Genomic DNA, 72089 nt, shown 5'->3' on the forward strand with positions numbered 1-72089 from the left:
GTTCCCCCAAAACCAAAATACTACCTATCCTATACATTACATTACAATTACACTAGACTCAACAAAATAAAATTACTATTACTTTAATTATGCATCACTGCTATGACCCACTAAACAAGTGGGGATATTTTTGCTAATCTCACTTTCAAGCTCCAAGGAAGCTTCTTCTATAGTGTGATTTCTCCATAGGACTTCTACGAACTGTATCTTCTTATTGCGCAATTCCTGATTTTTTCTATCTAAGATCTAAACTGGAGCTTCCTCATATGCTAGATCATCCCTGAGTTCCAAGTCTGCATAGCTAATGATATGGGTAGGATCAGGGATGTATTTTCTTAACATAGAAACATGAAACACGTCATGAATCCTAGATAGAGATGGTGGTAAAGCTAGCTGATAGGCTACTGACCCAATCTTCTCAAGTATCTCAAATGGGCCAATGAACCTAGGGCTCATCTTACCCTTCTTCCCAAACCTTATGATTCCCTTCAATGGTGCGATTTTTAGAAGTACATGATTACCTACTTCAAATTTCAGTTCCCGACGGCGAGTATCTACGTAGCTTTTCTGCCAACTCTGCACTGCACTGATCTTGTCTCGAATAAGTTAGACTTTATCGTACGCCTGTTGTACTATTTCTGGTCCCACAACTCGCCTCTCACCCATCTCATTCCAGTACAAAGGGGAACGACACTTCCTACCATAAAGTGTCTCATAAGGAGTCATACCTATGCTTGCCTGATAGCTATTGTTGTAAGCAAATTCCACCAATGGCATATACTGAGTCCAACTACCCCCAAAATCCAAAACACATTCCCGCAACATATCCTCGAGTAACTGAATGGTCCTCTCTGTCTGACCGTTAGTATGAGGATGGAAAGCAGTGTTGAATGTTAACTGAGTCCCCATTTTCTCCTGCAAGCTCCTCTAGAACCGTGATGTAAAATGTGGATCACGGTCCGAGACTATGGATACCGCACTCCATGGGTTCGAACAATCTCCTGTATGTATATCTCTGCTAACCGGTTCATAGGGTAGCTAATCTTAATAGGAAGAAAGTGCGCTGTTTTCGTTAGCCTATCAACAATTACCCAGATGGCATTCTAACCATATGATGCTGGCGGCAGCCCCATAACGAAATCCATGGATACGTGGTCCCACTTCCACTCGGGAATGAAAAGTGGCTGCAATTGACCAGCCAGCCTCTGGTGCTCAGCCTTAACCTGCTGGCACGTCAGACACTGCTGCACAAACTCTGCTATCTCCCTCTTCATGCCACTCCACCAGAAATAATCCCATAGATTCCTATACATTTTCGTACTACCAGAATGAACAGTGTATAGAGACTTGTGTGCCTCCTCTAAAATTGTCTTCCTAATGCTATCATCTGTAGGCACACACAATCTGGTGTGAAATCTTAAAGCCCCATCATAAAAAAATACTAAATTCTTCCCCCTAACCATCCTGTATTCTGGCTATTACCTCCATTGACTCTGGGTCATCTCTCTGAGCAGCTTTAATCTTCTCATACAATGTGGTTTGTACAACCAAACTGGCATTAAGCGTCTGAGGATCATCTTCCACTAATTCTACACCAAGTCTCTCTAAGTCAATCAGAATCAGATGCTGGACTACTGCTGCTAGTTGTGCTATGTCTCCTGATTTACGGCTTAGTGCATCGTCTACCACATTTGCTTTACTTGGGTGGTAACTGATGGTGCAGTCGTAATCCTTGATGAGTTCTAACCACCTCCTCCACTGCATGTTCAACTCTTTCTGTGTAAAGAAGTACTTTAGGCTCTTATGATCTGAGAATATTTCACACCTCTCACCATATAAGTAATGCCTCTAGATCTTCAGGGCATATACAACCACAGCCAATTCTAAATCATGAGTAGGGTAGTTCTTTTCATATTCTTTTAACTATCTGGATGCATATGCCACCACCCAACCGTACTGCATTAGCATACAACCAAGCCCTTTCAAAGACGCGTCACTGTAAATAACATAACCATCACCTCCCGATGGAATCGTCAGAACTGGTGCAGTGACGAGCAGCTGCCTTAATTCTTGGAAGTTTTGCTCGCACTCTTCATCCCACACAAATCTAGCATTTTTCCTAGTCAATCGCGTGAGAGGTCCTGATAAGGCTGAAAACCCCTCCAAAAATCGGTGATAATAACCTGCCAACCCTAAGAAACTTCTGACTTCCTGCACGTTCCTTGGCCTTACCCAATTTAGCATTGCATCGATCTTGCTAGAATCTACTGAAATACTGTCCTCTGAAATCACGTGGCCTAGAAATGCCACCTTCTCAAGCCAGAACTCACACTTGCTAAACTTAGCATAAAGCTTCTCCTCTCTGAGTGTCTGCAACACCTGCCTCAAATGCACCTCATGCTCCTCAAAACTCCTCGAGTACACCAGTATATCATCAAAGAAAACTACTACAAACTGATTTAGATACTGGTGAAAAACTCTATTCATCAAGTCCATAAACACAGCCGGAGCATTCGTCAGACCAAACGACATAACGAGGAATTCATAATGCCCGTACCTGGTCCTGAAGGTTGTCTTCGCGACGTCCTATGCTTTTACTCTCACTTGATGATACCCGGATCTAAGGTCGATCTTGGAATACACCCCTGTACCCTGGAGCTGATCAAACAAATCGTCTATACGAGGTAGAGGATATTTATTCTTAATAGTAACTTTATTTATCTCCCTGTAATAAATACACATCCTCATGGACCTGTCTTTCTTCTTTACGAATAATACTGGAGCTCCCCATGGCGATACACTGGGTCGTATAAACCCCTTGCTCAGCAAATCTTGCAACTGTTCCTTTAATTCTTCCAATTCTGCTGGAGCCATACGGTAAGGAACCTTAGAAATCGGCACAATCCCTGGAAGTAAATCTATTGGAAAATCCACCTCGCGCACAGAAGGCAACCCTGGTAGCTCCTCTGGAAAAACATCTAGAAATTCTCAAACCACTGGGGTGCTGTCAATCTTCAATTCATTTTCAGATACTTCTTTCAAAAATGCTATAAACCCGTGACCTCCATCCAAGAGTAATCTGCTCGCTTGCACGGCTGATACTAACTGCGTTGGAGCACGTACCCGTGAACCAACAAATATGAATTCCTGCTGTAACGTCCCTTATTAAAATATAACAAAATACAACATAATAAATCAAATGGTCAACTCGAACCCGTGGGTAGCGGGGACGCCTATCATACACAGTGGAATTCCTAGCAGTAGTAAACATAAAAATCCATACATCCATCCACAAAACAAAATACCAGAGCTTTTATAACATTATGATACTGTACCATTATACATCCTCATATACATCAAAATATCTCTAAGGTCAAATACAAAATAATTCTAACCCTAGTACAAAATCTTACCCTCCTCACGGGGTAATCTCACTAATCTCAATGGCGGCCTTGACCCGCCAGTCTCTCAGGGGTTCCTGAAAAATTTAATAATGTTGGGGGTGAGACACTTCTCAGTAAGGGAAAATAAACTAAATACAGCTGTGTGGCAACGTAAATATTTAGTGCAATTATTTATATACTGTACATTTCATAAGTCATATCATTCGAAATAATCATACATTTTCATATATGCTAACAACTCGTAACGTACATAAACATCTGCTATAACTGTAATATTGAAAAATACCCAGGATGAATAGCTAGCTAATGTCATGTATTACCCCCCATGACCGGGTGTGCAGCCCGAAGGCGAGACCAGACAATGGCTGGCCAACCACTGCCGAATCAAATATGTCTGTAAGTACGATGAGCCCACCACACCCTGGTCAGGACTGCTAGGTGGACATCCACACTCTACTGAAAGTCACATCGACTATCCATCTCCCATCCCCTCGTGGGATGGTTAGCACTAATACGGCCTTGTGCCAAAATCTACCCATAGCTACAGTACCGAGCTCCTGGTCTGAACTAAACTAACATCCTGGTTGCAATAACATATAATACATGAACATACGTAACATCAACACGGCCTCATGCCGAAAACATAGATACAGCCTCACACCGAAATCATACATATAGCCTCGTGCCAAAATTATAGTAAATATATATATGGCCTCGTGTCAATAACATAATAATACAGCCTTGCGCCGATAACATAAATAATACGGCCTCGTGCCGATAGTATAATAAATACGGCCTCACGCCGATAACATAAATACGGCCTCGTGTTGAATCGTTTCAGGTATTTACATTCTAAAAATAACTCTTTTATCATATATTCGTCAAACTCAATATAGCATAACTCGTCTTTCCAAAATACCTAAAAATGTGTTTTACACATAAAAGCATACATATCATATCTCATTTCACGTAAAATCATATTCATGCCACACATGCTCTGTTAAAAGTCATACTAAAATCATGATTTTCTGACAGCTCATATATACATATACATTTTAAGCATCATAGTAGTATTTTCCTAAATCGTACATTTCATTCATAATGAACAAATATATCATATGCTTTTTTGAAAATAAATCTATTCATAATCAATAATAGTTTGCATGGAAAAGAATTGTTTTAGTTTACTCTCTTACTTGGCTACTAAGAAACCCCCTACAATTTCCTAGCCTGGCCCCCATAGGATTTCCTACTCAATACCTTAAAACTCAAAACTCCCTGTATTAAACATTAGTATTTTCATGTGTACATCAATTTCTATAACTACCACAAAGTATAATTTGGCTTAAAAAGCCTTACCTCAACTCTGAGATGATTTCCTACTTCGTTTTCCCAATGATCTGCTCCGACAAACTTGTAGGGAATTTCGCCAGGAACGTCGTGGTAGCCTCAGATCTTCGATTCGGCGTAAAACTAACCCAAAATTGAAGAGAGAGAGTGAGAGGGCTGAAGAGGAGAGAGAGAGGAGCGTGAAAAATGAATAAACAATCGGATTTTTCATATTTATAGGCGGCGGAATTCGTCGACGAGCACGACATTCGTTGACGAGTTCTTCACAAATTTCATCGATGAAATCCAGTCTTCGTCGACAAAATTCAGTCAGCTCTAGAACCCCTCTTGGTAATTCTTCGTCGACGAAGTCCTGTATTCATCGACGAAATCCTTGAAGCCTTCGTCGACGAAACCTTGTGTTCATCGACGAAGCTTGGCAGCTTCCCTCTTTATTTTTTTTTCCATTCCCCTTTCTTTATTAGTTAAATTTCATTTAAAAATTCGGGTTGTTACACCTGCTCTCCAGGAGGTCTAAAAAGTACTTTTTTCTGGAAATAATCAATGCTAGCGTGATTGGCAGCCAACCAGTCTATACCCAGTATTATATCGAACCCACACATATCAAACACAATCAGATCTGCCGGTAGTACTTTCCCCTGAATTTCTATCGGATAGCCTCTAAGTACCCTTTGACATCTGATCACCGACCCTGATGGTGTAGCTACTAACAACGCTATATCTAATGACTGGGTCTCACTCTCAGATAATTTAATATAGGATGTAGAGACAAAAGAATGAGTGGCACTTGAATCAAATAAGACAATAACGGAATGCGGTAAAAAAGTAAATGTACTTGTCACCACATCCGTAGCAGCCTCTGCATCTCCTGGCGTGAAAGCATATACTGGTGCTGAGGCCATGTTCCTCTGCTGGCCACCATGAGGTGCCTGATATCCTCCTCGAGCTGCCTGATATCCTCCCCGAAAAGGCTTAGGAGCTGGGACCTAGTCTAATGAACCTGGGCATGCATGTGCCATGTGGTCGGGTCTCTCACATCGATAGCATACATCGCTCCCTACCCAGCACTCCCCCAAATGATGTCTCCCGCACGTTTGACATACCAAAATGATCTGCGCGCCCTGATTTCCTCGAGGTCAAGTCATCTGCCTCTGGTCTCCCCTATTGTGACCTCCTCTCTATGGACCCCTACTAAGGCCAGCCTGAAGACCCTGAGGCGCAGGCTTCTTCCGCTGACTCTGAGTCGCTATACCCCTCTAAATACCACTCTCAATAATCATAGCTCTGTCTACAACTTCTATGAATGTCTGAGCCCTGAAACCAATTACCTGCTCAAATAAATTCTGCCTCAGTCCCTCTTCAAACTTCCTCGCCTTTTTCCTTTCATCAGGTGCTAGATGTGGAGCAAAACGCGACAACTCGACAAACCAAACCACGTACTGGGATACAGTCATCTGCCTCGGTATCAAATGCAGAAACTCTACTGCTTTCGCACTCCGAATGATAGCAGGGAAATACCACTCGAAGAACAGATCCTTGAATCGGTCCCATGTCACTGGAACTGGAATCGGCCTCTGCTCCTCTATTAGACGCGCTGCTCTCCACCAGCGCTTCGCCTCCCCTGTCAGCTTAAATGTTGTAAATGCTACTTTCTGTTCATCCATACAAGGAAGCACTGCCAATGTCTCTTCGATATCCTGGACCCAATTTTCAGCTACAATCGGGTCATCTCCTCCAGTAAAGGATGAGGGCTTCATCTGTGTAAACTACTCAATCGAACAGCCATGCTCCCCAGAACTCCTGGCTATCTCAGCCATCACCTACTGAGTGACACTGCGTAGCACAACATCTGTATCTCCTCCACCTATGCTGGAAGGTCCTAGCCTATCCTCCCCAGCATTTGTGCCACTGCTTCTTGGATCCATCATGAAAACACGAAACACACTTAAGCACTTTATCTCCTATACGGACCTATCCTATACCAACTTAAAATTAATTACCTTCTCTAACCTTAACTCAATATCCAGTTCTGTCACCTAGACACACGACCCGACAATAGTTTACTATGGTTTTCCTGAAATCGTCACCCTAGGAAAAATACAGAAACCACCACGATAATCCTGTACCCAGACACAAAACAAACCTCAAATCCCTTTTCCTATACTCTGGTATTGCTTCTGCTGCACTCTAAAGTCTACAAAACCTAGCAATCTAGGCTCTGATACCAAACTGTAACGACTTGCTATTTAACCGGGTTTTTATTTTTATTTTTTTATACTATGATATTTAACATGCTCTGATACCAATTCAATATTCTATAATATAAATAATAGTAATATGAGTATTGTAAGTCAAAAGAAAACATTTATCCAACACAATCGGTATTTGTATGTTCACAACGTTACATTAACTAGTTCCATACACATCCAACCTATCAAATTACTATAAAAATTTCAATAGAGTCCCCTTTAAAAATTTAGCATTTCCATTCACGCACCTGCTCAAATAAAACATTTATCCTACACAAGGCATACCAGTATGTTCACAAAGTTACGTTCACCACTTTCATACACATCGAACGTATCAAATTACTATAAAAATTTTGGTAGAGTCTCCTTTACAAATTTAGCATTTCCATCCACGCACCTGTTCAGCGAAAACATTTATCAAATATAATTGATACCAGTATGTTCACAATGTTACATCCACCAGTTACATACACATCGAAGCTATCAAAATATTATAAAAAAATTCGACAGACTTCCCTTCCGAACATTCAACATATCCATCCATGCACTTGTACAAAGAAAACATTTATCCTACATACGATTTGGCATACCAATATGTTCACAATGTTACATCCACCAGTTACATACACATCCAAGCTATCAAATTACTTTGGAGAATGAATAAATATTGAAAATTATACATAAATAATACAAAAATCATTTCAGTTTAGAAGAAAAAAAATATAATGTCATAGAAATGAAATAATAGACCGTTCATCTATGCAAATGAAATAATGGACATCCTCATGCTGTACAAAAGAATTAATACAACATTCTATACAAGTTAAAAAATGAACAAATAGATGTTTGCCACTTCGAATAATATGATGAACTGTACAAATGAAAGAATGAACAAACACATGATGCAAAAATTAAGTAATGAACAAATACATGATGTACAAATGAAAGAATGAACATATACATGTTGTACAAATCAAACAATACGACAATGATCTCCTACTCTATGCCGCAGGGAGGTCGTCTCTGGTGACAATCGCCCATCGTCAATACACTGGAACCAGATGGCCTTGGATCAATCCTGCAAAAAGACAGCATTGTTAAGTAGTCACTATAACAATAATAGGGACATAAAGGAACTCAGAGAGTCAATTGAGATTGGCATTATGGACTGTCCATACTGTGACACTAAAACTTCCCTTTGGCCGCGTCGAGGGTAAATAAAGGAAATTAGTATCCTTTGAACATAACCTTAATCACAACGGACTCTTTGGAACATTCAGAATATTTAGTTTTTCTGAATGGGGTGAATACGTGGGATGCAACAAGGCATGAAGTGTGGATGTCGGATAGCACCCCGAATCGTTCCTTTGCCATTTATTTGCAAATTAAAGGTAATAATAGGACTTCACAATAACCTATAAGTGATACGTCAGTGCGAAGGTCCAGCTGCATCCCCGGGTTGTGTCCTTCTTGAACACCTCGTGTGGTTATGTCCTTCTTGATGGCATATGCTGCACGTGATATTCTTCCTACCTTCTCATGCTTCCATCTCGTTGTGTATATGTGAGCTCCTAGGCCGACCTTTATGTTGGGCATATGCTGGATTGGCCTGCAAATTCGGTAATGAGGATGTCGGCCAATATGCCTTGTGCATAATCGGATGAAAATTTGCAGCATATGTCTCATAGTGCTTGGCAGTGCTCCAATATGGCTTTACATACTGGGTTGTGTTTAGTTGTGTCTCTGCACAGGTGGCGAGAAGGTGGGAGTAGGGAAAACGTAAAGCTTGCCACTTCCCGCACAAGCATTCGCGCCTCTAGATGCTCAAAGTTTGGACATTGTTTCCTTTATTGGGTCTCAACTGTGCGGTTGTGATGCTAAAAGTACCTATAGACCGGTTGAACGTTGTCACTCGATGTCCGATCTCCTTCAGCTTCCTTCTTTCCATTGCTAGCAATATATGCAGAGTCAACGCATTTCCTCCAAATATTGTGTTATGAGCAGCCTCCCATCGGCTATTGAAATAATGTGCAACGCGATAAAATGTTAGTTGCACAAGGACCATTATGGGAAGGCTACGAGCGCCTTTTAGGACGGCATTGAAACATTCAACAAGGTTAGTGGTCATGTTCCTATACCTTTTTCCACCAATGTGGCACTGAGTCCATATATAAGGAGGGATCTAATCGAAGAACGACTTCGCTAGCTCCCCACCCTCATTGAATATCCTCTTCATCTATATGTCAAAATTTCTCACCTGATGTTCCCTTCCCGCTCGCTCTGCCATTCGCTTCAGATTGACACTCTGCACTTTCATATTAAAGTTGCTCACCATATGTCGAAGGTAGAATTGATGGTGGGCACGTGGTGGTTGCCAATCAGGATTGCGCTGCACTGCAGCGAGAATTCCTGGATGCTGATCTGATATAAGGCAAATGTCATCCCTGTTGGTAATGGAACGAAGACAACACAGAAACTAATTCCACGTGTCCAGGATTTCCTCTTGCACAATAGCGAATTGAAATTTAGAATAGCTACCAAGAGGGGGGGTGAATTAGAAGTTTTTAGATTTTAAATTAAATTTTTACTTGTTTTAATTCAAACACTAAAAGGACAAAAACAACCAATCAGATTACACCACAAAACTTAAGAATACAATTCAATCATGTAAAACTTAACCAATCATTCAAGAATGTTATTTCCCTTTAATAGAAGTCCTGCAGCTGTTTTGCAAAACCTGTTTTGAATAAATTTTTATTGCTTTATCTCTTAACCAAGATTTCTGCAAATTAACCAATGTACTCCCTTGAGGGTTTCCGCAAACGGTTAACTAAAACGTACTTTCTTAAATCAAGAGATTTTCTTGATGTATAAGCCCTGCAACTAGCACTTGATTCACAATATATAATATGAAAAGTAAAGAGAATAAGAAAGAAGATGAACACCGAGATTTACGAGGTTCGGCTTATCTCCAGCCTACATCCTCGCCTTTGGTCAATTCCACCAAAGGATTCCACTAAGTATGCTCTTTTACTGGGCAGAGCAAGCCTTTACAAAATTCCCTCCTTTAAAGTAGAGACACCTCTCCAAGCGAACAATCCTCACTTGGTACAACGATCCAAACAATCCTTGAATCGTCAATAATACAAAGAAGTTGCTATAATGATCTGTGTACAAAAGAGACTCTCAAAACAAAGCAGGGTTATACAAGTTAGAGCACAATCAATACTTCAATCAAATAATAAATAAAGAAACTATGAAACTCAAGTGTTTTAGAGATCACCAAGAGATTGTTTTGAATAAACAAACTTAGAGTATGAATCTTGGCTTTGGTATTTTAGCAGAGTTTCAGAATTTCTCTCCCAGATGGAGTGTGAGTAATAGAAAGATTTGAAGGATTGAATGCTTTAATTTCAAGAAAGCTGAGTGAAAGCTTGGACAAATGAATTCTTGAGTTTAAAAGAGTATTTATAGGCATTCTTGGTTTCTTTGTTCCCCAAGTATCTTTGAGTGCTCTTCAAGTTTTTACAACATTCATATTTTGAAAAACTATTTTTTTAAAATTTGCCCGTTGGAGTTTGAAAAACAAACACTTGTTGAGTCAGTCGACTGGACAGGCGATTGGGTAGTTCAAAAAATACAGGTTTAGTCAGCTGGGTAGGCGACTGGCACCGTTCTGTCTCCCAAAAATTATTTCAAGAAATTGTTAGTCAACTGGCAGAACACAGTTCATTTTTGTGTCAGTCGGCTGACTGTCAGTTGGTTGGGTAAGTTTTGCCTTGGTTAAGTCAGTTGATTGGACAAACAAAAACTGGTTTTTTTTTTTTTTTCATTCCAGCTTTACACTCATGATTTGATCTTTCATAGGATATTCCAGGGACTTAAAAATGAGTTCCTTAAGTTTATATTGGTCCCATAAAGAGCTTCATATTTTCTAAGTTGTTACTTGATACAAAGTACTTACATCAAGCATTTCTTAAACATGATGCTTCAAGACTTTGATAAGCCTTTTGACTTCAAGTCCCTTTTTATCTTTAAGCTTCTAAGTACTGAGGCTTTAGGTCTTCTTCTTTACTTCTTGAAACAATTTGTTGAAGCTTTCTCTTGATATTCATAACTTGCTCTTTTGACATGATAAAAATGCACAACTTGTTCTCTTGACGTTACTTTAATTCATAACTTCTTTCTCTTGTGTTGAGATATATATTCCTGAAACAAAATCACTCAACAGGCGAGTTATACCAGCGTCATTTTTTATCATCAAAATAAGATTGAAAAGCCTCGTTTGGCTAACACGAATGCAAGGGGAAATATTTGCCTATTTGCATCCAGGCACGTCGCAACAAGGAGTTTGCCCTTGTACTTACTGTACAAGTGTGTCCCGTCCACACATATAATGGGAGGGCAATGAAAAAAACCCTGAATAGATGCTGCGAATGACCAATATACAGGTACAAATGTTGCGGTATTCTTGCTACCTGGAAGAATAGTCCACCTCCACCGTACTATAGTCCTAGGATTGTACGCGCACATCACTTCCATCCACTTCGACAACGTTTCGTAGGATTTCTCCCAATCGTTGAATACTTGGGCAATTGCCTTCTGTTTGCCCAACCAAACCTTCTTATAAGAGATTGAATAGCTGAAGTGATGATCTATGAACTCCTTCAATGTGGCGATTGATGTCGACGCATCTCCCCTAATCATATTCACTATCTCCCTAGCAATGAGGGACGATGTGATTTGGTTATGATCCTGTGAGAGAAGTTGGTTCAGACATGTGTGCAGACCACCCGATTGGGTGATTTTGAATAAACGGTGTTTCATCCGATACATGGCACGCAATCTCCATCCGCAGTCATGGTCCTTACACTTAGCAACCCATAAATCTGGGGTAGATCGCACGACATAGAAGTCATGGTGGGTGCGAGCGTGATACATTCGCACTGTGGTGATCAGCTGATCCTTCGATCCGAAGAACATCCCCCTACTCATCTCAAAGGATTTATCCCAATGAGTCACGCATATAGGAAGCTCATCAACCGCAGTTAAATCTACAACATTTAGGTCAATATGACTGTACATCGGAGGCTCGTCCATGAAGTGGGCGTCGAACGTTGCGTCATTCGTGCCACTGGGGGGTGGGTTCACATCATCAGGGGCCTTATTTAACCCTTCACCCATTTCCTGCTCGTGCGTGTCTTCATCTTCAAGATGAACATCATTCGTAATGTTCATGCCCTTATCCAATATGTCGTTCGCAATAGCAAACAACAATGCTGGTCCCTCTGTCAGGAGGTCTTTGCAACCTCCCCACAGATACGTCTCAGGAATAGGTACTTCGTACGTCGACGACTCGAATGATGATCCCGGATATTCATTAAAATCAACTGCAGGCATACGCCCAACCTTCGCACTCACATCGAGATGATGTGTTTGATGGGTGTCTTCCTCGACTTCATCCAAATGCTCGGCAGCTGCGTCTAGCTGCCTAGTCGCAATTACACCCATTTGAGGAATGGTTTCGACATATAATTGCACCGTTAAATATGTCTTACCTATGCAGTGTGCATCCAACACAATGCGCAGATCATAATCATTAGATATGGGAACAACCTCGTAGAGGACTGTATTATTGTACCCTCGCAAAGGATATCTTGCGACCACCCACAATGCATATTTATCTGGATCAATATGCAAATATTTATATATCTTCGTATATAATATATTTAATTTACACCTATGGCCAATTCGAATAGGTCGAACTGGCAGACTACTATAACGAACACCATCTGCTCCGGTTATGATGTCCCCCCCCCCAATGTACAACAAAACCGTGACCGAAGCACTGCTTGAGCTTCCTGCCATTTAGATCAACGATTGGGAAATAAAAATGATCTACACAGAACAAAATTGTATGTATAAGTGATATGTGTTGCTTATAGAAATGAAGAATTAATTTCACTAAGTTTAATCATCTTATAGCTATATTATGATCATCAAACTATCTTATAGCTTTTAAATTTTGTAGTATATAGATTTAAGAATGTCTTTATTTCGTTAAAATTATCTTAAATTTGGATTTCGATGTATTTGAATAATTTTTAATATAATTTTTCATTACATTTTATTTAAATCCAATGCAAATTCACATTCAAATCTGACGTCTCTCCAAAGATAATGTAATAAATTTTTTTTATCATAAATACCATTAATGACATTCATATATATACTGCAAACTCACTTCTTTTTTAATAAAAATTATTCTCAATTTTGATCTCATTAATATTGATTTTTAGTTTTCATTCTATTTCATGTTAACTGAAACAACACAAACTTTTTCTTGATGACTTCTTTTAGAATTATTACATTTTTGTATACCTTTTTATTACACTTTCATTTTAATATTCTATATAATCTGTGAACTAAACATATATAACCTTAGTTCCCACCAGCCTAGCATTTAAATAATGCCCTAGCAAAATAGTTACAGTAAATACCTTTGACAAATTTTTTTCCTTCATAAACTGCATTTCACATCAAGTGGTTTCTTGCATCACTAGTAAGTCTATGGGAATTTTTTTCTTTTAAGTGAAACAATTTTAAAAATTATACATACTTTAGTAATTCAAAACCACCATTAACTTATTTGGGGCCACAACTTTAACTATATATCATTAAAATACGTTGCAAACCAAATACCCAGTTAAGGTTTCTACCAAATTTGAGACTAAGAAAAATGTTTAAAATTTATACAATATTATAATTTTTTTTTTACTTATATCTAATTTCATAGTTAAATTTTGTGATTTGAAATACAAAATTTATATTTGCATTATTTGTAATATCATAATTTAATACTTTTATTTAATAGCTATTTTTGAGATCATACCCTATCCATAGTACATGATTTCTACTAGTATAAATATAAATGAACACATATAAGAATTGCATAGTAAAAATCATTGAAGTGTCACAGGGCTTCAGACATATACATGCTTTAAAATAAATGCATAAATCAATTCTATCTAAATCTTATTGTGTGTCAATTAACTATTGCAGCTTTAATATTCTGCAATTTAAACATTTCTTTAAGGTCTTTTACCAATATATATTTCTATCTGCACCACATTAAAAAGTATAAATATTGGAAATTGAACAAAAATATTCTCATCTTTAAAATATTAAAAATACTTCTTAAAAATAATTTAATCTAAATAAGATAAAATTGCGTTTTGCAAGCCTATTGAGTTTAGAGAATGAGAGCAAATTTATATTTAGCAAATAATAGTATGATACAAATTTTAAATAAATAAAGTATATTATTAAAAACTACATAATAAATAAACCTTTAAATTGTCTCTCTAAAATTATTGTCATTTAAACTATATAATATCATATAGATGATCCATAATTTGGGTTGTAAAAGACAAACATTAAGAACAAAATTAGTATATCTTCCAATAATAAATTTAATTTTATCTGGAATATTTTTTCAAAACCACTCATTACATTACTTAATATCATAATCACCTCTACTATATTTAATATCACAATCACATAAACAACATGCATTCAGAATTTTAATTTTTACCATATCAAACAAACATGCTAAAGAACATAAAAATACAGTAACGATTATATAATTTGGCACAAAAAAATTTCATGCATATTTTTGCTTGGGCAGTATGATAAAAAATATAATTGAAATACAAAAAAAACCCTAACCTTAAATAAAGGCGTTTTCAAACGAAGCCTTCTGAACAAACTTAAACTCAACGGGGTTATCTGATTATCAAACTAGCTATTCGATCAAATATATTAACTTAAATTTTATGAACAAACTTAAATCTCAGAATGTGTCTTACTTACCCCATTTCCTCGACTATATATACGCACGCCCTCAACAGTTAGCCACAACGGTCACCTGCGCTCATCCGACCTTGTCGCCTTCAACGGTAACCTACTGTTTCTCCCCGTCTCTCTGCAAAAGGTGTGTACCCCCCTCTATTAGCGAAGACAATGGAAGGAGGAAGGGTTGGGTAATGGCTAAAGCAAATCTTGCTGGTTCATCCAGCGAGATTTGCCACGCGTCTATCGCCGAATGGATAAGCATTAAATATGCAAAGCAAATCTTGTTGGATGAACCAGCGAGATTTGCCACGCATCAACTCTAGCATGCTCTATCATCTAAAAATCTCGTTACTTGGAGTAGCGAGATTTGCCATGCATCCACACGAGTAATGTGTAAGAATTTTACTCTGCTGTTGTGAGTGAGAAGCTCTAGGCTGCAATGGATCAAATGCAGGGAGGAGAAGAGGGGAATGCAGAACAGAGAAACAAAAGAATAATAGCAGAAGAGTTCTTCGCATACCTTTTCTGTATTGGATCAGCAAATATATACAGTGTAAAATGGAATCAAAATGGTTAGAGGCTAACTACAGGAATAAAATTACGATTATTCCTAACAATTCCCTATAACCTAAAAGGAGAAAGAATAAAACAAAATGAAATAAAATAAACAAGAATTCTGCAGGTACGGTTATGAGCAGCTGCTTGCACCCAGTTCAAGTTCCTTCATTCTTCAACAACCCCCCATAAGATGGAGAGTAGATGTCTTCTACTCCCATCTTGGATAAGCATGAATACAAAACCTGTGAGCCTAAGCTCTTTATGAGAATATCTGCCACTTGCAACTTGCTTTCCACATGTTTTACTGAAATGCTACCTTCTTGAATCTTGTTTCTAATTAAATGACAATCTATTTCTATATGCTTTGTCCTCTCATGAAATATGGGATTTGTGGCAATGTGTATAACTGATTTGTTATCACAGAACAAGGAAGCAGCCCGTGAATGAGCAATGTGTAGATCGTGAAGTAGATACCTCAGCCAAGTCAATTCATAACTCACATTTGCCATCACACGGTACTTTGCCTCTGCAGAAGACCTAGAGACCAAACTTTGTTTCTTTGATTTCTAAGACACCAAGGAACACGCAGTTGCTTGTCACAGACCTTCTGGTGTCTGGACAAGCCCCCCAATTTGAATCACTAAAACCTCTACGGTGGATATTTGAGTCCACTGGATAGAACAAACCCCGCCCTGGCGACCCTTTGATGAACTGCAGTACCTTGTGGGCTGCTTGCAGGTGTGGCACCCTTAGATTCTTCATGAATTGGCTTAGCATTTGGATTGAGTAAGCTAATTTAGGCCTGGTTATGGTTAGATACAATAGTCTACCAATAAATCTTCTATAAAGGGCAGGCTTAGGAAGTAATTCCCCTTCTTCTTTGGACATTCTCACATTTTGATCCAAGGGAATCCTTGCTGGAGTTGAGCCAACGGTACCCGAGTCTCTTAAAATGTCCAAAGCATATTTGCGTTGGCATAAATGAATCCCCTTTGCTGTACTTTCCACTTTAATACCCAAAAAATACTTCAGCTTGCCACGGTCTTTGATTTTGAATTGGTCATCAAGAGACCTCTTCAATTGATCAATTTCATCCATGTTATTTCCAGCAACTATTATATCATCCATATATATTAGAATAGCTGTGAAAGAGCCCTCGGCTACCTTTGTGAACAAGCTGTAATCTACCTTGGATTGAATATATCCTTGGTGAATGATGAAATTTGAAAGTTTTGAGTACCACTGACGTGAGGCCTGTTTGAGGCCATATAAACTTTTGTTTAATTTGCATACTTTTCTCCCACTTTCATTAGGATACCCCGGGGGCAACTCCATGTACACCTCCTCCTCCAAATCCCCATGTAAGAAGGCATTATTGAAATCAAATTGCTATAAGAACCACCCTTTTACTGCTGCAATGGCTAACAAGGTTCTCACAGTAACCATTTTTGCCACTGGAGAGAAGGTTTCATGGTAATCCAACCCCTCCTACTGTGTGTACCCTTTAGTAACAAGCCTGGCCTTGTATCTTTCTATGCTACCATTAGCAAGAAATATGATTTTGTAAACCCATTTACAGCCTATTGGTTCTTTGTCAGGAGGTAAATCCATAATAATCCAAATGTCATTGAGTTCAAGGGCAGCAATTTCAGCCTTCATGGCTTCGACCCACTTGGGTGATGTAATTGCCTCTAAGTAAGTTGTAGGTTTAGTATGAGAAGTTATGGAGGTCACAAAAGTCTTGTGAGGTGTAGAAAATTTATCATAAGATATAGTGGTACTTAGAGGAGAAGGCTTACCTGATAAGATCTGGTCCTTCTGCTTGTCCAAGTCTTGAGATGGGGTAAGGAAGGATCACTGTTGACATATGAAATCCTGCAAGTGAGTGGGAGCTCTCCTTATTCTGGTTGATTTTCTGGGTAAGTGTGTATGGATGTTGTCACCAGCTTCTGTTTCTAGTCTGGAGTTGTTTAGGGAACTGATATGTTCATTTCTTTGTGAATCAGATAATGCAGCAGGCATTTGTTCAACTTCTGAATTGATATTGGGGCTAACAGTGTCTATGGAGTGATTGTGAATAGGCAGAGCAGGAATGGAAATGACAGGGTTTTGAGTAAAACTTAACTCGTTTGGACTTGGTGGTGAATTGGTGTTGCTGAAACTAGTATCAGGATGACTGATTTTATTCGTTTTAAATAGAAAAACAATTTCATGAAACACAACATTTCGAGAGATGAAGATCTTCTTAGTATCTAAATCTAGAAGTCTATATCCTTTGACACCAAAAGGGTAACCAATAAATACAGACTTTTTGGCCCTTGGATCAAATTTTGTCTTCCATTAACCAAAGTGGCAGCAAAGGCCAACCACCCAAAAACCTTTAGATGGTCATAGCTGGGTTTCTTTTTGAAAAAAACCTCAAAGGGGCTTTTATGATTTAATAATGGAGATGGAGTTCTGTTAATGAGGTACACATCCGTAAGAATGCAGTGGTTCCAATATTTCAATGAAATGCCACTTTGAAATTTTAGTGCTCTTGCAACATTTAAAATATGTTGATGTTTTCTTTCAACAATGACATTTTGTTGAGGTGTCTCCACACATGTCCTTTGGTGCAAAATTCCATGTTTTAGATAAAATTATTTCATGTCAAATTCACCTCCATTATCACTTCGAATAGTTTTTACTTTTGTTTCAAATTGTGTTTCTATCATCACACAAAATTTTTGTAAATTGGTGCTTGCTTCTGATTTCAACTTCAACATATAAGCCCAAGTACACCTACTGAAATCATCCACAATAGTAAAAAAATACCTGCAGCCATCATGACTAATCTCATTACATGGACCCCATATGTCACAATGTATCAGCTCAAAGCATTTCTCAGATTGATGTTGATTAGTTGGAAATGGTAGCTTGTGTTGTTTACCTAAAGGACAAATGAGACATGGGTGATCATCAGAAGGTTTTGGTATGCTGATTTTGGTATTTGTGTCAAATTAAGAGTAAGAAGAATGGCTTAATCTATAGTGCCAGAGGTCAAAGGATTCACTGTTGTTGCTGACAGAAGCTGAAAAGCCAGTTTTGAGGTTATGTTTGGATAGAGCATCAGATAAGGTTGAAGGAGAGACTTCCTTTTGCAGCATATGATAGAGTCCTTGCTTCACTTTACCTATGCCAATCGTTGTCCAAGTCAAAAGGTCCTGAATATAACAGCAATCAAAAAAGAAAACAAGGCAACAATTTAGTTCTTGAGTCATTTTCTTTGCTGAAATCAGATTAAAGGAAAAATTGGGAACGCAAAGAGCATTGTGCAATATAAGATTCTTGGTGACCTTAGGTGTTCCTATATGAGTAACAGGCACTATCTGACCATTTGGTAGAGCTACGGAGGAGGAAATGGTGTTTTGGATGGAGTGAAATAAGGACTTGGAGCAGATCATATGGTTTGTTGCTCCATTGTCAATAATCCAAGGGATTTCTGAGACATTGTTGGATTTGGAAGTAAAAATAGAAAAACATAGAGATATACCAGAAATTTTGTGGTTATTTGTATCTGAGGATGAAGGTGTGACCATGGCATGATTTGACGAGGGAATGAAAGCTTGGTTGCTTGAGATAGGTTTGAGGAGAGCCAGAAGTTGATTATACTGCTCTGGTGTCAATGATATTTGAGATTTTTCTTTTAGAACCCCCTGCTCAGGACCAACAACTGCATTCACATTTGACAGATTTATGGCAGGTCTGTTCTTCTTTTGTCCTTTGTATCCTGCTGGGTATCCATGCAATCTGTAGCATTTATCTGCTGTATGGCCTGACATTTGGCAATGAGCACATGTGGGTTTGTTCAGATTTGCTTTGAAGCATCTCTCCAGAGAGTGTCCTGGTATTTTACAAAAGGTACAATAATACCTATCCTTCCTTTGTTGCCCAGCAGATTGTTTGCCAAAATTTCCTTTGCTCACCAAAGCTATAGAGTCACTGCCAAGGTTGTTTGTAGAGATTTCCCTTCGTTTTTCCTCTTGTTGGATAATGGAGTAAACCTCATTCAAGCTGGGAAAGGGTTTGATTAGCAGTATCTGTGCTTTAATAGCTTTGTACGTATCATTGAGCCCCATCAAGAACTTCATTACACAATCTCTTTGCTGGTTCTGAACTACAACTCTTAACCCTCCACAGGTACAATTAGGAATTGATTCATAGTTGAGTAATTCATCAAGTAAGGTTTTAAATTTAGAAAAATAAATGCTTACTGAGTCTTGATCTTGCTTGAGGTTTGTGATGCCTTGCTTTACCTCAAAAATTCTAGGAGCATTTTGCTGAGCAAAACGTTGCTCTAGTTCCAACCAAAGTTGATGCGCAGTTTCTGCATATGTGATGCTGGATTTGATATCAACCGTCATTGTGTTATGCATCCATGTTATCACGATATCATTGCACCTCAGCCAATGTTCCATTAGAGGATCATTGGGGTCAGAAGGTTCACAAATGGTACCATCAATGAATCCAAGTTTGTTCTTGATCCGCAAAGCCCTCTTCATGGATCTAGCCCAAGAGTAATAGTTGCTGTAGTCCAAGGTGTGTGTGATGAGCATGGCACCTGAACCATCGCTGCTGCCAATAAAATAAGGACTGGTGGGTTGCGTTGGGTCGTGAGGAACGACTGTTGGCAAATTGGTGTTTGGTGGTGGATTTGGAGGAGTGGTTTGGCGGGTATTGAAGGATTCATCCATCGTGACTCTGATACCATGTAAGAATTTTACTTTGCTGTTGTGAGTAAGAAGCTCTGGGCTGCAATCGATCAAACGCAGGGAGGAGAAGAGGAGAATCCAGAACAGAGAAACAAAAGAATAATAGCAGAAGAGTTCTCCACATACCTTTTCTGTATTGGATAAGCAAATATATACAGTGTAAAATGGAATCAAAATAGTTAGAGGCTAACTACAAGAATAAAATTATGGTTATTCCTAACAATTCCCTGTAACAAAAAGGAGAAAGAATAAAACAAAATGAAATAAAATAAACAAGAATTCTGCAGGTACGGTTATGAGCAGCTGCCTGCACCCAGTTTAAGTTCCTTCATTCTTCAACATAATGTGTTTGGAAAGGAAATCTCGCTACTTGGAGTAGCGAAATTACGTCAGAGTCATTATAAGAAATACTTCTCACGATGTGGTATTATTTAATATATATTTAAAAAAAAAAATTAAAACAGAAAAGAGTCGCCTCTCTCCTCTATTCTGGTCTGCTTTATGTTCTGCCTGCAGCAGCCTCTATTCTTCTCCCTTGTTCCATCTTGCTCACCTCCTCCTCTCTATTTGTCTCACTCATCTCTCTATATTTATACTCTTTCCTCTTCTCTACTTCTCTTTTCTGATCATATCAGCCCTGTAATTTTCTCTCCGCCGCCAGCATGTTTTGGCAGAAAAGCTGAAGACCAGTTCTGCACTTCTTCGAAAATTACTGTCGTGCCCCTCTAATTTAAATAATATCTTCCTCCCATAATATCACAACACCACGCATACCATAAAAAACAGACACTTCGAAAAGGCTCTCCCTCAAAATTTCAGCACCTTCGGACCATCTGTGTGGCCCCATGTGCCGCCTGAATCATTTCCAGTGTTGCCCCTTAAGTCGCTAGTTTCTTGTGCTTTGCTTATCACATTCACCTGACCTACCATCACTTGGAGTTTCATCACCAAAGACTGGCCGCTGGCCACTCACATGCTAGCTACATCTGTGTGAGGCTCCCCCCACCCCCGGGACGGGATCTGCAACTTCCTAAACTGAAAGAGAACTGTTTCCAGCCACTCTATTATGAATCTTTCCTTCAAAGGCCTGCAATTTTGTGAAGATATTTGTTGGTAATGTTGATTACTTGGAGGATCTACTTGCTGCCAACATCAAGAACCCGACCAAATTGCTGCCATTTGTAAGTTTAGGGTTTGTTTTACTTGAAGATAGTGCTTGAGAAATTGAGAGTCAGATTTGTGGTTTTACATGAGCAGATTGAGAATTGTGGGCGAATTGTGTTAAGGACTTCTGGTGATGCATAGTTGCAGTATACATATGTTAATCCAGCAACATGGTGACAAATTATTGGAAAAGGAACAACATTTGTCAAACATTGGGCATAATTCAAGCTTTTTCACACCTTTCTACCAACCAATCAAGACAAAGAATCTTGTTACTCAACCTGAAGACGCTGCAAGCAAGGAAATGCATGTGTTTGAAGACGCCCAAAGTCTTTCAAACGGTACTATTGTTGAGTTTGTCATTCTCAACGTGTTCATTGATGCCAATTCTCGGTTCAATTCTACGGTGCTGCCAAAGTAATGTGGTTTCTTGCATCACTCATCCACCAACTTTCGAATAGTCCTTGTTTGCTTCTTAGGTTTGTCTTTTTTGATCTTCCAACATCTCAAAATTCAAGGCCAAATTTTTTCTAATTGGGGGAGATTTGATGTAGGAGAAGAAGCCAGACCATGGGAAGACTCTTGTTGGTGACTAATTCAAAAGAATTGGGTCAAGGTATTGTTGGGTTTGGTTAGTGATTTTTATTGCGTGTTTAATATAATTAGTATAGGATTATGTGTAAGGGTATATTTTTAATTTCTTGTATTTTGAGCTTTCTTAAAAATAGGGTGTGAAAGCCATGCATGAGTTAGATTATTGATGAATTTGAATTGATATGTGAATGTGTGATTTACCCCCGTTGTATCTCCTTCTCTTCTTTCTTCTTCTTCTTCTTCTTGTCCTCTCCTCTTCTCTATCTCTCCCTATTATATGTTGGCTGTAATTCAATGATGCTGTCCTGCATCTCCTAGCCCTTTCCATCTGAACAAAGCTGTGTAGAAGGCAAAAGTTCCTCTTAAAATACAGGCTTTCATTTCGACTTTGGTTCTCAACAGGATTAATACGAATGACTTGCTTCAGATTAGGAGGCCTTGTAGGGGGCTCTCAGGCCAGATGTGTGGGTGATGTGTTGTGAGGATAACGAGAATAACTGTCACCTTTTCCTTCATTGTTGGGTGTCAGGGTTTTTGTGAAACAACTTGGTCTCTTGATTTGGTGAGGTTTGGGTGGCTCCACAGAATGTTCATGAGTTTTTTGTGGTGAAATTTGGGATTTTGGGAATGATAAAGGACCTTTTGGATTTGGGCAGTATTTGCTACATTATTGATACTTTGGCTTGAAAGAAATGCTAGAATCTTTAGAGATCAGAAGACTTCCCCTTATTTGCTCTTGGAGAAATGTCACTTTTCTTGCTTCTATTTGTGGGTTTTTTTTTGAAGTTTTTGTGTCTTTCGCATGCAACATTCATAGGGATTGAAAGGCAGCGTTGATGTTCTTTTTCATTTTTTCTGAGGATGCCTTATCCTCCTTACACTGTAATTTTCTTTATTCTGTCAGTAATGAAATTTCTGTTATCTAAGAAAAAATAAAAGAGAAGGTTTTCAGTAGGAAGGTTTTCTTTTTCATTCGTTTTGCTAGGGTTTTGGACTATACTTCTTTGGTTGAGTGTGGTGTTTGTATTGGCCTTAGTGCCTTTGGGAGGTAATTCTCATTCTTTGGCTTTTTGGGATTTTGTGGTGGCTCAGGTGGCCAAGTGTTTGGATGGGTGGAAGGATGCTTTATTCTCTTTAGGTGGATGTATTACTGTCATTGAAGCTCGACTTTCTACTATCCCTCAATATTGTTTGTCTTTGTTTAGAATTCATTGTTGGATAGTTAGTAAGATTGAGAGGATTATGAGGGATTTTCTTTGGTCAGTGTAAGACAGAGAAGGGATCATTTGGTTTGGCGAGAGGGGATCTTTGCCACTTGGCATATATAAAGACAGCTCTATGGAACTCCATGTGACACAAAGGTATAAGAAATAAATTTGGCTTGCAGGTGAATGGTTGGGATGCTAATGGGGTTTAGAAGTTCATATTAGAATCTTGGAGTTTCATGTTACAACTTTACCCTTTCTTTCTTGACAAAGCTTAAAAATTAGGCAATGACTTGTATTGGCTTTTGGGAGGATGTTTGGTTGGGGGATTCGGCAGTACTGATTGCTTTTCCTCGATTTTATTGCCTTTCTTTGGTCCATAATGCTGATACTTCTTTTTTTTTTTTAATTCCTGATGGTAATAATTTTACTTAGGATTTTCATTTTAGGAGGACTTGAATGATAGAGGAGCTTTCTTCTTTGCTTCAAGTGTTGGAGGGTTGTCATGTCCCTAATTGGAGGGATTTGAGGATGTGGGTGTTGGATTCTTTGTGTGATTGCTGTTGTAAGTCTATATGTTGTCACCTTATGAGATCTAGCATTTTCCACTTCTTCATCATATATGGAGGCAAAATTCAATTCTTTGATTAAGGCATCTGTTTGGTTGGTGGCCCTTAATAGAGTTAATATCAGCACTCCGCAGCAGAGTGGGAGGCCTTCAAAGGCATTGTCCTCAGCTGTTCGTTTTTTATGTTTAAATAGTTTGGAGACTGTCATTTATTTCTACAATGTTTGTTTACTTGGGACATGTGGAATAGATTGTTTAGCTTATGTAGTGATGATTGGGTGTGCTCAAATACAGTGGAAGACCTATTGAGTATTTCTTGTACAGGATTCGGTAGGAGTAAGGATGTTGTGAGTTTGTGGAGGTGTTGGGAATGCGTATATCTTCAGTAGCAAGAAATTGTATTTACCTTTACATTGGGATAGGATATGGTATTCAGCATCTCTTTGAGCTTTTAGTGCAGGCTGGTTTAAGGGTACATCTTGGGATTTTACGTGGGATTGGAATAATTTATTGAGTTGATTCTATTTTATTTTTATTTTTCTATTTTTTAATTTTTTGGTATGAGGATTTATTGCACATTCCTTTTTTAGTAATATAAATTCTCTGTAAAAAAAAAAAATTCTTGTTATGAGCACATATTGGGGTGTACAAAAATTACCGAAACCATACTGAAGCCAAACTGTTTAATGTTTTGGTTTTGGTTTGTAATTTTATAAAAAATGGTTTCGATAACCAAACGAAAAAACCAAATAACTGATTAATAAAATTTTAAATATTTATTTTAGTATACTATTATTTTAGTTTTATATATAAGTTCCAATTTAGTTAATAAAATTCAATAAGTTACATATTTTGATGTATAAGGGATTCAGCGTTTCTTGGAGTGGAAAATGGAGAGTAACTTAATGAGGGGTGGGGGTTTTATACAGGAATGGAGGCTCCCACATTTGTCTCATTTTCGATGTGGGACAAAAGGAGGGTGAAGCTTTGATTGTGAAGAGTGAACTGCCAGGCTGTGAGCTGCTTTGGTGTTGGGACTTTGGAGTGGGGTCTTCTTCTTGTTGTCCCACATTGACCAAAATGAAATACTGATGAGCCATCTCCTCTTATAAATTTTCTCGCACTCCCTTGAGCACTTTCCAGCGCCTTGATGTAGAGTCACTGCTTTACAGAGCTTCAAGTCCATTAATGGACAATCTTTAGCTTTGTGAGGACCTATTATTATTTGTAATGTAATATGGGTTGGCCAGCAGGCTAAATGGTTCAATGATTTGGTAAAAACCGAAAAGCACTGAACCAAACCAGTTAATATTGGTCTTTTATTTCAATAAACCATTGGTGTTCGGTTCAGTTTCAGTCTATGAATGTTGGAACTGCTGTGTTCGGTTCAGTTATTGGTTTTGGCCAAAACCAAACCGAACAAAACTGATTACACTCCTTGGTATGTATATATATATATGTATGTATGTATACAAGGTCTTAAATTTCGATTTCGACTCAAATTTCGAATCTCTAAAAGTACGGAAATTTTGTTAGAAATTTTGATTTCGATGTCAATTTCAATTTGAAAAAATAATAGATGTGGTAAAACATGGAATTTTTTGTGAAACCTTAGAAATGGTTAACAGGCATAATAGTGTAAGTTTTAGGACTAATATATTCCAAGTTAAATACATCTATGTATGTGTATCAAACATATTTGTAAGATAATGTATAATAAACATATTCAGTTAGACACGAATGTTTAAATAAAATGTTGTTGTAAGCATAGTAGTTAAAAATGCGCCTCAGGCGCAAGGCGCAGTGAAGCGAAGAGGCTTGCGCCTCAAACCAGGTTAGGCGAGGTGACCTGCAAGAGGCGATGCTAGGCGAGACGAGGCGCACTGGAGCGACAGGCGCAGTGAGTCGGGCCTTGTGAATTTTTAGTCATTTAAAGTAGAGAAATAGCCACAGCCAGACCCATAGCCCTCATTCGACTCGAACGAACATAGCACTAGCCCCTCTCGGCCCTTCGAAGCCCTTCGTGAGTTCGTTTTGCACATTCGAACCAGCAGGAGCCTTCGCGATCCTTCGAACCAGCAACGTGAGCTCGTCTGCGAGCCTTTGAACCAGCCGGAAGCCTTTGCTACTTCGTCTTTGAGCTTCGAACCAGGATCATGAGTTCGTCTTCGACATTTTGAAGAAGCACGACCCTTCACGACTTCGTTTCCAACCAGCAGGAGCCCTCGCGAGTTCTTCTTCTTCTTCTTCTTCCTGCTGCCCGCTGCCTGCTGCCTTCTGCTTCTCTTCTTCTTCTTCTTCTTCCTGCTGCCTGCTTGTTGCGTGTTGTGTGCTGCGTGCTGCGTGCTGCTGACTGCTGCCTGCTGCTTCTCTTTTTCTTCTTCTTTATATGTAAGCTTATAAATTAAATGTTTTCTTTAATTAATCTAAGCTTATAAATTATAACTAATACATAATATTTATTTATTTTACTTAAATTTACCTACTGTTTTTAAATTTGTAATATTTAGTTTAATTAATGTAAGTTTATAAATTATAGCTAATACATAATATTTATTCTTTTTATTGAAATTTGGCTACTCTTTTTCCTCTTCTTCTTTATATGTAATTACTAATTAAATATTTAGTTTAATTAATGCAAGTTTATAAATTATAACTAATACATAATATTTATTCTTTTTACTGAAATTTAGCTACTATTTTTTAATTTGTAATATTTAGTTTAATTAATGTGAGTTTATAAATTATAATTAATACATAATATTTATTTTTTTTATTGAAATTTAGCTACTATTTTTTGATTTGTACTCTTTTCTTTTGATGTTGAACTATGTTGAATTGTTGATGCTTTTGGGCTAAATTTTCAATTTTGTAATTGAATTTTTTAGCATTTTAAATTCTAATATTACTAGATATTCATATGTTCATATGTCAATTACCCCAAATAGACATTTTACACCATTTTAATAATTGTGCGCCTCACCTTCATGAGGCGCGCGCCTTCGCCTCGCGCCTCGGCTTCAAAGACCCTTTGCGCCTCGGCTCGCCTCGCGCCTCTAACTACTATGGTTTTAAGTTTAATTTTTCATATAATTTCAAAAGCACTTGTAATAATCTTTTGTTTTGATAAAAATAAATAAAATAAATTAAGAGAGAAATTTCACTTTACTCCTAAATCTCATTTGAATTCTGAGGAAATTTCATTGCATAGTTAAAAATTTTGACAAGTTTTGCAAAATTTTGAGATTTCAATAAATTTCAAATGATTTGTTGAGATTTCAATGGAAATTAGGCAAGATGGAAATCGACTACCATTTCGATTTCGAGTTGATGGAAATTTCGACAATTTCGTTGAAATTTAAGACCATGTAAACATATTGGGGTGGGGGGGGGGGGTGGGGTGCCTGGCGCACAAAGCTCCCGCATATGTGTGGTCCAGGGAAGGTGTGGACCACAAGGGATTTGTAGTATGTTGCTGAGCCTTGTATTTTTTCAAGAGGCTATTTCCATACCTCAAATCCGTGACCTCCAAGTTACACAATGACAACTCTACCATTATGGGTCTTTTAAAATAATCAACCATCAGCCAGCTAATTAATTAATGCCATTGGTTCAAATTGATGAGTTTTTGTTTTAACTGCCTAGATTCACTTTCTTAGTAGCATCTTCCATTGATATGAAAGATTGGTCTTTGAGCCTGAATTTTGCTGAAAATCATCAATCGATCTCCTTTATGTTCACAATATTGTGACTGCATTGTGCACTTGAGCCTGTTGATGAGTTTCAGCATCCTCTTTTCACTTGTGAAGATGCAGAATTCGTAAGTCAAGAATTTCCTCCAAGAAGAATGAAAGAAATCATGTCCAATTTGAAGTTGGCAGCTAAATGGCTATAAAGGCTGTTGGTGTTGACTTCTTTCATTTTTTGGATAAACTTGTTGGCTAGTCTCCTTGCATATTTGGGCTCCCCTTCACGTTCCTCTTCCCTGCATACCTTCTGATTTTTTTTAAAAAAAAAATAAAAAAATAATGATGAGTATTGACGAGTATGTGTTTCCCTTCAAAAACTAGTTTCTCTGTTGCTTTTTTTTGGGGGGGGGGGGGGGGGAGGTGCCTTAGTAGGAGCAGTCCATAATAAACCTAGTATAGCAGAGATTCTATCTGGACTTAACCCAGTTTTTGAGCTTATTTTCTATTATTTTGCCTGAATTTGAGAAGCCTTTGCAATGGATGATCATGCAACCGAGACTCATTTATGAGAAGAGTTTCCTATTAATCAACGCCATCCTGTCAGATGAACAAGTTGTTATAAACCTAAACTCTTCATTTTTTACTGATAAACCTACAATATTATTAATTCCTCACTGATTACAACTTATATTAAATGATTAAAATTCATAAATTTTTGGAAGATTGTACTTTTTGTCACGGTTTGACAACAAGTTTTAAATGCAAGGAAACATCATTTTTGAATTATTATTTGCTAGGTTGGAGTGTAGATGAGCGAGCAGAGCCCAAGCAAAGCACTGGGGCTCTTCATTGTTTACCAAGAGAGTCCCAACCGTAGAAATTCATAAATCATCAATAGTTATTGTCATCAACCTTAGCATTTGTGACACTATTTTTCTTCTGCTGTCTTCTGTGTGGCATGGCCTATTTTATGCCTATGCTTTTACTCAAAATAAATTTTTTTTTTAGGCATCTGAGAAAGGTTTGTAACATGCATGGAATTGCCAGAACACTTCATGTTAAATATATTATTGTTGTGAGATAAATTTTGATATCTACTAATCCCAGAGCTTGTGATTCTGGAGTAACAAAGCCAAGGGACGTCAGAAGTAAGGGAAAGTCTATGGTCTCTAGCCAAAGCTATTATCAAGACTCAAAAATTGACAGCTCCTCTACAAATACTGAACTTCTACACCTATTGAGGGAGCAGGGTTCATGGAAGCAGTCACAAGGATTAAGTTTAGGTAGCTAATTCCTGCCCATATTTGATTCCCCTCATGAATTCTTCTTTGAAAAATTTTATGGAGTAGAATCTGTGTGGATTTTGGTCTATGTTTTGTGTATATGCTATTGTCTACCTTTGAATATATCTATTTGTTCTTTATTCACAAATCTAGTGTAAATGAAGAAACTTAAGTTACAAATAGGCTGGGATAATGGCAGTTACACTGTTACAGCTAAGTGCTTTGTCTTTTTTGATGCATAACAATAACAACAAACCAAGCCTTAAGTTCCAATAGTTGAGGTTGGCTACATGAATCCTTTTTCCTCATTTTACATGATCTTGGGCATGAAAATTTGAGGGCTGTTAAATATTTTTACTGTCTCATTCCAAGTCATTTTAGGTCTACTCTTACCCTTTTACTATCACTAACAACAACTAGCTCAGCCCTTCTCACTATAAGCTTAGTTGTCCTCATTGGTGCACTATTGACCTATGTTGCAGCTGCCCAAACCATCTTACCCACCCCTACCCAATCAAATTTTCCCTATGCTATGCCTATTTTACCAAGAATACATTCATTCCTTATTTTGTCATTTAATGTTATACCACTCATCCACCTTAGCATTATCATTTTGGGAATTTTTACTTTTTGGATGTATTGTTTCTTATTTGCACAGAATTCTACTCTATATAGTATAGTTCGTCTTGAAACTTTCTTTTTAATTTTAAGGATATTCTACAATTACACATGTCTAAAACACTTCTCCATTTTACAAAACACTCCATTCATTACATATTCTTCTATTCTCCTTCCATTTGCATGATAGATCCAACATATCGAAATCTACTATCACTATTAGTTTCTTGAGTCCTTGACCATCAAGTTTAATCTTTTCTAAAATATTCCTAAAATTGTGTTTCATATATTCTATCTTATTTTTACTTATTTTGAAACCTCTAGATTCTAAACTCTAAAGATTCCCCCTCCATAATTCTAAGTTAGATTCTACTCCAACCCTAGCTTCATTGATTAAGACAATATTATCTGCAAACAACATCCCATAAAACCTCAATTTGGATACTCCTAGAGAGTTCATCCATCATTAATGCAAAAAGAGAAGGGCTCAAAAGCGTGGTTTTAAATGAAGGCCGCGATTGTTACATAACGCCTTTACGTAACGGTTTTTTGGGTTATCGATACCGTTACACACCGCAAAATTGGTGGGAATAAAAATCACGGCTGTTACGGACCGCGACCGTTACGTAAAGGCCGCTACGGTCGTTACGTAACCGCTATAGGACTATTACACCTAAAAATAATTTTATTTTTTACTTTTTCTTTTCACTTTTTCCCCCTCTTTCATATATCATTCTCAATGTACCAAGTGGCAAGAGGGGGAAAAGATTATAAAGAGGATGACAATGATACAAAATTTACTATTTCTTTAAATACTCACAATAGATGCATTAATTAACAATTTGAAAATACTAACTTGTTAGGAAAATATTTTATTTTGATAATATTAGTAATGTAATATTTATGTTTTATATTTTTCAACTTCAACCTTCTTTCTTTTCTAGCTACTTTATATTTGTATTATTCGTATGTCTTATGTGTCTAATAGATTAATGAAGTGTCTAATGTATTTTGTTTTATTAATTAATTTAGCACACATAAGAATTTATCACAGATAAGAACAATGAGAAGTATAAATACGCACACACAAGTAATTTTTCTATCAATGGTTGTTTAAAACAAATGTAAACTTGTTGCTCCTACCAAATAACTTAGTTACTCAAACTAAAGGATCCAAAATACACTAAAACTCTTTCTAAGAAGGGCTAAAAGCTTAAAACATGCAAGTACGCTAATATGCACAAGGCTGTGTGTGCTTCAAAAAAATTCACGGTTGTTACACCCGCTTCCTATTATGTAACATCCGCTACTTCCGCTTCCCATTACACCCGTTACTGTTACGTTACGCGACCCGCTACCGCGATTTAAAACCATGGCTCAAAGCAGTACTCGTGCACGTATTGGAAATTCCTTAGACTCTCAACCCTAGTCACTAGCCATTACTTTTTTCATATTATCTAATGATATCGGTATGCCTAGTACATACTCCTAAAACCTGCCATAGAACTTCCCTATGTATTGTATCATTGGCTTTCTTTAAGTCAATAAAAATCATGTGGAAATTCCTCTTCTTTTCGTAAAATGTTCATTGTTCTTAGAAGATATATAGCTTCTGTACTTTTCTTTCAGATATAATGCCAAACCGATTTTTTGGGCCCTCGTATCTAATCTTAGTTTTGTTCAATTACCTTTTTCGAAAGTTCCATTGCATGACCCCATAAGTTTAATTTCATGATAGTTATTACAATTTTAAATATGTCCTTTATTTCTGTTTATAGGTATTAAATTACTTTCCCTCCAATCATCTGACATTTTCTTAGTTCTTGTAGTTTTGTTAAATAAATAAATTAACTAAATAGTCCCATATATATCCAAACATAAATTGGGACATCATTCAATCTTATAAATTTTCCATATTCATCTTTTTTAATGCAAATGTAACTGCAGTTACTCTAATTTTGCAAATGAATCTAAAATTTTCGTTTTTGCCTCATTTGTCAATCCTAAGCTTAAGCATTCTACTTGGTTTTCGTTAAATAGCTTACTAAAGTAACTTCTATTTTTCTTTTATGTATTTTGTATCACCTAAATCATTGCTCTTTCTTTTTGTAGCTCTATGAAGTTTGAATGTCTCTTTCTACTTCTTTTGTATCTAGTATAATATATAAATTATTATGGACATCTTGATCCCACCATGAGCTCTCTTTCCTAGCCTAGAATCTTTCTTTTGTTTCACCTAAAATCTCTTTTCATATCTTTTTTAATGAAATAGCTATCCTACTCTAGAGAGTTCTAGTGTGTAGGTGATACTTATTGCCCCATCAGGCTATCACTATCTTTGATAATTTTATCTTTAAATTTTACTATATTTTTCCCTTTAGGTTCCACCACCTAGTTCTATTGCATTGATTCATGTTAGAGTTTCTTCATGTTTTTAATGCATATATCTAACATGAAGAAGGGGACCCTTGGCGCAGCAGTAGAGTTGTAGTGTGACCTGGTGGTCATGTGTTTGAGGCTTGGAACCCATGTGGTCCGCCCCTTCCCCAAACCCTCTTCATGCACCGGCTAACACTAAAATTCTATATTGTTTAGTTATACTTCCATATGGAATGATTTTATAATCCTTGCATGATAAATGATCTACCCTCATTAATAAAATATCCATTTGACTTTTATTTTGTCCACTCTTGAAGGTTATTAAGCATTCTCTCTTCCTAAAGAATGTGTTCATTGTAATAAGATCATATGAGACGACAAAGTCTAGGATCATATCACTTGATTCAATTTTATCTCCTTACAACCTTTGCAATGTGTCCATTCAAAATCTGCGCCTATGAATATTATCCCCATCTTTGATATTCATTGTATAATATAATCCATATCTTCCTAGAATTGTCTTGGAAGGCTTTTTGCTAAGCCTATTTGAGGAGCATAAGCACTGATGACTTCTATTTTCTTTTTTCCTAATCTTTGTCTACAATGATTTCCATTCCATTCTTATGTTTTTCTTTTTCTAGTGTATCGAAATTTAAACCCTTGTTTTTCAATTTATCAAGGTTTTTCCCCTACCCACTTGGTTTCTCACAAGTATATTATGTTACTTTTTCTTCTAATCATTGTGTCAACTATCTCCAATCTTTCACTTGTCTGCTATCTCCAAGCTTTGACTAGTCAATGCCTCTATCTTCCAATTTGCTTATATAACCTTAGTCTCTTGAACTAACTACTTCGTCTACACGCGTCCAAAATAATGTCAGAATCCTCACATATTTGACATTGCGCCTGGGCCTTCACATAGCGCGTTGCTTTGGGGGGACGACTTCATTAAGTTTAATTAAATTAGAAATGACACTTCATTTTGCATAGGGTACTGGACATTATTTTTTTTGGGGAAATTTTATAGTTGAGCAAGTTCGCTGTTTCTAAGAGCAACAATTATAAAGTTAGAAAATACTTGAGTTGTCTAGAATCTGTGCAGATTTTTATCTCTATGGTCTTAAATTTCCACAAACTTGTCAAATTTTCTGTCAAAATTACCTATTTTCACCACCCTTGAATTGAAAAGATAGTCAATTTTCATCTTGCAAAATTTCTGTTGAGATTTCCTCAGATCATTCAAAATTTATTGAACTCTTGAAATTTAGTGAAACTTCTCAGATTTTTAACCATGTAAAATTTTTTTTAATATGAGATACAAAACCCGAAATGAAATTTATTTCTTAGTAGCATTTTTTTTTTGGGAGACTAAAGATTATCCCTGCAAGGATATGAATTATAGCATTCAAACTTTTGAAATTGTATGAAAATTAAACATATATATTAGATACGACATTTTATTTGACTATTTACGTCTGATTTATCTGTATTTGTAAAATAAATAATTTAAAACTAATTTATGTATTTAATTTATGCTAATTTAATGTGTCTAATATGATCATTATATTACAACATTGCACCTTTTACACCATGCACTGTGTCATTGATGTATTTTATTTATAATATATAAACAACGACAACAACAACAACAACAACTACTACTACTACTACTACTACTACTAATTACCTTTGAAATTTCTGTAAGAAGTTTCCGTAATTTTGTAGCATTGAAATTTTACTACTACTACTACTACTGCTGCTAATTACTTTTGAAATTTCTGTAAGAAATTTTCATAATTTTGTAGCATTGAAATTTCACTCGAAATCCACATTTAAGGCCTTGCTGTCTCCATAGCTTTTATGCTACTACGATAAGAAATTTCTGTAATTTTGTAGCATTGAAATTTTACTCAAAATGAACATTTAAGGCCTTGCTGTCTCCATAGATTATATGCTATTATATCTTTTTGAATAAAATATCAATCTATTTGTAACGGACCAAACTAAAAGCACTTGAAATTTCCATAATTTTATAGCATTGAAATTTTACTCGAAATCAACATTTAAGGCCTTGCTGTCTCCATAGCTTATATGCTAGTCTATCTGTTTGAATAAAATTATATGTTGTCTTTATTCATCAATCTACTTGTAACTTAAGAAACTAAAAGTACTGCTACTACTAGTAGTTTCCATTATTTTAAACATCAAATCGACATTGACGTCGACATCAAAATTTACCTTTGAAATTTCCGTAATTTTGTAGCATTGAAATTTTATTTTTATGCTAGTCTATCTGTTTGAATATAATTATATGTTTGTATTTATTCATCAATCTATTTGTAACTGATGAAACTAAAAGTAATTTTCTGAGATAAATGGCCAGCGACTACAATGAACTTGATGGTCTGGCCTGAAACCAATGGAGAGGAGAAACCAAAGGAGCCTACTACTACTAGTTTCCATCATTTTTAACATCGAATCGACATTGACATCGACATTAAAATTACCTTTGAAATTTCCGTAATTTTGTAGCATTAAAATTTTTCTCGAGGTCAACATTTAAGGCCTTGCTGTCTTCATAGCTTATATGCTAGTCTATCTGTTTGAAAAAAAGTATATCAGTCTTTATTCATCAATCTATTTGTAACTGAAGAAACTAAAAGTAATTGGCTGAGATAATTGGAGTTTTTTCCCAATTTATCCTTTTTTTTAAAAAATATATTGAATAATACCTTTTTTGAGAAAATAATTTTCGGAATAACCCTGACGTAATCTCGCTACTTGGAGTAGCGAGATTTAAGCAAATCTTGCTACTTCAAATAGCGAGATTTGCCATGTGTCATTTCGGGAATTATTTTCCCAAAAAATATATTATGTAATATATATATATTTTAAAAAAAATGATGAATCAGGAAATAAATTCTTCTGCGTAATAAATTGGGAAATAAATTCTTTTAATATATTTTTTTTAAAAAATGATAAATAGGAAAATAAATTCTTTTGCGTAATAGATTCTTCTGCGTAATAAATCGGGAAATATATTATTTTATGGTAGCGAGATTTGCCATGTGTCATTCTGGGAATTCCATTAGAAGAATTTATTATCCCAACAATCAGCCATGGGTAAAAATGGTTGAAATTATTTTTAAAATTTAATAAATATATACTATACAATATAATTTTTCTCTACGAGAATTATATAATTAATTTTAATTAATATTTATCAAAATTAAAGAAATATATATATACCGTGTTACATTTTTGTTTACATATATTATAAGTAAGTTATTATTTTTTAGTCGTAAATAAATTTATATGTTCATAATATTATTGAAGTTTTTCATACAACATGCAATTCTTTTAATATATAATGATTATAAGATAATTTAAATATTAAGATAATGATTATAAGATAATTCAAATATTAAGAACAATTATAACAATACAAAATTAAAACAATAAATTATTTTAATATGAAACTGAATATAAATACAACCTTATTATTAATAAAAAAAGTGCGTAGGAAAATCATATTTGGAATTTACTATTTCATTAAATATTACCATTAAAATATATAATATAAATAATATTTTGGTGTAACTTTTTTATGTGTTTTACTAAGATTAATTGTCATCTATATGTAGTTCAATGATTAGTTTTAACAATAATATCACAATTTAGTACATTATCTTATATTATTTGTTCAGTATAATCGACAACTATTGATAAATTCATATGAATAATATAATATTTATAAAAATTGCATGTTGTATGAAAAACTTCAATAATATTATGAACATGTACATATGATATAACTTTATTTACGATTGAAAAATAATAACTTTTAATATATGTAAACAAAAATGTAACACGGTATATATATTTCTATAATTTTGATAAATATTAATTAAAATTAATTCTATGATTCTCGTAGAGAAAAATTATATTGTATAGTATATATTTATTAAATTTTAAAAATAATTCCATCCATTTTTACCCATGACTGATTGTTGGGGTAATAAATTCTTCTAATGGAATTCCCAGAATGACACGTGGCAAATCTCGCTATCATAAAATAATATATTTTCCGATTTATTACGCAGAAGAATTTATTTCCTGATTTATCAATTTAAAAAAAAAATATATTAAATAATATATTTTTTGGAAAAATAATTTCCGAAATGACACGTGGCAAATCTTGCTACTCGAAGTAGCGAGATTACGTCAGGGTTATTTCCGGAATTATTTTCCCAAGAAAGGTATTATTTAATATATATATATTTTTAAAAAAGATAAATTGGAAAAAACTCGAGATAATTGGCCATTGACTACAATGAACTTGGTGGTCTGGCTTGAAACCAATGGGGAGGAGAAACCGAAGGATCTGTGGTGGGAAGAATTTTTTTAGTGCATTAGGGCACTCCAGTTGATAGTGATGAAATTTTTGCAGTTTGGCTGGTTGGCGACCTCTGATTCTGATGGTGTGGATGGCGTTTGTGATTGATGCCTAGAAGTGCGTAAAACCGAAAAGGGTAAGAAGACAGGAAGAGCTAAATGTGAGGGAGGAGAAAGACAGACAAGGAAATTCTGAATCAACTTCACAACTAAACTCAACTTCCACAACATAAATGTTATATGCTCTAGAGTTGAAGTAAGCCAAGCAGTACTATAGAGACCTAAAGAACTAAAATACCCAAAATAATATCATATGAACTAAAACTTCTAAAATTACTCAATTTTCCAATCTAAAATAGAAATCCTAATTAATTCCCAAATCTATAGCTACAATATATGCGCCTAAAAAATTCTCCACAGGTGATTCTCCATCATTATATATTTCTCTTTCCACATTGCCTATCACGAGCTAAGCTTGTTCAGGGCATTATGCTTGCCTGTGACCACTTATCTCGTGTGCTTAGGATGAGTTTTCATCATGTAAATACTAGTGTAGGGTTATTTTCTGCTAGTAGAGTCTTTGTAAGTCAAATAAGGCAATATGACTCTTCGGTCACTTTGATGTTTCCTAGTGTCAGGATGATAATTACATAAAAACCTCTTTAGGGGAGGGTGAGTGTTCATCAGTCATTTTAAAACTCACTAGCAATTGTCAACGTGCGTAGCCTACTTGTCTCCCTCGCTAAGTACACCATGTCAACGGAGGATTTGTTAATGAATTACGTTTGCTTCAATGTTTACTGCTTGCTTGCCACGGCTTTCATGAATTGATTACAGTTTCCGCTGCTATCTGAATGAATGTTAATGAAAGTGCGTCGTGGATGAATGTTGGTAAATGATAGGCTGACTAGTTAAAACAAGAGTGCTTTAGCTAGTGCCGCACGACCCTTCACAAGGGTGTGAAAATAGTCGGATCGTGACATTTGGTATCAGAGCCAAGTTGGTGACATTTGGTATCAGAGCCAAGTCGGTGACACTTGGTGAGAGCCCAAGGTTGAGTTGCTACGTGAATTCGATTGCCTTTGTTGTTGGATTTGGAAAGCTTTGGTAAGTGACCATGGCACCAAACACTGCTGAGAGGATTAGCGTGCTAGAAGCACAGGTTGAGACAACAACCAACACTATTGCCACGGAGGTGGCCCAGATGAGAGAACTTGTTGATGAGGTGATGGGATCACAAAAACATCAAGCAGGTTTGATAGGCGACATGTTAGAGGACTTTCGCCACATAGTTGAAACTTTGCAGTTGCAGATGGCTGATCTGGATGCAAAGGTGAATTTGATGGTTCTTACTATGGGGAACTCCAACACTCCGGGAGTTAGCAAGACCAAGGTATTAGAACCCAGGACGTATGGGGGTGCTTGAGATGCCAAGGAGTTAGAGAACTTCTTGTTTGATGTGGAGTAGTACTTTCGCGCTGTGAGGATGGCCTCAGAATAGGCAAAGGTTGATATTGCGACCATGTACTTGGTTGGTGATGCCAAACTATGGTGGCGTACCAAGTACCAAGAGATTGAAACTGGACGCTGTGTAATCGATAATTGGGCAGACTTGAAGAGAGAGCTCAAGGCCCAATTCTTTCCTGAAAATGTTGAGTATAATGCAAGGAGAAAACTGAGAGATCTCAAGCATATAGGGTCAATCAGGGAATATGTGAAACAATTTTTTGCTTTGATGTTGGATATTCGGCATATGTCGGAAAAGGACAAGTTGTTCTATTTTCTTGAGGGGATGAAACCGTGGGCAAGAATTGAACTTCATAGGCAAAGGGTTCAAGACTTGTCAACTGCACAAGCGGCTGCAGAACGCTTGACTGACTACGCTGGTGATGATATCGCTTCGTCCAAACGGTTTGGCGGAGAGGGAAACAGTGGAAAGTTTTTCAAGAATGGCAAACCCAAGAGTGGGGGAGCCGACTCTAAATCATCAACCTCAAAGGAAGCTTCGTCGTCTCAAGGGTTCAACACACCCAATGGAAAGGGGAAGAGTAAAATTTCATGCTACTTGTGTGGTGGATCTCACAAAATGAGTGAGTGTCAATACAAGAGATTACTCAATGCCTTACAAGCTTCTACTTCGGGAAAAGGGGTGGAAAGCGAGGAGGAAGAGGATGATGCCCCGAGGGTGGGTTCAGTGCGGCTGGTGAGTGCATTGGAAAAGCAGGAAAAAACACCAAAAGTTACACGAGCAAAAGGGTTAATGTTTGTGGACTAGAGGATAAATGGGAAGAGTACTCGCGCTATGGTGGATACGGGGGTTACTCATAATTTTGTTTCGTAGTTGGAAGCATGGAGATTCAACTTATCCTTAGAGAAGGATACAGGACGCATGAAAGCAGTTAACTCTGTAGCCCAGCCTACTCTGGGAGTAGCCAAGCAAGTTACTGTGAAGCTTGGACAGTGAGAAGGTCATGCGAATTTCACGGCGGTGCCATTGGATGACTTTCCAGTCATTCTAGGAATGGAGTTCCTAAGGGGGACGAGGGTAGTGTTGATGCTTTCGGCTGGTTCCCTGTGTCTGATGGGAGATCACTTGTGCATGGTGCAAGTCGTTGCAACGAAAGGAGATGACGGGAAGTCCCTTTCAGCCATACAACTCAATGAGGGATTGGGTCAGGGTGAGCAGACACGTTTAGCCACGGTGGTGGTAGACAAAGAAGTAAGCCAAGAGCTAGAGCCTACAACCATCCAAGCGGTGTTGGATGAGGATAAGGAGGTGTTGCCGGATAAGCTGCCTCACAATTTGCCTTCACGACAGATTGTGGAGGATGAGATCGAGTTGTTATCAGGAGTGAAACCACCTGCTAAAGGGCCATGTCGGATTGCACCTCGAGAGATAGTAGAGTTGGGGAAGCAACTTGATGAATTGGAAGCGGGATGTGTTTGCCCTTTCAAAACACTGTTGGGAGCATCGGTGTTGTTTCAGAGGAAACATGAAGAGCATCTACGGAAGGTGTTCGACAGGCTGAGGGGAAATAGTATGGATGTGAAGAAAGAGAATTTCTCTTTCGCTCGGTGAAACAACAAATTCCTTGGTCAAGTGGTTGAACAAGGTCGTATCCGGAGGGGTATGGAGAAGGTAAGGATGATTCAAGAACAGATGATCCCCATGACAGTGAAGGAGTTGCGTTCCTTTCTTGGCCTTACTAAATACTGCAGGAAGTTCGTTGAGGGGTATTCGCGGAAAATGACTCCAAGGACAGGACTACTGGGGAGGTATTATTGGCCGCACACGCGGGATGATGTGGTTGATTATACCAAAACTTGTCTCACTTGCCAACAAGACAAGGGGGAGCGAAAGAAGTATGGTACTTTCATGGCCGCACCAAAGTACTATTTGGCAGAGGAGACGACACAATTGTTCCTTGTGACTGTTGTGAAACATTGGGGTGTTCCCCAAGTTATTATTTGTGACCGAGACTTAATGTTCACCGACAACTTCTTGACATAATTTTTCAGGATATTCAGGTCACATATTGACATCTCTTCGAGTTCTCACCGACAGACAGACAGACAGATGAAGAGATTCAGAGAGCTACTAGATGAGTACTTGTGCCATTGTGTCAACGACAACAAGAAGAATGGCGTGCAACTACTTGATGTGGCTCCATTCTGTGGCAACGCCCAAAGGCGCTCAACAACCAATAAGAGCCCTTTTGAGCTTGTTACAGGCCAGCTGCCGCTATTACCTCACACAGTGGGTGAGCCGTACAGACGAAAGAGTCCTAGGGCGTACATCTTCACCAGTGAATGGAGACTGAATGCAGAGTTTGCCCAAGCCTATCTGGAGAAAGCTTCTAAGCAGATGAAGAAGTGGGCAAATAATGAGAGAAGACCGCAGTTTCATGTCAACTGCCTCAAGCCATTCAACGCCAACACCAACGACCTGAGCAGAAGTTAGTCAAATAGCGCAGAGTTGAAGACAGTGCAACTTGATAGACATGAAGTTGAAGAGATCCTTGCAGATAGAAAGTTCATATCCTCAAGGAAGAAGTGGCAGAAGTTCCTAGTGAAGTGGAAGTGCCTTGATGACAGAGAAATCAGCTGGATTTCTGCGGAAGATTTGAAGCCATTCGTGGACAAAGTTGAAGTGTACTTACCGCCAAAAGTCTACGAGCACGTCGACCGCATAAGTGGGGGAGAATGTCATGAGCTAAGCTTGTTCAAGGCATTATGCTTGCCCGTGACCGCTTATCTCGTGTGTTTAGGATGGGTTTCCATCATGTAAATACTAGTGTAGGGTTATTTTCTGTTAGTAGAGTCTTTGTAAGCCAAATAAGGTAGTATGACTCCTCGGTCACTTTGATGTTTCCTAGTGTTAGGATGATAATTACATAAAAACCTCTTTAGGGGAGGGTGAGTGTTCATCAGTCATTGTAAAACTCACTAGCAATTGTCAACGTGCTTAGCCTACTTGCCTCCCTCGCTAAGTATACCATGTCAACGGAGGATTTGTTAATGAATTACGTTTGCTTCAATGTTTACTGCTTGCTTGCCACGGCTTTCATGAATTGATTACTGTTTCCGCTGCTATTTGAATGAATGTTAATGAAAGTGCGTCGTGGATGAATGTTGGTAAATGATAGGCTTGACTAGTTAAAACAAGAGTGCTTTAGCTAGCGCCGCATGGCCCTTCACAAGGGTGTGAAAATAGTCGGACCGTGACACCTCGCCTATGGTCCCCTATTTGTCTTGTCTTGTTTGTACGATGGACTAAATTATTTGAGTATGGCATTATAGGCTCATAGGATGAAAAAAATTCGTATGAATTGGCTGAAAAGGATTCATGTAGCCAACCCCACCTAGTGGGACTTAAGGCTTGGTTTGTTGTTGTTGTAGGATGAAAAAAGATGTTGACATCATTGTAGGGGGGGTACTGAAATCAATATCTGCATAGACAGGTTGGGACTAGTACTAGTCTTCCTTTACTCTTGACATGACAAAAGCTTGAATAGAGCCAGTTTGCTCAAAAGAAAGGTTTGCTCTAGCTCTGAGACCTCCAAACCCAATTTTTTTTTAATCATTTCATGACTATTTTTTGTCCAAAAGGTGGCTATATTTGGTGCATAAAGTGGAAATTTTATTGAGTCAGCTTGACTTTGCTTGATTTCTATCATTATTGGTGAAGATCGAAAGTCATGATGCAAGAAAGAGAAATTTTAGAGATCTATTTATACTGGCCTTGGATCAACGGTAAGGTTGCTCCTTTGTGATCGGTTGGTGATGGGTTTGAGTCCAAGGAAATAGCCTTTCTTACATAAAAGTAGGGGTAAGGCTGCGTACATTGTGACGACCCTCCCTTTACCCTCACGAAGCGTGGAGCCTTATTGCCTGGGGATGCCCTTTTTTTATTATTTATTTTTCTTTGTGTTTGTTTTTAATTGTCTGGTGAAAGAAAAGTATAATAAAATCTTTGGAAGTGAGGAGATGTTAGGGGCTAGGGTGGTAAGAGGATTATTTTGGTGAAGTGAAAATCAATATGGGTTTCTCCTATTTTTGTGCGTAGTTGAGTCTCGTGGGCCTGTTCCGAATTTCGATTAGAAGGCAAGGCTTTTAGCCCCTGATTCTTTCTTCACTTTTTCTGTATTTATTTATTTATTTATTTTAGGGCTTTACTCTATATTTCAATGAAGTGTTTAAGCTCATGGATCAGATTATATTGATACGGAGTTTGCTTGGGCCTTTTTCCCTAAGCTTCATAATGCTTCGAAATTCTATGGAAATATCTAGAATGCTATGCTAGAGAATTAACATTAAACAATGGGGACCATAGCATCTAAGTTATATACATTGGCTTTCTTTGTTTTTTACTTTTTCTCTATGTTTAAAATGCTCAATTGAGGCCCGCCTCAAGACAAGACATGCCTAAAACGCCTTGAGGCTCAATCCAAAATACCAAATTCCGAAAAGGAAATGCATTACACGTCACACGATGAGGCCTACAATTTGTATAAAAGACATGGCTTTTGTGCCTTTTGGTTCGAGGCTTATGCATTTTGGGTGTGTGAATCTTATGTTGATTTAGCAAGAATTTGAACTGCATGTTTAAATTGGTGTCCTTTTTATTTTAATTTTGTTTCTGATAAAAATTAAGGACCTCTTATTTTGGCTTGTGATTCGGTTTTCATCTATCTTAATACATTTCTTTTGTTATAGGAAAAAGCTCCCAATGCAGTATTAATATATGTTATGTTTCGAAACTGTACATACAGCTCCAAAATGCAGTATTAGTATATTCTATATGTCGAAACTGTGCATAATTGCTTGCACCTCTTATTCTCATTCATTTTCATGGATTGTCTCAGGCAATGTGGATTATCCTTACTTTCTACCAGGAAGGAAACAACCATTTTCTGCACTGGTCAGTTTTATTATTTGGTGGCTGCCCCCATCTTTAGCTGTCTTTTCAAAATGCCCTCAATTTCGTTTCCATATGCAGGAAGATCCATTTTATCCAGATCCTAGGGGATATCCTCATGGACGTTTGGAGAGTTTGTTTCCTGTTGCAAGTGCAAGGTTTACTGTTTAATTTTTCCTATTTGTATTTCTAATTTGTGCTTACAGTAACTTTTCTTAAGTTCTTCGAATGCCTGGTTGACCACCTGCCAATGTTTTTTATCAATTACAAGAAGTAAATGTTTTTTTTTTATTGCTTTATAGTTATGATGATACTTTTTATTGCTTTGTTGTCATGATGCATTCTCCCATAGCATGGGTATGACTTCAATTCTACATTATCCTCATCACAATGCCAATTATAGATCAGGTATGCTGACACCCAAAACTAATTGTGGTTTTGAGGTAATAAACTATAGGGCGTAATTTGTAATTGTTCCCTTGTTGCTAGGATTTGGTTTTACCGATTATAAAAGTAATCTCCAGGTATTATATTTCTTTTTTCTTATCTTTTTCTCTTTTTTCCCCACCCATCCCAAGGTTTGAATCCAGGACCTCCAATTTGAAAGTTAAAAAGTCAAGCTGATGGTATCCCATAGATGATGTTTCTAATATTTTTTAGTGTAAACAAGATACGGGCTTGTATTTTGAGTTAATTTAAACCATTGGCTCCAGTTCCTCTGCTATGCACTAATGCATAGTATAAGTGCTTTGCATAAATATTTGCTATGTAATAACAGGATATGAACATGTTATGTAATGTGATACTATTTTAAATGAGATCTTTTACATATTGTATGGAAAAATCTTAATGTGCAAACCATTTGTGCTATGCATGAGTGTAGCAGAGAAAATGCAGAAACTATGAAATATTTTTATTGGTACCCATTAATATGCTTATTCTGTTTGTTTATTGGTAGCCTTTCCCATCTTGGTATTTGATTAGCAGCTCTGGTTATTGTTTCTCAATAGTATGGTTTGGAATATGGGAGTTAGTTTAACTAAGTTATGCAATTCTTGATTATATACGTCATCATCCAGATGCTGAAATTTTGATCACCCTTTTATCTAATGCAAACACCTTATCATTAGATCTTTTACGTATCAATGGAAGTGGTGCTCTGTACAACAGATGCAAGTAAATTTCCATGTCCCACCTACTAGGCAGGCTTCTTTGATTTCCTCTGCTTTGACATCACTATTTTAAAACATCCCAGCAAGTTGGAAGTTCTCCAACCACACTTATCAGACATGGACCGGGTATTGACCTCTTAGGGCCTTGGGGGTTCTGTTGGTTGGATTAGTTGGATCATATGGTTGCCATGATTGTCCAATTTCTTGTAGAAATATACATCATGAAACTGGATAATGGTATATATATATTTGATATTTATTTGTATTTGTCACCACCCACCTCCCCCACCCACCACACGCACACACACGAGCATTGTGCGTGCAATGTTTGATGCCAGAGTTAAAATCTTGAGTTTCTTTTTTGGCTTTTCAAAGTAGCCCTTTAGGGTTTACCAATTGCTTAAACTCTGTTCTAGTTTAACTGGGTCTCTGTTCTTTGAGCTCATCTAGTCCAATGGATCACCTGGATTAGTTGTCCTTAATCTTTTCATATTTAAGTTTTTTTGTGCCCCCCTCCCCCCTTTCTTGCTTATGAGTACATTTGTTATCACAGTCCCACAGCAATTGGTTGTTTCAAATTGTTAAGGGTTAGGAATTGTTGGAAGTTGAATTTCGTCATCACCATGAATTCGTTTTTTGACAAGGAGATGAGAGAATTGACAAGGAGCAGTTGGTGAGCTTAGAGGTGGCCATTGTTCTCAATTAACAACTCTTTTTCTACTTCTGGAGCCTAGAAGGACATAGCAAACAGCCTACCTGCCAAAGGGGTTTATATAGTCTCACCATTTCCTTTTACGTACGAGGGAAGTCTTAACATTATTTTTCTTTAATCTCTGCAGGTAATTCATCCCTGCAAGGGCATATTTAGCAGTCTCTAAACGGATTTGGGATAGTTGGCGTAGCTTTTGTAATCCACCAGTGATTTGGTGCAGCCCTTAAATACTGTTCTCTTGACTTGTGAACTCTCCAGAATTCCCGCCCGCTTTGCCCTATTTATTGTGAATGCGCATAGTGTGAATTAGAAAAGGAAAATCCATTTTGACTTCCCTCGCCTGTAAAAGGAAATGGTGGGACTATATAAACCCCTTTGGCAGGTAGGCTGTTTGCTATGTCCTTCTGCACTCCAGTAGTAGAAAAAAAGTTGATTGTGAATGCGCATAGTATGAATTAGAAAAGGAAAATCCATTTTGACTTCCCTCGCCTGTAAAAGGAAATGGTGGGACTATATAAACCCCTTTGGCAGGTAGGCTGTTTGCTATGTCCTTCTGCACTCCAGTAGTAGAAAAAAAGTTGATTGAGAAAAAATCGCCACCTCTAAACTCACCAACTACTCCTTGTCAATTCTCTTCATCTCCTTGTCAAACAAAGAATTCATGTCATCATCCCAGGTTGAGCTAAAAGAAAGAAAGTGTTGGGTACTATTGGTGTTGTGACCCATGATTGGTTTTGAAAAACCCTGTGGGTCAAAAGTTATTGTAGGTTTATTATTTTCTACTTGGTTGTGGTGGGAGCCAATTTAATTTTGTGACAATTTTTAGAAAGGGAGAAAAGCTCGAATCTTTACCAAAGTTTTTTTTGAAGCCAAGAATGGATAGTATGTTGAATAGTTCATATAGAAGAAACTCATGGCGATTTCCTGCAACTCTATAACTCAAACCAAGTTTAAAATTAAAAATCTAGAACAAGTAAATGGCTATGATTGTCTCATTTAAGTGACAACTCATTCCAAACGCTATCATTCCTATTGTCATTTACATGACAAATTGAGTAATATGAACGATAGGCATGTATATGCCAATATGCCAAAATCAACCCTAATCAAAATAATAGTATTTTGGTGGCGCCATTAGATTCACCCCCCCTCGCGGGAAAAAAATGAGTATCATATGACTCAATTTCATAATAAAATACCACCACAATTGTGTCTTTGCTATGAATACCAAAAACATATTGAAGGGTTTTTGTTTTTTCACTATCACAACCCAACCTCTACTAATATTGAGAAGAATAATTGTTGAACATGATATGGCAACACATAATATCATCTCTAATATGCCCCATTACATGTATTACTTTTGAAACCAAATTCATCATGCTTTTTTCTTCGATCGTGTTCAACATCTAAATAATTCATCATACTTTTAATAAATAATTCATCTCAATAGTGCACTCCCAATAATGTCTAAATTTTCCAATAGATCGATTATCTCTTGATCTTGAATAGGTTTATTCTGCATTTGAATAAGCAATAGAAAATAGTTCATGGGAAATAATGAGCTAAAAATATGAACTAAGCATCGATAAAGTACTTGTGTAAACATTACATGAACTTGAACCATTCAAAGAAAAGGTTTTTGATTAAACAGTGTTAATGTGTCTAGGGGTTGGACAATGTAGTCAACTGCATCACTTAATTAATGCGTTCTCTAACTTAAAAAATAAAAGAAAATTTAATTTCAATTACTGCTCTAGAATTAAAGAGCACCTTGTATTATATTAAAAGAGATCATCTTTATTGGCTAATAATATTAATGTATGTAATTTTTATTTGCATCTTGTGTTTGACCCTAAATTTATGTATATTTAATAATTAATTCCATAAATTTCTTCACTTAAAAAGATCCAAAATTTCAATCCTAAAATTTAGAATTTTTAAAATTTTTAAATTCTCTATTTTAATTTTGATTGGTAGAAGTAATGTATTCTCATATATAATTGGTTAATTACTATTTAAACATATTATTAAAAAGGACAAAAAAAAAAAAAAAAAAAATTACTAACCTCTCCTGAGATTTGGTAAAAAGATAGGAACCTCCCATGCGATTTTAGAAATGACACAGACTTATCTTAAAGTTTTCCAAAAATACACAAATCTTCGCTCAAAAGTTTTTTCTTTTTGCAAAGTATAAGGAGTAGTTTGCATCTTTTGGCAAATATCAGGAGAGGTTCTTGGAATTCTTGAAATCTTAGAAATGGTTTTTGAAAATTTTGAAATCTCAGGAAAGTTAATTGGAAGTTTTGAAATTTTAAGAAAGATTAATATCTCTTCTGATAAATTTTAGGAGAGGTTAGTGTCTTTCGTCCTATTAAAAATAATAATATAATATAATAGCATGATTTTAGACATTCAAACTCAATTTAAACTTTTAAAATTAAAACATCATGGTAATTTTAGGTATTCAAAATTATTTCAAATTCAAATATTGTAATTTAAATTCCTCTCTTCCACAAGTCTCACAAATCAAGGTTGTAATTTTGAATTTCTTCTAAGATTGAAGTTCAAATCCCTCTTTCCCACAAATCACCCATTTCGTTTGTCAAAAAATCTTCAAAAAAACCCTAAAAGGCCTAATAACATATTCACCCTTCTCTTTGGTGGGCTCCTTCCTCCCCTGCCCTCTTCTCCTTGCATTCATTGTTGTTAGAATATATGTTAGAATATTCTGATTTTATGCTTATTTTATTCTGATTTGATTCTTGTATTTATTATCTTTCTATTATTGTTTGACTTCATTCGCATATAAATAGGCCCTCCATTGTACAGTTTAGATGTAAAGAAATATACATAATTTCTCTCCATAGTTTCTTTCTTTCTTTCTTCTTGGTATCAGAGCTACAAACTTGTGGCCTGTAGGATTTTTCCGGCATTCTTTTGGCGAATTTTCGGTGCTCTTTCTTGTGATGGTAGCCGCTATTTGGAGTTCTTTTAGGGCTATTTGTAGTCCAATCTGGAACAATAAGTCCAAAAATAGATTCTCAAGGTATGGGACTTCCCTCCTATAAAGGAAGTTCCGCCGTTACCTGGCTCATGCGTCGTTGCTTCTCTTTGCCTTCCTCGACTTCACACTGTTTTAGTCACTACTCCACTGAGGGGCCACCACTGTTGGAAAGCCCATTCAGAGAGAAGTTCAATGTTGCTGAAATCGGAGCCATCCAACACCACATGTGCTCCCACGTGTCGCCTGAAGATTCTAGTGTGCCATTTACACGCTCGTGCATCGACCTGCCGTTGCACACACCCACGTCTTCACACGCTGCCATGTGTCTCATTATGCACATGACACGTCAGCCTTATTCGCCGCTTCAAGTGCCATGTCAACCGCCACATCAGCTGCCACGTCAACACCGACCATTGCTTAGTGGACCATGACCGTTGACTTCTATCGGCATTGATAGTTGACCGTTGACTTTGACTGAGTTGACCATTGACCAGCATTGAATTTTGGGGTTCAGGTATTTTCTACTCAATTTTTTGTCTGGATTACATTTTTGCGGTCTATTTTTTTGCATTTGAAGCTTCAATATGTTTCAATTTGCATCGAATTTTGATTCGATTGTCCGTCCTATTGATGTGATATTGGATGGATCCAACTATAGTATGTGGGCTTAGAATAAGGAGGTTTTCTTGAAAGGACGCTGATTGTGACGTTATGTGACTGGAGCAGTTTCTAAACCAGTGTAGAAGGATAGTGAGAAGGAAGAGGCATTTGCATCCCATCTAGAAGAATGTGACAGTATCCACTACAAGATTTTGTCTTGGTTCATCAATACTTCCATTCCGTCCATCAATAGTCTTCTTCCAAGACTTGGGAATGCTAAGGTGGCTTGGGATTTTCTAGCCAGAAGATACAATTGTACCTATGATGCTTCCTTGGAGTTTCAGCTTGAAGCTAAACTTTATCAGATGCATCAAGAACTAGTTCGGTCTATTGTTGATTTTTATTCTCAAACTAATCATCTTTGGGAAGAATTATCTGCCGCAGATTTGAAGTTGGAATGTTCTAAAGATATTCAAATGTTTGCTACTTGGCTTGATCGACGGAAGTTTATGCACTTTATGATGGCTCTTCGGGATGATTTTGAATCTACTCGAGCCTCTCTTCTTCATCGTCAACCACTTTCCACTTAAGATGATGTAGTTTTTGAACTCATCTTTGAAGAAAATCATCGTTCCACTTTGAAGATGCAATCGTCTAATATGGTCCTTGCCACTACTTCTCGTGGTACTCGATAGTCTTCTACTGCCCGTTCATCATCCCTATTTACCTCCAAGATTGGTTTTTGCAAGTGGTGTAAACGCAATGGTCATACCATCAATGAATGTCGCAAGTTCCAGTATTCTAAGCAGCAACAAGCTTCCCAACAGACAGCTGCAGTCACCTTAACAGCTTCCTCTACTCCCGAGACTCCATCTTAGTCAACTTCTCTCACTGCAGCTGACGTGAAGGACTTAATTCACCAGGTTTTTTTCCCAATCCTCCACTGCGTTGTTCGTCAACCTAGGTGAATCTTAATGGTTTATAGATTCTGTCTGTTGTAATCATATGACATCTAATTCCACCTTTTTCTCTCATAAAATTGCTCTTTCTCCCAATCTTGCCATATGATGTAATTGGTGTGATCCCAAGAGGGAGGGGGGTGAATTGGAAATTTAAAACTTCCTATGTTTAATTCAAGATCTCAAATAGTATTTCGCAACTTAGGGTCTTTCTAAGTAGTCTCAATTTCCCCAATAAATCAAGTATGTAGATATTTAAAACATATAAATTAAATATTTGCATACATCAAATACATCATATCCCATTTAAGATATAAAGCGTGTATGTAAAATGAATAAGCTATGTGTGTTGACATAACGTGCTACATATCTCATTTAAATTAAATATATGTGCATGCAAGATAGTTATAATAATAAATGAACAAGCATACAAAAATTGAATTTAAAGTGCAGAAATTAAATGTGTGTGTGTGTGTGTGTGTGTATGAGAGAGAGAGAGAGAGAGAGAGAGAGAGAGAGAGAGAGAGAGAGAGAGAGAGAGAGAGAGAGAGAGAGAGAGAGAGAGAGAGAAGATTTTTTATTAAGGTTTGACCAAACCAGCCTACGTCCCTGCCTTGGGCATACCCCCAAAGGATTCCACTATCTCTGCTCATTTAAACGGGTAGAACATAAGCCGTTTACAACCTTTCCTTACGGGGCAAGGTAAACCCTAGCTACACTTACTGAGCAAAGCTATAACCCAAAAAAACTTTACGGGTGGTTCCAAGACCTAGCTCAATTATCAGACTGAGCCCAACTGGTCTCCCTTATGGGGTGGACACTCCCCAGTTCAATTTTCGGGCTGAACCGAACCAGTCTCCCTTACGGGGTAGAGACTCTCTAGTTCAATTTACGGGCTAAACCTAACTGGTACATAAAATAATTTTTGTACAATAAAAATGCTTCTCAAAATACAAGCAGAGATGTACAACATTAAAGCTCAAATAATGCACTCTAATATGATATGAGATATGCTCAGTAAAGTAAGGGTGCATTTTTCACAATAATAATTTTGAAATCTTTGAATAAAATCTATGTGTGATGAATGTATCGAAGATTTACCCTTAAATAAATATTTTTCGCAAAAATATTTTGTCAATAAAAATAGTAAGAGAACCTAGGGTGTTTGCTTTCAAAGAATTTTTTTGTACAAAAAGGAATGTATGATCTTTGATTAAAAGATAGAGTAAGTAATAAAGCATTTCAAAGATCCAAAAGTGATAAATATGTTCTCCAATAAACATCTTTCAATAAAAAATGTTTGGAGAATATAGGATTTAAGCTCGAAAATATTTGTGCAATGGATATTATATGAGCATTTGAATCTTGCAATAGAAGTGCAAGGATTCAAAGGCTTACGAAGAGTTTTCCCACAAAGTATTTATCAAAGAAATAATATGGGAAGAACTCTAAACCTACTCTCAAAAATAATTTTCAAACTAAAAGTTCAAGAGAGAGTAAGTGCTTTTGATAAACAAGATGCCCAAACAAAATACTCTCTTATAAAATAAATTTTCAAAGAATGAATGAAAGAAAGTTAGAGAGTATAAAAATTTAACCCCAAGATGATTTTTGAAATAAAAGTGCATGTGGGGGAACTTTGATTAAGTAAAAAATTTGAGAGAAAGATTTGCTAGTCAAAGTTGCTAATTAAAGCTTATGAATGGGTATTTATAAATTTTCAAAAAATTATGACCGTTACAGAGACACTTAGTATTTTGGAATTTGTTTAATAAAAAATTAATTACGTTTTTCTGTTGGTAATTACCAAAACCCGAGAGGTTCGGTCGATCGGACCAAGGCATTGGTCGGTTGTCCTCTCATAGAGATATTTGAATTTCTAAAGTGTTCGGTTGGCCAAGCAAGGTGTGGGTCAATCGATTGAAGGCATTTCCAAACCCTTCATAGGTTCAGTCGACTTAGGCTCAAGGTCGGTCTACTGAGTAATGAGGGCTGGTCGGCTGAGGCAAATTTGAATTAAAAGGACGGTCAACCGTGGAATGTGGAAAAGTCAAATTTCATGGGCCAATCGACCGTGAAAGCTATGTTCTTTTTATGGTCGGTCGGTCGAGGCATGGTCAACTATTTGACTTCTGGCCTTAAGTGTGGTTATTCGACTGAGGTGATTTGAACTATAAGTAACCAGTCGACCGAGGTCCTTATGAAACTTAATTTTGACCCTATTTATGACCTAAACTAATTTGGAAAACCTTTGTATAAGTTTTGGCATTTAAGAAAAAGATTTTTTGTGAAAGGTTAGGTCTCCTAAGATCAATTTATGGCCATCTGAGCATTCACTCCATATCATGCAGATGTGTGCATTATTACAGACCAAATAATAAAAATTAAATGCAATACAAATTAAATCAAATGTCTTCTTCTTGTCCTTTACTCTTTTGTCTTCATGGAATATGCCAGATTGAGTTTTAAGTCCTGTCTTGGTTTCCATGTCTTCTTGATCTTATGTATGACCTAAATTATATAGCTGTTCATGCACTTAAAAACAAACATAAGATACGAGTGCTTTGTCAGCATCAAAACAGGGATTGGACACAAAAAGTCAGCACCATATATACTGTCGATGGTTCCCATATACCTGTTAGTTATGTTAGGTTTATTTCTACCTCTAATTTATCTATTAGTGATACTTACCTTGTGCCTAAGTTATGCTTAAATCTAATTTCCGTTGGACAACTTTGTGAGTTATGTCTTAACATGATATTCTCTAACAAGGGTCTTGTAGGATTCACAGACGGGTCAACTGCTTGGGACATGCTGTAAAGTTGGACGTGTTTTTGAGCTCTCATCTCTACAAATTCCTTCCTTAACAACAACCTCCATGGCTGCTATCACAGTCACTTCCAATTTGTGGCACTCCTAGTTGGGTCATGTTTCACTTCCATATGTCCAGTTCTTGGCCTCTCAGGGTCATTTATGTTCAATTAATTTCCAGTCTTTTGATTGTGTTTCATGTCGTTTTGGAAAATAGACACATTTTTATTTTAATAAAAGTAAATCTTTTTCCTCTGCACCTTTTGACGTAGTCCATTTTGATATTTGGGGTCCTGCCCCAACTTTGACTGAAGGGGGATCTCGTTATAGTTTGTTATCTTTGTGGATGATTATAGTCGCTATACTTAGTTTTATCTTTTACAACATTGGTCTGAACTTACAAATGTTTACAAGAATTTCCACAAAATGGTGTAAACTCAATTTCCTTGTACCATTAAACTTTTCGTTCAGATAATGCCATGGAATACAAGGATAAGTCGTTTTTTACCCTCTTACAGCAAAATGGGACAATCTCTCACCATTCTTGTCCATACACCTCACAAAAAAATGGTTGAACAGAATGTAAACATCGTCATATTCTGGATACGGTAAGAGAACTTCTCATATTTGCTTCTCTTCCAGAATGTTTTTGGGGTGAAGTTGTTCTTACTACTGTCTACACCATCAATTGTGTTCCCTCACCCACTATACACAATAAAACTCCGTTTGAGCTCCTTTATGGTAAGGTCCCTAACTATTCATTACTTTGAGTTTTTGGTTGTGTTTGTTTTGTCATTCTTCCCACAGACAAATGCACCAAACTTGAACCATAATCTAGACTTTATTGTCTTCTTGGTTTTGGTCTCACTCAAAAAGGTTATCGTTGGTATGATCCCATAGCCAAGCATCTTCATATTTTTCGTCATGTAGAGTTTTGAGAACATAAGATGTTTACGAGTATTTCTCCTTTTCCACGGTCCTCTTCCAGTTATGCTCCTATTTTTACTGACTCATCTATTGTTAGATTTGGTGCAATCCCAAGAGAGGGGAGGGGGTGAATTGGAGATTTAAAAATTTATCCCTAGGTCAACCAGTCTAGTAGTAGTATTACACAACCTAGGGTCTGTCTATGCAATCATAAATAAAACATACACGTGCGGTAATATAAAGTATGAAAAAAAATAAATAAATAGAACACGCGATATTTTATCGAGGTTCGGCTAAAGTGCCTATGTCCTCGCTTTGGATCACCAGTACAAGGATTCCACTATGACTCACTTAATGGGTGGAGTAGCACCGTTTATAACCAGGTCAATTAGCGGGGCTGAACTCAACCTACATCCGTACCTTACTAGGATGGTGCACATACCTTTTCTAACCAAGTCTAAGCCAATCCGGGACTATTCCACAGGACTAGTTTCCCTCCTCAGGCCCACGCCTGGAATACAACAAATGTATATAAATTTTGCGTACAAACAAATGCTTCTTACAAAAGTAAATATGTACCCACGATAATCAATCAACCACACATCTACAGTATAGGAATTGTAAGTTCGGTGATGTGATTTTGTGCAAACAACACTCAATAATGTATAATCTCAAATATGCTCAAGAGTGTACAAATAAGCTATTTCTTTGAAACAAAATACAACGAATCTCAATATTAGATTAGGGTTTCAAAGATGCTAGTAACAATATTCAAACAATACTCAAAAATATTTTCCTCAATGAAATAAGCATAAGGGTTATCTGAAATATAGCTTGTAAAAATTTTGCACACAAAAATTATTGCTTAAAGGAATCTTGCAATAACAATGCTAAGATCCTCAAGCTAATGAATTTTTTCTAGAACAATATTTATCAAGTTAAATCTATGGGAAACACTCTTGCTTAACTCTCAACAATCAAACAATCAACAACCACAAATATGAGAGTTTTAAGCAATGTAAAATAAAGCATTAGCACATTTAGGAACTCTCACAATGCTTGAATGATCAAAGAAATGAGTGTATGAGAGTATTTGGAAGTAGTATAGGCAAAATAGGCTTTTTAAATTTGAGAGAATTTTTCACTAATGATCTTTCTAATCTTGTGCTAATTTTCACAAATGAGCCCCTATATATAGAAGTAGGGCAAATTATAATCGTTAAGGACATATAGGGTATTATTAAAATTGTTCTAAAATCATTTAACAAAATTAACCTTGATAAGTTATGTGATATTGGGGACTTAGTGCACTATGTGTAGGAACCTAAAGTCCAACTAAGGTCATGTTTGAGCATATCTACCTACCATGCATGATGCAGATTATTACAAGCCATATTAAGGTATAGTCCATAATTAAATTATAGCTCAGAATGAAGAATATAAAAATAACTACAAATAAAGCGCAATTTTCTTCATTCTTTTGCGTGATCACCATACGCCATCATGATGTGGCTTTCCGTTTATATACGCGCGTAGGGTAAACTTTCGTGCAAACATCAATACCATGTGTATTTGTCATTATCAAAACGGGATATGACCACATTGGTCAACAATCTCCCCCTTTTTGATGATAACAAATACTTTATGCAAAAGTAGGTACAACCAAGAAAGACTCCCCCTGACTATATGCATAAAGAGAATTAAAGCTCAATTTAAATTTAATTTAAATTTATTAATGTACCCAATTTTGCTTCTTCTCCCAATTTTGGAAACAACAAAAAGGGTTAAGAAATATAGCATGAAGGTAAAAATTATTTAGATAAGATAAGTTGAGAAGATTTCTGAAAAATTTGATAGCAAGCCGTTTGAAAATAAAGCAATTCCCAAAATAAATCTGTACCTAAGTGACCTGATTTGAGTTCAATAATGAATGACAAAGTATGAAATATATCAATTAAGCAAACAATATAAATGGTTATTAAAAGATTTAAATGACAACGAACTGGTCTAAATACTGATGAAAGATTCTATTCATCAAATTCATGAATACAACAGGAGCATTCGTCAGACCAAATGGCATAACTAGAAATTCATAATGCCCATACCTAGTCTTGAAGGCTGTCTTTGAGACATCTTTTGCTTTTACTTTCACCTGATGGTACCCAGAGCGTAGATCATTCTTTGAATACACCTGTGTACCTTGAAGCTAATAAAATAAATCGTCTATATGGGGTAGAGGATACCTGTTTTTGATTGTCACCTTATTAATTTCCCTGTAATCTATACACATCCTTATGGACCCGTCTTTCTTTCTTTACAAATAACACTGGAGCTCCCTACGGTGATACATTGAGCCAGATAAAACCCTTATCAAGTAAGTCTTGCAACTAATCCTTTAACTCTCTTAACTCTACTAGACCCATTCTGTAAGGAGCTTTAGAAATCGGTGCCATCCTCGGAAGTAGATCAATAGAGAATTCTACCTCGCGATTAGGAGGAAAACTAGGTAGCTCATATGGGAAGACATCTGAAAATTCTTTCACCACTGGCGTATTAGCAAGCTTTAATTAATTTTATGAAATTTCCTTCACAAAGGCCATAAACCCCTGACATCCCTCTAAGATCAGTCTTCTCGTCTGCATGGCTAACACTAATTGAGGTGGGGAACACACCTACGATCCGACAAATTTAAATTCTTGCTTGCTGGTGGTTTGAATAACACCTCTTTCATATGGCAGTCAATATTAGCATAATTAGCTGCCAACTAGTCCATACCCAATATTATATCAAATCCATACATATCTAGCACAATCAAATCAACTGGTAATACCCTCTCCTGAATTTCTACTAGTTAACCCCTGAGCACTCTACGACACTTCATCACCGACCTTGATGGTGTAGCTACTGATAATTTTACATCTAATAATTGGGTTTCATTTCCAAACAATTTAATATAGGCCGTAGACACAAAGGAGTGGGTGGCACCTAAATCAAATAAAACAATAACTTGATATGGTAAAATAGTAAAGGTACCTATCACAACATCTACGGCAGCCTTAGTGTCTTTTGGCATCAGAGCATAAACCCTCGCTGGGGCTACATTCCTCTGCAGACCTCCACGGGGTGCCTAGTAACCTCCCCTGTAAGGTCTGGGAGTAGGAGCGATACTAGCTGGTGTAGAACAATCTCGTATTAAATGTCCTGGTCGACCACATCGATAACAAATGCCCCTCCCCACTTGACAATCTCCCCAGTGTCTCTTCCCACATGTCTTACAGATAGGGTAGGTCTGTACTGCCTGGACCTTACGACCCACAACTTATTGCCTTTGTCCTCTACCATAGTTTTCTTTCCTCCACTGACTCTGCCTAGATCCTTGCTGGAAGCCTGAAGGCGTGGATCTCTTCTTCTGTCCATGCTCCTCTGCGTCCATCCGCTCACTAGCCTCAGCCACAACCGCTCTGTCTACCAATTTAGCAAAATCCTGCACTTTCAAAATTGCTACCTGCTTAAGAATTTCTCGTCTCAGTTCTCTTTCAAACTGCCTTGCTTTCTTTACTTCATTAGGAATAATATATGGAGCGAAGCGAGACAACTCTACAAACCTCACAGCGTACAGCAGGATTGACTGCTGTCTTTACTTCAGATTTAGGAACTCTTGCACTTTGACCTCTCTGATAGTGGCGGGAAAATATCTTTCAAAGAATATTTCTTTAAATCTATAAAGACCTGAAGAATTATAGTAATTAAATAATAAAAGAAAGGAGAGAAAAAGATTTTTTTTTCGAAAGGGATTTCAATAGGGTCTCGTCGATGAGTGAAGAAGTGCTCGTCGATGAGTAGGGCTTTTCGGCTTGGTGACGGGAACTCGTGCCTCATCGACGTGAAATTACAGAGAGAGGTTCTTCTAGAGCCTAAAACTTGTTGATGAGAAGAAGGTGTTCGTGGATGAGAGTATCACTTGGACTTGTTGATGAGATGAGGAAATGTGACTCATCGACGAGGCCACGTGGCCAAGCTTTCTATATAAGCTCAAGAACTCATTTTTACTGCAAAAAAAAATTACAAAACCCTCTCTCTCTTTCTCTCTCTCTCTCTCTCTCTCTCTCTCTCTCTCTCTCTCTTTGCTATGACTCTCTCCCCTTCTCTTTAGAAATTTGGCCCTATTCTTCGCCGGTTCGATGATCTAAAGCCGCCATGTTACTCTTTGGAGGATTCTCTACAAATCTGTTGGAGTGATTTGTTGTTTAGGCCAGCTTGGGCACCATCCCAAAATTTGGGTAAGTTGATTATTTTAATATTTATTAAGGAATTTGGTATTTTTGGGCTGAGGACAGATATTAGATGGATTTATATTGAAGTTTTGTTGGCGAAAAATGTAAATTTCAGGGTGTTGAGCTGGGAACACCACAAGTGTAATTTTGGAGTAATTCGTGGGCTTTTCCATAAGTTAGGTAAAGGGATAAACTAAGTCAGTATTTCCATGAAATTATTTATTAATATTTAGCTTTTATTTTCAAGGAAATTGTGTATGTTATAGAACTGAGTTTGGAAATACTGTTGTTAACAGGAAAATGTTTTTAATACAGATCAGTAGGGAATATGTTTTGTGCAGATTTTATGAATAGAAGAATATTCACTTTTTTGTGGCATGAATATGAAATTATTTGATTTTATCTAATATCATAATATTATGTTTTCAGAATCAGCATGTTATTACTGTTTTCACGAAGGTATTAAAAATGATACAAGAAATATGTTTAAAGTATGGTATTGAGGTAGTACAAGAATTTCAAACTATGTATGTTAAAATATAAATGATGGTGTAAGAGCCATGATTTTATATGATATGTTATGCCAGCATAAGGGCTATGATTTTACATGATATGCCAGCGTAAGGGCCGTGGTTTTTATGTTTTACTATGTCGGCGTAAGTGCCGTGATTTACAAGATACAAAATGCCGGCGTAAGGGCCGTGGTTTATACATTGTGATATGAAAAAATTCATGAAAATATTATGTTGAAAAATATTATTGTGAAACAGCCATGTATCATTATTTAAGATTTACTATATGTTATCAGAACCCGGATGGCTTGGTTTAGGCTTTCATGAAGTATGGTAACGTAGCTATATGATCACGATCATGTATATGTTAGTGCTATCACATGCCATAAGGGACTGTGGGAGATCAGTAGTTGATGTGGTTCATGGTAGTACAGGCATCCCTTTGGCATTCGGACCAGGAGGGGTAGACTCATCGTACTTATAGAATTATGTTGATCTAGTGTGGTCGACCAGCCATTGCTAGGTCCCGCGTTCGGGCTACACAACCTAGTCATGTGGGGGTAAGACATGACACCAGCTAGCTATCCATATATAATGATTTCATGAATAGAAACTTAGTATGTTATTCCATGTTATGATAAATTATGTTTTATCCAGTTATGATACACACAATTTTGCCAATATGATTTATGTACTGTTATATGTATAACACGAAAATACTCATGTTACCACACACTGATATTAGTTTATTTCCATTACTGAGAGGTGTCTCACCCCAGCTATATAAACATTTCAGGAGCCCCAGATAGAAGAGTGGATAGAGCTCCGCAACGTTATAGGTCGACCGTCGTACCCTGTCAGAAGGGTAAGTCATTATGCTAGGGACTGATGGATTGTTGGGTAATGACCCTAGGGCACTTTTTGGTCTTTTTGGGATGTGTATATGTATATGAAAGGTTTGGTAGAATTCTGGTGTTGTGTTGGGTTGATGATTTGATATGTGTATGATTTTACGTTTTCCGCTGCTTAGGTAATAGAATTGTATTTTAGGTATATCCTTAGTACCCATGGGTCTAGGTTGATTATGTTTTATTAGCTGAACTGGATATCCGGATTATTATATTAAATGTTATTATGGAAAAAAAAATTTATGGTAAAATAGGCAGGTCGTTATAGTTTGGTATTAGAGCCAAGTTTGTTAGGTTTTGTAGACTCTAGAGTGCAGCGAAAACAATACTAGAGTATAGGATAGGATTTGAGATTTTGTACTATAGTTTGGAAAGCCATAGTAAACTATTTTTGGGTTTTGTTTCTAAAGTTTAGGACTAGATCTTGAAATAAGATGAAGATTTCAAGATAGGGGATTTTGTGTGAGATCTGTAAATTATAAGAATAGTGTCCCTGAGCCATGTTTGTTGTATTTTTAGGGACAATACTATACAACGTAGCTCAGCAGGTTATGACTGAGATCGTTAGGAGCTCCAGAGAGCAGGGAGGCCCGTCAGTAGACCATGGGTGCATGATAGAAAAATTCACCAAGATGAATCCTCCAGCATTTTCAAGAGGTGCTGACCCTGCAGTCGTCGAAAATTGGATGCAAGAGATTGAAAAGGTGTTGGCAGTATTACAATGTATGAAGGAGTAGAGGGTCGTCTTCGCCACCTATAAATTGACAGGGGAGGCCGAGAGATGGTGGATTATTACAAAACTCTTGGAGCAGTAGAGGACAATGCCAATAGCTATGACATGAGACCGATTTAAAGAATTATTCTTCGATAGATATTTTTTCAGCCACTATCAGAGAGGCAAAAGTGGAAGAGTTCCTGAATTTGGAGCAGGGACAACAGTCAGTCCAGCAATATGTAGCGAGGTTCATAGAGTTGTCTTGCTTCGCCCTATATGTTGTTCCTAAAGAAGGCAAGACATTTTGAAAGAGAATTAAGGCATGGAATCTACAAACAGGTAGTAGTGTTGAAGATATAGGATTTTGCTGAGTTGGTTTACAGAGCAGCATTGGTTGAGGCTAGTGAGCTGATGGATACAGAGGAGTAGGGATAAAGGAAAAGATCTACACCTTCAAGCTTCTAGCAGGGACCTAGGTAGGGCCAGTGGAGGAGAGGAAACTATGGTAGAGGACAGAGGCAGGAGACTGGAGGTCGTGAGTATCAGGCGGTGCAAAATTTCCCTGTTTGTTAGACCTGTGGAAAGAGACACTTGGGAGAGTGTCGAGTAAGGAGAGCCGTCTATTATCACTGTGGTAGGCAGGGACATCTGATGCGAGATTGACCTACATCACCTGGTACCGCTCCTTCTCCCAAACCTTACCAGGGAGGCTATCAGGTGTCCTGTGGAGGCCAGTAGAGGAATGTAGCTCCGGCGAGGGTCTATGCTTTAATGCTTGGAGATGCCGAGACTGTAGGTGACGTCATGACAAGTACCTTTAATGTTTTATCATATCAAGTAATTGTTTTATTTGATTCAGGTGCCACCTACTCCTTTGTGTTTGCGGCCTATATTAAATTGTCTAGAAATGAGACCCAGTTATTAGATGTAGAATTGTCCGTAGCCACACCATCAGGGTTAGTGGTGCAATGTTGTAGGCTGCTTAGGGGTTATCCAATAGAAATTCAGGGAAGAGTACTACCAACTGACCTTATTGTGCTTAATATGCATGTATTTAATGTAATACTGGGTATGGATTGGCTAGTAGCTAACTATGCTAATATTGATTGTCATCTGAAAGAGGTGATTTTCAGACCACCGGGGAAGCAAGAATTCTAATTTATGGGATCGAAGGTGAGTTCCCTACCACAGTTAGTGTCAGCCATGTAGGCTAGAAAATTACTGCTAGACGGTTGTCAAGGGTTTATGGCCTCTGTAAAGGAAATGTCAGAAAATGAATTAAAGCTTGCTAATACACTAGTGGTGAAGGAGTTTTCAGATGTCTTCCCAGATGAGCAACCTGGTTTGTCTCTTGATCGTGTGGTAGATTTCTCTATTGATTTACATATGGGAATGACACTGATTTCTAAAGCTCCTTACAGAATGATTCTAGGAGAATTGCGAGAGCTAAAGGATCAGTTGCAAGACTTACTAAATAAGGGTTTTATTCGGCCCAGTGTATCACCGTGGGGAGCTACAGTGTTATTTGTAAAGAAGAAGGATGGGTCTATAGGGATGTGTATTGATTATAAGGAGATAAACAAGGTAACCATTAAAAATAGGTATCCTTTACCCCGCACAGATGACTTATTTGACCAGCTTTAGGGTACGCGGGTCTATTCCAAGACTGACCTCAGATCAGGCCACCACCAGGTGAAAGTTAAAGCAGAAGACATCTTGAAGACAACCTTCAGGACTAGGTGTGAGCATTATGAATTTCTCGTTATGTCTTTTGGGCTGATGAATGCTCCTACTGTGTTCATGTACTTGATGAATAGAGTTTTTCACCAGTATTTAAATCAATTTTTTTTAGTTTTCATTGATGACATACTGGTTTACTCAAGGAGTTTTAAGGAGCATGAGACTCACCTACGATTAGTACTTTAGATGATCAAGGAAAAGAAGTTGTATGCCAAGTTTTGTAAGTGTGATTTTTGGCTAGAGAAGGTGTCGTTTTTGGGGCAAGTTATTTTAGTGGATGGTATTTCAGTGGATCTCAGCAAGATTGAGGCAGTGTTGAATTGGGTTAGGCCAAAAAACGTTCAAGAAATTAGGAGTTTCTTGGGACTAGCGGGTTATTACCGTTGGTTTGTTGAGGGGTTTTCAGCCTTATCAAGACCTCTCACATATTTAACTAGGAAGAATGTTAGGTTTGAATGGGATGATGATTGCGAGCAGAGCTTCTAGGAACTAAAACAGAGGCTTGTCACTGCACCAGTACTGATGATTCCATCGGGAGGTGATGACTATGTAATTTATAGTGACACATCTTTGAAAGGGCTCGGCTGTGTATTGATGCAGTATGGTAGGGTTGTAGTCTATGCCTCCTGATAGTTGAAAGAGTATGAAAAGAATTATCCTACCCACGATTTGGAATTGGTTGCAGTGGTACACGTGTTAAAGATTTGGAGGCATTACTTGTATAGTGAGAGATGCGAGATATTCTACGATCACAAAAGTTTGAAGTACTTTTGCACATCCCTATACATTTTCATTCCAAGTTGTGCGTGCTTGCAAATATAGACATCAGGAGGATGATCTTAGAAGAGGCTCATAAGTCCTTGTACACGGTTCATCCAAGAAGTACTAAAATGTATAGGGATGTGCAAGAGTCTTACTAGTGGAGCGGCATAAAGAGGGAAATTGCCAAATTTGTGCAACAGTGCCTGATGTGCCAGTAGGTAAAGGCTTAGCACCAGAGGCTGGCGAGCCAATTGTAGCCGCTTTACATTTTAGAATGGAAATGGGATCATGTATCTATGGACTTCATGAGGGGTTTACCACCGGCGCCACGTGGTCAGAATGCTATTTGGGTAGTCATTTATAGATTGACGAAGACTGCTCACTTTATTCCTATTAAAGTCAACTGCTCCATGGATAGATTGGTAGAGATTTATGTTTAGGAGATAGTCCGTTCTCATGGTGTGCTAGTGTTCGTAGTGTCAGATCGAGACCCATGTTTCACGTCATGATTTTGGAAGAGCTTTCAAGAGGCTTTGGGGTCTCAATTATCTTTTAGCATGATGTTTCATCCTTAGACGAATGGCCAGACTGAGAGAGTGATTGAGATATTAGAAGATATGTTGCGGACGTGCGTGCGAGATTTTGGGGGTAGTTGGACCCAGTATATGCCGCTGGTAGAATTTGCATACAATAATAGTTATCAGGCCATTATCGACATGGCACCTTATGAGACGCTTTATGATAGGAGGTGTTGTTCTCTTCTATACTAGGATGAGATAGGTGAGAGGCAAGTGGTGGGACTAGAGCTAATGCAACAAGTATATGATAAAGTTTGGCTCATCAGAGACAGGATCAGTGTAGCTCAGAACCGGCAGAAGAGTTATGTTGATACTAGCCGCAGGAAATTGGAATTTGATATGGGAGATCATGTGTTTTTGAAGATAGTTCCATTAAAGGGAATTATGAGATTTGGGAGGAAGGGTAAGTTGAGCCCTAAGTTCATTGGCCCTTTTGGGATACTTGAAAGAGTGGGGTTAGTTGCCTACCGGTTAGCTTTACCATCAGCTTTATTTAGAATACACGACATATTTCATGTTTCCATGCTAAGGAAATACATCCCAGATCCCTCCCACGTGATTAGTTATGCATAATTGGAGCTCATAAATTCACTGGCTTATGAGGAGATTCCAGTGCATGTTTTGGGTAGAAAAGAACAGGAATTGTGCAATAAGAAAGTTCCTCTAGTAAAAGTCTTATGGAAAAATCATGCGGTAGAAGAAGCCTCATGGGAGCTCGAGGAGCAGATACGACAAAATTACCTGCACTTATTTAGTGGAGATTAGCACTAGGTACATGAGTAAAGTAAATGTAGTATGGTTTAAGATTATAAAAGCAAGATGATATATGTATGAGTAGTATTGTAGGTTATAAAATAGGTAGTATTTTGGTTTTGGGAGAATTTTAGTTTATGTATTTGTAATCTCTTAGGACCCTGAATGTAGCAACGATATTCCTCTGCCACAAGTGAGGGTAAGTAATAAAATAAGTAGCTCATTTTCTTTAAAGGATGGTGTTAATACAGATAGTAAATTTCGAGGGCGAAATTTTTAAAAGGAGGGGAGAATGTAGAGACCCGAAGAATTATAATAATTAAATAATAAAAGAAAGGAGAGAAAAAGATTTTTTTTTTTTCAAAAGTGAAATTAGGAATAGCTTCCCAAGGGCGAGGGGGTGAATTGGATTCTTTTTAGTTTTAATATTTTTTAAGCTTTGCTTATGACACCAAGAAAAACATAATAAATAACTAATAATCACACTTAAAAAAACTGAAATTTAAATTCACAAGCTAATCAATTAAACTTAAACAATTCAACCACTAAAGCAAGAATATTAGTACTTTTATCAATTTTCCTATAGATATTCACAACCTTCTTTATATAACCTCTTCATATGCACTTCTCTTGATCAAGATTTCTGCAGATTAACCAATGTACTCCCTTTTTGGGTTTCCGCAAACGGTAAATCAAAACGTACTTTCTAAATATCAAGAGTCTTTCTTTATTTATAACTTTAGAACCTGCAACCTGCACTTTAAATCACATAACAATAACTTGTACAAAAAATAGGAAGTAAAGAAGAAAGAAAGACACATGGTTTTTATGAGGTTCGGTTTCAACACAGCTTACGTCCTCGCCCTTGGCAAAATATCGAAGGGTTCCACTATAGCAGTTCCTTTACCGGGCGGAACAACACCTGTTTACCATCACTCCTTTGCTAAGGCTAGAGCCCGCCTTCTCCAAACAATATACCCTTGTTTGGTCAACGATCCAACAACCTGGAATTGTCCAAAATCTACAAGAGAAATAACAAGAAGCTGGTGTACAAGAGATGCTCACACAAAGAGCAGGTTAGTACAAATTGAAACTATGTACTTTAAAAGATAAATATCAAGAAAGAAATACACTTTTGAAGCTTAACAAGGATTTCACCAAATTCCTTTTCTCTAGATGAGAAATCAGCAATCTAACTGCAGGAATTGATGAACAAGAATATCAGAATCACCGTATTTTCAGTTTACAAGAGATTGATCAAAATGAGACTTTGAGAGCAAGAGAGCTTATGAGAGATTTTCAAAGCTTGGTGTAATTTGATTTACAAAAAACCATGTATTTATAGAATTTCAAACAAGTTTCCTTGTTGCAAAAGTTTCCTTAGAGAGTTTCCCAAGTTGTTAGAAAATTTGGAGCCCAAACAGCTATTATTTAAAGTATTAGATTTTAAAAAATTTGCCCGTTGAACAGTGTTCAGATGACTGAAGAGTCGAGTTCAGTCATCTGAAGTTCCTGAGACCTTTTAAAAAATGAACTGGACACAGGATCAAATGACCGAAGTAGGGTTCAGATGACCGAGGAGTTGGGTTCAGATGACTGAAGATACAAGTTCAGTCATCTAAACAGCTACTGCCTATTTCTGTTTCTTCCCAGAAAATCTTCAGACGTTTGAGCTTATTCTTCAGACGTTTGAAGTAATTCTTCAGACATCTAAACATGAAGTTTAGCCATCTGAAGTTACCACTTCAGTCATCTGAACATACAAAAACTGCTGAAATGATTTTCTTCATTTTAAAAACTGATTTGCTCTCTTAGTTTGATTTTTATAAAACTTGTTTCAATAATTCTAAATAGGTTTTTAGGTCCTTATAATCTCTTCAAAAAGCTTCAAAACATATTTCCAACGATATTTAACTTTGAAATACTTACAATGTGTTTCCTAAGACTTTATATGCCATGCTTGATATCATTCTCAATCTTTTTGCTTTTGAAGTTCTTTGGATATTTGCTTGAGCTAGCTTTATCAGCCAATGCCTTTGTTTCTCTTTGAATCACTTGTTACTTTTAACTTCCTTGATGATCCACACTTGATCCATTCTTGAACTTCACTTGATCCATACTTGATCCTTATTTCCTAAAACATAAAAACTCAACCTTTCCAAGTTAAATTGTCCTTTGTTTGTTATCACCAAAACTGATTGAAAGACCTTGTTAAGCCAACAATCTCCCCCTTTTTGATGATGACAAACAAGGAGTAAAGATAAAGGTTTTATGTGAAATGAAGTACTTCCCCTTACTATAAGCATTAATAAGCAAACCAAGGAAAGTTCATCAAATATCCATGTTAAGTTCATCATATATCCACTCAAGGAAAGTTTGTCAAATATCCATGTTAAGTTCATCATATATCCATTCTTCATTTATTCTTTATTTATTTTATCTTTACTGAGCACTCTCTCTCCCCCTTTTTCATTAGTCAAAAAGAGTAATAAGATTATGAAAATCCATTAAGAAGACATTCTCATAATAAGATGTAATTAGTACCAAAGATCATTTTCAATACATCAACTCAAAATATCAGTACATAGAAGTTTCATGTGTACCCTTACAAAAGGTTTCATAGTGCTATGATTACAAAACATCTGAGGTATATTCGGAACCAACATAAGTCCTAATACTCTATTACATGCAAAAATATTCATGTTAATCTAGGCTAGGAAGTCCTAACTATCCTATCCTTCTTCTTTAGTATCATCTCTTTCTTCTTCTTGTTCTTCTTCTTAGGTTCCTTCTTCTTCAGCATTGGCTTCATCTTGTTGGTTACCTTCTCCTTCAAAATCTCCTTCATTTTTGGTAGCATCATTATCAAAATCATCATCTCCACTTTGAGGAGCTAAGCTAATATCCATGGGATCACTTCCCTTAGAAGATTTGGCCTGATATTGTTTTATATGAGTGACCCGCATATCAAGTGATGTGACTTTTTCTTTAATGTTCTGAAGCCAGTGCGTACTTCAGATGAAAAGCTGGAGAAATCCCTTTGAAAGGATAAGAACCATGAAGGTGTATCATGAGATGAACCAAGATCCTGTGTAGAAGAGGATTGTGCTACTGCTGATACTGATGCTGAGGCTGAGGCTAAAGCTGACCCTGAGGCTGATGCTAAGGCTGAGGCTGAGGCTGAAGCTGACCCTGAGGCTGCTGCTGAGGTTGGTACTGCATGTTGAGTCCTTCCTGACTTCAATTACCATCCTGAACTCCCCTTGTTACACCCCATTTGATTTAGGGAAGTTTCATGGAAAAGATCATAACGAGTTCTTTTGATGAAGAATTCAGAACTATTGGCAACAAGAAGATGGTTGAAGAGAAGAGTAAGAATCCCTTTATAAGGAAGAACAACTCGAGAAGATTCAAGCTCTATCCACATCCATCAAATGATTAAGCAAGCTAGGTCTAGTTTCTTTCCTTTAAGAAGACACCAAAGGACAAAGTATTCAATATAGGATAGATGATCAAAAGAGCCTTGCTTAGGTAGGATATTGTTTGCAACAATTTTGTGGAGAATTTGACCTTTTAAGCTTAATTGTTTGTATAATGGAGGATGTCCAAAACAGATAGGTTCTTTGTTCATGATCATTGGAAGGAAAATTTCAGGAGTGAATCCTTCTTCTAGAATCTAGGATTGAGCAAACATAGGACAGTTGAAATCTCCTAGACTAATTTTGAAAATAGGAGACAATATTTCAGAATTTAGCAAAATTTTCTTTCCTTTAACTTCCGAAGAAATAATCCCATTTTCATTTGTCATATTAGCATAAAAGATTTTGACAAGATGAGGATAACATCCTTTGGGTTGTTGGGTGATAAAATCAAACCATCCTATGGCATGAAATAAGGGAAGGATATCAGGAAATTCAGAATTGAAAAATGAGATATCCAAAATTTTACCTAGGATTGGATCTACTGTACCGAGTGAAGTACGATAACGAATTCGAGCTCGAGGAGCCACAAGCCACTTGTCAAGGTTTTGAGCATCTTTCCCAGATGAAGATCCTCGGTTGGCAGTTTGTTTGATATTAGGCATGGAGATACTCGTGGATGCGCTAGATTTCGTGGACTGAATCTTTGAAGAGGGAAACAAGCTTCGGATTGAGGATTTGTTGAGTAAGGAGAAGAAGAAAGAGTGAGGAGGATGTTCGGATGAGTTGAGCAATAAACTTCAGAAGTCTGAAATTAGGGTTTTAGACTGAGTTATATTTAAACCCCGAGACTTTAGATGACTGAAGATTAACTTCAGTCGTCTGAAGATTTTTAAACCCAGAATTTGAAGGGACAGTAGGCTCTCAGACGTCTGAAGTTCCAAGTTCAGTCATCTGAACCTGTTTACTACAGCGTTCAGTCATCTGGGTGTGGAGTTCAGATGACCAAAGTTTAGAGAAATGTTGTATTTCTTTTTCTAATAAACCTCTCTACTATGGATTAGCCCAAGTTCTCTCCTAATATGTATATATCTTTCTTCACTTAGGGGTTTTGTAAAAATATCAGCCCCTTGGTCATTTGTATTTATAAACTTAAGAATTATATCCTCTTTTTGAACATGATCTCTCAAAAAATGATGCCTTATATTTATATGTTTAGGTCTTGAGTGTGAAATTGGGTTTTTAGATATATTTATGGCACTAGTGTTATCACACTTTATTGGTATTGTCTTATAATCTAGATTGAAGTCTTTTAATTGTTGTTTCATGTATAAGATTTGTGCACAACAACTTCTGGTTGCTACATACTCAGCTTCGGCGGTTGATAAGGCTATAAAGTTTTATTCCTTTGAAAACCATGATACTAATGAATGACCTAGGAAGTGACATGTGCCACTTGTACTATTTCTATCAATCTTACATCCGGCATAATTAGCATCAGAAAAACTTATCATTTTAACGTCAGTGTCCTTTGGATACCATAAACCTAGATCAAGTGTTCCTAGTAAGTACCTAAGTATTCTCTTAACGGTTGTTAGATGAGATTCTTTAGGTGCTGATTGAAACCTAGAACACATACACACACTAAACATAATATAAGGTCTACTAGCGGTTAGATATAATAAACTACCAATAATTCCTCTATAGTGTGTTATGTCTACTTGTTTTCTTTTTTCATCTCTATCAAGGCTTATGGATGTACTCATAGGAGTTTCTATGGGTTTACTTTGATCCATATCAAACTTTTTAAGCTTATCTTTGATGTATTTAGTTTGATTTATAAATGTTAAATTTTTTGCTTGTTTACATTGTAATCCTAAAAAATAATTTAGCTCCCCTATCATACTCATTTCAAATTCTTTTTGTATACATGTGGCAAAGTGCTTGCATAGATCTTCATTTGTAACTCCAAATATAATGTTGTCCACATATATTTGAACTATTAGCATATTTTGTTTTTGGATTTAATGAATAAGGTACTATCAACCATTCCTCTTGTAAATTCTTTTTTAAGTAGGAACTTACTAAACCTTTCATACCGAGCTCTTGGAGCTTGTTTCAAACCATAAAGAGCTTTTGTTAATTTAAATACATGGTTTGGATTTTTCAAATTTTCAAAACCTAGAGGTTGTTTGACATACACTTTTTCATTTATATATCCATTTAAGAATGCACTCTTTACATCCATTTGATATAACTTAAAATCTTTATTAGCTGCAAAAGCTAGAAACATTCTTCTTAGCCTAACAAGGCTTTCACCTCTTGTTTTGATGATAACGAATGAAGAAAAAGTTTGATGACATTGTGTGTTCAAGTAATTATGTTTTTCAGGCAACTTAGAAAGCCAAAACCAACAGAGCTTCGAAAGATCACCAACAAAGCTTAAAAGTATGTGATATGTTTTAAAGAGATCAAAAAGGGAAGCTCAAAGACATTTGAAGATGGAATGAACTCAAAGCTTCAAGAGAATCACGAAGTTTCAAAGAACAAGAAATGTTCATATTGTTAGGAAATCTTCATGTAAGTACTTCAAAGTTAAAAACGTCATTATGAATGAAATGAAGCTCATTAGGGGATAAATATGGACTTAGAGACTTTATTTTAATTCCCCAGAAAATGTTTTTCAAAAGCAAGAAATCAAAGAAACCAAATGTGTTTGAAAAAGAAAGAAGGAAAGTAGTTGTGTACTGCCCAGGCGACTGAGGTTAAATCCTCAGGCAACTGAAGATTTTTGTTGAAGAAAATCAAACAGACAGTGTATCTTTAGGTGCCTAACCCTGTGTCTTCAGGCTCTTGAACGTATCTCAGGTTACTGAGGTTGTACTTCAGGCAACCGAAGTACGGCAACGGCAGATTTTTTAAACCTCTCTTTTTCAAATTTGATTGACTTGTGCCCTAATATTTTTGGAAACTTTGAGGGCACTTCAAGGGAACTTGGGGAGCACGAATGAAAGTGTTTTTGAAGCCTATGTATACATGGTTTATGAGAATCAAAATATATCAAGCATTGAAAATTCCTTCAAGATATCTTTCACTCAAAGCCTCTTGCTATTTGTTTTAAAAGTTCTGAATTGCTGCGAAAATTCTGAGAAATCTCTGAGCTTTTACAACTTCTCTAAAGAATCTGATTTAAGTTCTTGATCCTCATCAAAGAGAAGTAATGCGGTGATATTTACATAGAGTTTCTTACTTCATTCTTTTGTTATTTTACATTGAAGTATATAGTGCTGAACTTGTACTAACTTGCTCTTTATGAGAGTATATTTGTATGCATATTATATTTTGTTTCTTGTAGTTCTTTGACGTTCCAATGATTGTTTGGATCGTTGGCTAAGTAAGGTGATATTGCTTAGAGAGGCAGGTTCTAGCCTAAAGGAGTGACCGAACGAGGGGACATCGTTTGGAGAGGCGGGCTCTAGCCTAGTGAAGGAGTGTTTAAGCGTGGGGTATCGCTTGTAAAGGTTTTGTTCCACCCGTCAACAGAACAGGTTTAGTGAATCCTTTGGTGGTTTGCCAAAGGCGAGGACGTAGGCTGGGTATAAGCCGAAGCTCATAAAAATCCCCATCTCACTCTCTCTTTACCTATTCTTTATTTTAAGTTCATATACAACTGCGTAGATGTTTTAAATATCTAAATTATACATACTACGTATATTTGGAAATCAAGTAAACTTAAAGTCTAATTTTGATTTGGGTTGCGGAAACCGAAAGGGAGTATGTTGGTTACACCATATCTTGTAGAAACCATATGGGAGTACGTTACTTGGTTAACACTCCAAAGATAAATTTACCAAAAGTTTATTTGAATTCTAAATATTTGGAAAGAGTGATTGGATTTATTTAAATAGGGCTTTACATCAGTAAGCATAAATTCTCATTCACTACAGGGTTTGGTTCAACTTTGGCTAATATCAAGAAACAACCATTTTGAGTTTTTATATTATATAAGTGCTGTGTATTGGCTTGTTTGTTTGCTTTCTAATTATAGTTGATTGGTTTGGTTGAATGATTGGATGTTTGTATGGTTAAGGATTAAATAAAGAAACTAAGTTCTTGAGTACTTAACAAATTAAACAAATAAGTCATGAATTGGTTAAAAGAAATAAAATAAGTTTAAGAATTCAAAAAAGGAATTAAAAGAAATTTTTAAAAGCCAATTTTTAAATACAGCTAGCCGACCATGCTAGATCAAACATAAGTCTGTAAGTACGATGGACCTGCTCCACTTGGTTTGGACTGCTAGGTGGAGCAGAATTGTTGTTTTATGTAAAGAGAATTTTTAGATATGTTAATCGCACTCGTATTATCACACTTAAATGGTACAGCTGTGTATTTTAAATTGAAATCTCTTAATTGTTGTTTTATGTAAAGAGAATTTTTAGATATGTTAATCGCACTCGTATTATCACACTTAATTGGTACAATTGTGTATTTTAAATTGAAATCTCTTACTTGTTGTTTTATGTAAAGAGAATTTTTAGATATGTTAATCGCACTCGTATTATCACACTTAATTGGTACAGTTGTGTATTTTAAATTGAAATCTCTTCATTTTGTTATTATCAAACCAAGATTGAAAAGCCTTGTTAGGCCAACAATCTCCCCTTTTTTGATGATGACTAGTGAGGAGAAAAAAATATGAATAAGCGTAAAAAAAAATCTCCCCCTTACAACTAGCATTATTCTACTCCCCCTTATAATAAACATTATTTTAACAATTTGTAGATTCAAGATCAATCATGCTTATTGCTCAATTTTTCATTCTTATCATGCTCAACATGCTCAAATATGATTTTTAACTATCATGCTATCATGCTCAAATACTATCATGTTCAACATGCTCAACATTCAATATCATGCTCTTAATCAAGCCAAAATTTTTGTTCCAAATACTACTCGCCCTTTTGACATTTATCAAGACTCCTGAAATCTCTCTCTGGCAATTTTAGGTTTAAATTCCACCCGAAATGTGGAGATTTGAGATTAACCCACTTAATATTTGCAGATGATCTAATGCTTTTCTCGAGGGGTGATGCTGTCTCTGTAAGAACCCTAATGGAATGTCTTGATAATTTTTCCAAATGCTTAGGCCTTGCTGTAAACTACCAGAAGTCTAATTTGTTCTATGCAGGAATCAAAGATCAGGAACTGGAGCAGATTCTGAATATTACTGGTATGAGGATAGGGGACTATCCATTTTGTTATTTGGGGGTTCCATTGTTGGCTTCAAGATTAACTTCGGCTCACTATAGTCCCTTAATTAATCGAATCTCAGACCAGCTAAAGGTATGGCCAGGTAACACATTATCATATGTAGGGAAATTGGAAATTCTGAATTCTATCATTCAAGGGGTGGAATGTTTTTGGCTTGCCATTTTTCTTATCCCCTTAAATGTGCTTAGATAGATTATTAAGGTGTGTAGGGTCTTCTTATGGGGTGGCAAGAAGAAACCCCTGGTGGCTTGGCACAACATCTGCCTTCCAAAAGATGAGGGAGGGCTTGACATTTTTGATCTGGGCTCTTGGAATAAAGCTTTACTGTCTAGAACTCTTTGGAATATACATTCCAAGAAGGACTCCCTATCGACTAAATGGATCCACCATAATTACTTAAAGAACAACAATATTTGGGGGATTACAGCAAAGAAGGAGGATTCCCAGCTCTTTAAGAAAATTCTAGAGATTAGAGATCAGCTTCTTG

General features: G+C 36.9%; 2 protein-coding genes across 17 annotated transcripts; one reads left to right on the forward strand and one right to left on the reverse strand.

Annotated features, from left to right (window-relative positions):
- Positions 1-18414: 18414 nt before the first annotated feature.
- LOC131167614 (uncharacterized) lies at positions 18415-20148 on the reverse strand. Its single transcript, XM_058126410.1, has one exon. The coding sequence runs from the start codon at positions 20146-20148 to the stop codon at positions 18415-18417; it is 1734 nt and encodes a 577-aa protein (XP_057982393.1).
- Positions 20149-20690: 542 nt separating this feature from the next.
- Positions 20691-42813, forward strand: LOC131143463 (uncharacterized). Of its 16 annotated transcripts, none has more exons than XR_009133503.1 (6): positions 20984-21347; positions 21424-21809; positions 21885-21946; positions 28494-28669; positions 42427-42482; positions 42561-42813. XR_009133503.1 is itself a non-coding variant. In XM_058091774.1 (6 exons), the coding sequence occupies exons 2-6, from the start codon at positions 21751-21753 to the stop codon at positions 42648-42650; spliced, it is 426 nt and encodes a 141-aa protein (XP_057947757.1). In that variant the 5' UTR covers positions 20984-21347; positions 21424-21750; the 3' UTR covers positions 42651-42813. The 16 variants fall into 16 exon arrangements, 9 of the variants coding, with proteins under 9 accessions (XP_057947758.1, XP_057947756.1, XP_057947757.1 ...); XR_009133508.1 differs by having other exon boundaries at positions 28519-28669; XR_009133505.1 differs by having other exon boundaries at positions 21424-21747.
- Positions 42814-72089: the final 29276 nt, after the last annotated feature.

This window comes from Malania oleifera, chromosome 11 (genome assembly GCF_029873635.1).
Source record: "Malania oleifera isolate guangnan ecotype guangnan chromosome 11, ASM2987363v1, whole genome shotgun sequence".
NCBI classification, from domain to species: Eukaryota; Viridiplantae; Streptophyta; class Magnoliopsida; order Santalales; family Ximeniaceae; genus Malania; species Malania oleifera.

Bases quoted from the DNA above. Each gene is read 5' to 3' on its own strand.
- LOC131167614 (XM_058126410.1), bottom strand. From the start codon at position 20,148: ATGGATGAATCCTTCAATACCCGCCAAACCACTCCTCCAAATCCACCA.
- LOC131143463 (XM_058091768.1), top strand. From the start codon at position 21,464: ATGCATAGTTGCAGTATACATATGTTAATCCAGCAACATGGTGACAAA. The intron at 21,748-21,884 runs GTAATGTGGTTT...GATTTGATGTAG, and splicing joins AATTCTACGGTGCTGCCAAA to GAGAAGAAGCCAGACCATGG. The intron at 28,670-42,426 runs GTAGCTAATTCC...GGATTGTCTCAG, and splicing joins GTCACAAGGATTAAGTTTAG to GCAATGTGGATTATCCTTAC.